Source organism: Elephantulus edwardii, unplaced genomic scaffold (genome assembly GCF_000299155.1).
Source record: "Elephantulus edwardii isolate Elephantulus edwardi_28Jun2011 unplaced genomic scaffold, EleEdw1.0 scaffold00044, whole genome shotgun sequence".
NCBI lineage: Eukaryota > Metazoa > Chordata > Mammalia > Macroscelidea > Macroscelididae > Elephantulus > Elephantulus edwardii.
Window position 1 is genome coordinate 11,224,177 of NW_006399794.1, and position 62,865 is coordinate 11,287,041.

The 62,865-nt window shown below is 37.0% G+C and overlaps 4 protein-coding genes and 1 pseudogene across 4 annotated transcripts; 1 reads left to right on the forward strand and 4 right to left on the reverse strand.

Annotated features, from left to right (window-relative positions):
• Window positions 1-5,886: 5,886 nt before the first annotated feature.
• LOC102847563 (olfactory receptor 52E1-like) lies at window positions 5,887-6,822 on the reverse strand. The gene has a single exon (XM_006885676.1). It carries the CDS (start codon window positions 6,820-6,822, stop codon window positions 5,887-5,889), a length of 936 nt encoding a protein of 311 aa, XP_006885738.1.
• Window positions 6,823-23,099: 16,277 nt separating this feature from the next.
• On the reverse strand, window positions 23,100-24,080 carry LOC102847965 (olfactory receptor 52D1-like). The gene has a single exon (XM_006885677.1). The coding sequence runs from the start codon at window positions 24,078-24,080 to the stop codon at window positions 23,100-23,102; it is 981 nt and encodes a 326-aa protein (XP_006885739.1).
• Window positions 24,081-48,321: 24,241 nt separating this feature from the next.
• LOC102848366 (olfactory receptor 52A1-like) lies at window positions 48,322-49,266 on the reverse strand. The gene has a single exon (XM_006885678.1). The coding sequence runs from the start codon at window positions 49,264-49,266 to the stop codon at window positions 48,322-48,324; it is 945 nt and encodes a 314-aa protein (XP_006885740.1).
• A 5,051-nt stretch (window positions 49,267-54,317) lies between these two features.
• Window positions 54,318-54,977, forward strand: LOC102857369 (annotated as a pseudogene).
• A 4,192-nt stretch (window positions 54,978-59,169) lies between these two features.
• LOC102848773 (olfactory receptor 51L1-like) lies at window positions 59,170-60,117 on the reverse strand. Its single transcript, XM_006885679.1, has one exon. The coding sequence runs from the start codon at window positions 60,115-60,117 to the stop codon at window positions 59,170-59,172; it is 948 nt and encodes a 315-aa protein (XP_006885741.1).
• Between the last annotated feature and the right edge of the window lie 2,748 nt (window positions 60,118-62,865).

Consider the following 62,865-nt stretch of genomic DNA (forward strand, 5'->3'; position numbering starts at 1 on the left):
GGGCTGTTGTGCATAGGGTCGCTATGAGTCGGAAATGACTCGACGACACATAACAACAACAACATGTATCTGAGACATGAACAATGTATAAGGATGAAAGAAGAATTTATTTAAGCTGTGATGTTGGAGAAAGGTACGGAATAGTCCTTGAACCACTACGAGAATGAACAGATATGTCTTGGGAAAAAGTGCAACTAGAGTGCTCCTTAGCAGCAAGGCTGGCAAGGCTTTTTCTCATATACTTTAGGCATATTGTTAGGAGAGACAATTCCTTGTAAAGGGACATCACACTGGGAAAGGTGGACGGTCAGCAAAAGAAAGGAAGACCCTCAGCAAGACAGACTGACACACTGACTATGGCAAGTGTTCAAGAGTGTTGAGAATGATAAGGATGTTATAGAATCGGACAAGGTTCATATCTATTGTTCATTGGGTTGCTATGAATCATAACTAGACTCAATAGCACCTAAGAACAAGAACAACAACAACATTTCTTGTGAAATATCTATTTTATATCACTTAAGCTATTGCCAATGAGCTCAGCAGTATGAAATCACTTGTATATTTTGGATTATTTTTGCAAGTATTGTTTCTTCTTTAACTATTTGAAAGAATACTCATAACACATATCTGCATATAAAGTTTATTTGTGTGTGTTTGTTGTCTTTTTGGGGAAATATTGCGAAAGTTAGAGTAAATTACTTTAATAGATTAAAGAATATCAAAGCCATATATTATTTTTATTCCTTGTATATTCCCAATGAGTGCATTGAAAACTTCATATTTCTCTTGTTTTACCTTGTCTTTAGGGAGAGGATTGATTAGTTAAAAGGCTTTTTGCAATGTCTACCCCACAATAAACTTTGGATTATAAATTTGTGCCTCAAACTAGGCTACTCTATGCTGCCTGCACTGCATTTCTGGAGAATGGAGTGCAATAATAACTACAGTTTTGGCACTTAAGCCTGTATTTCTTATAAACTCATGAAATGAGCTCTTTTAGGTCTGCAATAAGAACCCTTTGGGATAGTGGTAAAGTGATCAGTTGTTAACTGAAAAAAAATGGCAATATGAACATACAAATTTTTGCATAAAGAAAAATAAACAACAACAACGACAACTAGTAATCTGCATAAAGTTTACAACCTAGGAAACCAATAAATGTAATTTCTATTTTATAAAGTTGGTATGAGTTTAAAATCAAATTGATGGCACACAACAGCAGATGTTTCATTAGAGATTATAGGAAGAGTATGATGTTTTAGTCTCAAAAAGTAGCTTCTACACTCACTAGTTTATTGAGTATGAGTTAATTGAGCTTATTTTGTCACCTAAGTATCCATGGGAGTTCTGTTGGTAAAGTCTATAGGGCGGTGTACAGCTAACCCAAAGGTGGCATCTCTCTGGTGGGTTGAATCTATCAGCAATTCTGAATAAGAAAGATGGACAGTCTCCTCTTGTGTGAGTTAACACCTCACAAAACCCACTAAATGGTCAACTAGGTTTCAGTTCCTACTTGACAGCATTTAGCATGACCTGACGTGTCTATAATAAATAACTAACACATATCATGAAGATCAAATGAATAAAACCACACAATAAAAAGCTTGAAATCTATCGGATTATCAAAATGATGATTGACTTCACAAATATCACTTTTTAATTAAAGTCCTTACCTAAATAATTTTGCCAGTGGTGCTCAATTGTAGTTCACTGTAAGAATCATCCAGGCTCCTTAAAGTATGACCATTACTATTTCAGTTTTAACGTTTTGCATTCTACTTTTGACATTTATTTTAATTTTTTTAAATTTTATACTGGTTCAGAAAGTTCCTATACATTGTTTCTCACATTTCTTAATACTTAACACAATAGCTGTGAAAATTACCACAGGAAACTACATAAAACCAAATAAAAATAACATATTTTAAGTATATCCATAAAGAAAGGATACTGCTACAAAATATTTATTGTTTTATCAAAAACAGACTTTTTAACACCACAGGTAGATACCAGACAACTGTAGGTTCAGAAAATTTAATAACTTTAGGATAAAATTGTGTAGCAAAAAATTAATCATCATGAATAAGGGTGAAGTAAAAAAATTTCAATGTAATGAAATTCCAAAGATATGAATGTTTATATTTTAGTACAATGATATTGCCAATTTTAAAAAAAGATGTTGATGTTTAAATACTTGAGAAACAAGCGCATATATTCAAGAAGAAATTTGTTGTTGTTGTTATGATTGTTGTTGTTAGGAGCCTTAGAATTGAGTATGACTCATAGTGATCCTATGAACAAAAGATCTGATTAATACAAACTAGGAAAGGATTGGCCTTCCTCTTCTGAAATAATAGGCCTTGGAAAACCCTATAAACAATAGAGCACACTTAGACTATTAGATATATACCACTGGAGTCTGAGCCTTCATATTGGAAAACACACAAAAAAATTAGGAGGAATAGGTCCAAACAGCCGCTAATAATTAGACCATGGAATGTATGAAATATGAATGTCATAAAATTGGACATGGTTAAAAGTTAAATGGAACACATAAATACTGGCATATGGTTCAAATCTACTAGTTAGGAGAAGGATGGGCACTCTGCTCCTTTGGGATTAACTGACTCTGAAAATCCCATGGAGATCTGGGTCAGTTCCAACTCGATGGTGCACAACACAATCACAACAAGCATTAGTGAGTTGAGATGGATTAGCATTGGCCCCTTTTAATAAAACGGTCATGTGATCTACTGTACCAGGTGTAGTAGTAAGGGTTTATTGTTCAAAACAGCTTTCCTAGCCAGTGAGTTTGACCTATGTGGATGAACAGGAATATGTGAATAAGATGTGTTAGCCTATGCACAAGGGGAGTGGCTAATTTCACCAACCCATAAGGGGATTTACTAGACTTTCCATTAAATTGAGCAAATCCAGCAGCACAGTTTGAGAATCTGACCACCAACAAAGAAGAAGCATGTTCTTAAGGGCCAGAGAGTCTCATATCAGTCAGTCTAGGTCCTAAAGGAGTAGTAGTCATAGCAACCTCAATGGAGAACCAGAGACTTGATAAGAGATGGAGCAGACCTTGGGACTGCTATGCCATTCAACCAGAACTAAGAGTCTTTTGCCTAAATTTGTTGGAGGAGGATAACTATAATTGTCAGGACTGAGAGATTTATAGTACTGCCCTGAAGGTGAAAGAAAGCCTCAAGTAAAGAGTTGAACAGAAGATTTCAAAGGTGAACTAGTGATGACAAAGCAAAATATTATAATGAAATGTTCCTTGGCATTTCTCTAGGTGAAGGAACTGAAGAACAAACTCAAGGATTTTATAGGTAAAATCTTGAATGACCCAGGAAGCATGAAAGGAAGATTTAAGGAATACATGGAAAAACTGTAGCAAAAAGAATTGACAAACATAGAACCATTTAAGGAAGTACTGTATAATCAAGAACCAGTGGTAATAAAAGGAAAAGCTCAAGCTGCTCTGAAGGAATTGGCAAAACATAAGGCTTCAGGAATTGATAGAATACCAATTGACATATTTCAACAAACTGATGCAGCCCTGAATGTGCTCACAAGATTGTATCAATAAATCTGTAGGACAGCTATCTAGTTAACTGACTGAAAGAGACCCACATTTATTTCCATCCCCCAAAAGTGATCCAACAGAATGTGGAAATTATCAAACAATATCACTAATATCATATGCAAGCAATATTTTGCTAGAGATTACTTTTTAAAGCAGCTAGACGAGTACATTAGCAGACAACTGCCAGATTCAAGTTGGGGTTAGAAGTGGTCATGACACTAGGGTTTTCATTGCTGATGTCAGATGGATTCTTGGCTGAAAGCAAAGAAGACAGATTCTAACAGATTCTTGAAAAATATTTTTCATTTCTAAAGCCTCTGAAGTAAATCTCCTTTGTTGATTATATGCAAAAAAGCTTTATATTACTGATTTAACTTATTTATTTTATTTCGTTTCATCAAGTGCCTCCTTTACTATCTAAATGACTAAGATTTTTCTGTGGGTAGGGAATTAGTCTAACACATATCTTATATGTAGATATATAGAACTATAAACTATGTATTATTGAAGACACAAGTGAAAAATTATTAAATAAGACACATCCTTTAAGCTGTATCATTGAATATGTGCATTTTCACAACAGACGGTCAGGGAAGGCACTTTTGCCTGCAGTTACTAAATGATATTTTGCAGGAAGCTTGGACAAATCTAATATTTTATATTTTAATAAATTAAATATTTTAGGTATTTTAGGGTTATTTTTAAATATATATATAGTATTATGGAAGATCCAGAAAGAGAATTCTATATGCAGTTCTGTCTTAAGAGTCACCTGAATATATATTCATTCACAGCTTCTATTGTTGTTAGTTCTAACCCATTGTGATCTTATATGTGTTGCTGTGGTTGTGTAACATTGAGCCAGAACCAGTGAATAGCTGATGCTACAACGTGTTTTCAGAGGCAGTTAATTCCAAGGTAGGAAACTGCCCATTCTTTTCCCTTGGAGTAGCTGATGGCCTCCAACCACGTGCCTTTGGGATTGCAGTGCAACTTTTTTACTACAGGCCACCAGAGCCCCTTGATCTTATATATACAGAATAAAATTCTACCCTTTGCTGCAGTTATGATCATTTGTTTCTATTGTTGTAGCTATTAAAAGTTCACAGAAGTCTTATAAGAAATATGTTTAAAATGATGTGTTTTTCTTCTCATGATTTTGCAAATGCATTTTTAATTTAACAAATTTCTACTTATTATACCAATGATGTCAAGCAGAACTAGAAAACATGGAGTGGCCCTACATGGATTTAGAAGCCCATTTGCAAACAAGCACATGTGCAACAGAAAAAAAAATACACAAAAGCAATTGAATAATGCTTAAATTGGAACATCATTGATAATTTCAATATCATAGTGTAACCCCGCTACGGTATAGCAGAAAAAAAAAATGAGAGACTGAATGTTTTCTTGAGAAAGGTTTCTGAAAGTCAGAATACATAAATACAATTCCATCAAATATACAAATAAAGACATCTTTATCGCTAGAAAGACCATTCTAAACAAAGGAGCAAACAAAAAAACTTCATAAAATTGGTTGTTGTTGTGTTGAAATTGCCTCTTACCTGACCCCAGCGTGTAAATTGCAGGGGAGGAGATTGTCCATCTTTCTCTTGGAGTCACTGGTGAATTAAACCACTAGAGAAGTGTTCCCTTTAGGTAGCATTGCAACTCCCACTGCATATTTACTAAATTAGCAAGTTAATATGATCATAAGATTGATCCACGTGGAAAATACAAAACTTTCTCATGTGATTATCATGATTTCAGAGTAGCTATGAATTTAGATATTAACATAATAAAGTAAAGATTGATTTTGTTTTTAAATAAGAAATCCAGGAGTATTGAAGATGGTGCAATGTTTATTTCATGACCAGTACTTGTCAAGGTGACCTACTTTTTTTAAGTGCAATATGTACTTACTTTATAGGGCTTTTCCTATTGCTTTGTTTCACTTTGTTTTGGTTTAAACTAAACCAGTTATAGAATATGATGTGTTCAGTCACAAGAGAGACAATTTAAACGTTGATTTTATTTTTTACATGAGATTTATATTAATACTATACAATGAGAAAGTATTAAACACTTCCATTCCAGCTATTGATATATGTTTTACTTTGTAGTCCTCAGTTTGCGAAAACAGTTTCAGAGCCTAAAAATTTGGCATTGCACACTTTCTTCTGAGACAGTCCGAGTTGTCTTCCAAATGCTTTCCTTCCATTTGAAAATGGAGAGTCAGTACTACTGTATTATTGTATTTTACATTTTATAAATTCAAAAGTTATGTTTCATTTCTTTGAAAATATTTTCAATACCCGTTCTCTAATCTGTTTAGTTCTAACACCATAAATTACAGGGTTGAGAGCAGGCGGAATGACCACATAAAAATTGGCAAGAAGGATATGTATGTAACGTGGTATATTTTTGCCAAACCTATGGGTCATAAACGAAAAAAATGCAGGTGTGTAAAAAGCCAGCATGACACACACATGAGAACCACAGGTGCTGAGTGCTTTGAGCCGGGCATCCTGGGAAGGCAATCGAAAAACAGCAAGAAGGATCTGGACATAGGATATGACAATGGCTATGATGTCAAACACCAAGACAGAAACGGCACATAAACCATAGATGATGTTGATCTTGATGCTGGCACAGGACAGGCGGGCAATGCCCATGTGCTCACAGTAAGTATGAGGGATAATTTGGTGTCCACAGAATGGCAACCTAAGGATGAGCACTACAAAGGGAACTGCAATGGCCAAGGGCCTCAGGAGGATGATCAAAGCTAAGATTGATACTACCTTGTTTGTAAGCACCAATGTGTAGCGGAGAGGGTTGCAGATGGCCACGTAGCGATCATAAGCCATGGCCACAAGGACAGCTGATTCCATGCCAGTGTACAGGTGGATGAAAAACATCTGAATGAGGCAGCCTTCAAATACTATTTCTCTTAGGTTGAACCAGAAGATGCCAAGCATCTTGGGGATGGTGGATGTCGATAGTCCCAGATCAATAGATGACAGAATGGCTAAGAAGTAGAACATGGGCTGATGGAGGCTACTCTCAGTCTGAATCACGAAGAGTATGCAGATATTTCCAATGACAGCAGTCAGGTACACAGCACAGAAAGGGAAGCCAATCCATACGTGTACATTTTCTAGGCCAGGTACACCCATTAGGTAGAAAGAATAGGGATGAAATAAAGTAATATTAAATGGGGCCATTCTTTTGAGATTTTGTTTTTATCTCAAAGTGTTTTTTATCTCAAAAGCATAGACCAAGTATTCTCATCAATTCGGAAGCCTTTGTTTAGGGAATAATATTAAAGAAAGAAATTAGTGAAAAGTCAACCACATTCTACCTATATCATTTTAGAAGACTGAAAGTACATAAAATTTCCTTATAATATGAAAATATTTTCAAACATGTCATTTTATCAATTCTATTTAGTTTGACACTTTAATTCAACAAATATTGATGATCTACACATATGTGCCCATTTCTGTGTCAAGACTGATATAAGAGATCACTCAGAGTATGTTTACTTTACCGAGTATGGAAGCTAAAGTTCTGTGGCTGGAGTAGTTGTAGAAATCAGTGATTTCAATTAATGGGAGAATATATCATACTGAATCATTATCCAGCCACTTTACGTATAAAGTTATATGCTTAAATACATATTGTTATTAATATCAAGGATTTATGACTACATACTTTATGGACGAATATTTAGAACAGAGAGTAAACACGTTGACAGTCAATCTAATTCTATATAAGCCACATATCTGAACTAAATGTATACAATGAAATTGTCCAGGAAACTAGAAATTAAGCAAGTGAGACTTTTCTGGGATGATTTTACATCAACATATACCCACTCTATTCATACCATAATTATTATCTGATAGTGGTTTTCCTATCACTTTTTTCTTGCTGAAGCAGATACCAGTTATTTACTCTGTCTTATCAAGGAAGGTTCATTGAACTTCACCTCAGGATGATCCTCTGGTTACAACTCTGCAGATAATGGATTGTTCTCATTTTTTTATTTCTGCCTTGATAATAGGCAAATAGAACCTTCTCATTTTTAAAGTGTCCTCCTGCTGATGTCCAAGGAAACAAAGAAAAAGTTACACATCTGTACAAACATTAATGTCCAAGTTTATCGAAGAACAGAAAATGGTCATATGTTATTGTTGGATGCCATCAAGTATATTAAGGCTCATAGCCTCCCTAGGAACAGATCTGAACTTTGCCCTATCCTGTACCATCCATATCATCACTGATATGCTCAAAACCATCGTTACAGATATATGTCAATCCATCTTTTGAGGGGCTTTCAGATAGTGAATTAATTTAAACATCTCACTCTTCAACTCTCAATCTATACTGTAATTTGCTAAGCATCTTAAACATACTTTAATAAGAGTGTGGGACAGATAGATATTATTACAAAACATCTATATGTCTTGGCACTAAGAAGTATATGTTAGAAAGACTAACTACAAAATTTAAGAGAATTGCCAAACAGCACAGGGACTACAACATACAAAATTAGCTCCCTATCTTCTAAAATGCCTAACAGAACTAGAAGGATTTGCACAAAAGGCCTCAAGTGAGCTTGCTACTATTATTAGGCAAAGACAAAGAGTTAAATTGAGATAATAGAAGCATAATTCTGAAAACAATGAAGACAATTTCTTGCTATAAGCAAAAAAGAACACATATAAGGGAGATGGCATTTTAATTGGGGAATGTGGAGAAAAATTTAAGCGGGAATGTTGTCACTGGATTTCTTCTCTATGACTTAAGTTTATTTAACAGAGGTTGAAGGAGGGTGGGAAAACCCCAATAACTAGCTGCTGTTGAATTAACTTGGATACATAATGACCCTACCTTGTCAGAGGAGAAGTGCATTCCACAGAGTTCCCATGACTGAATTTTTAGTGTGATGGCTTTGTGGGGTTTTCCCTCAAAAGTTTTCACTCTAGAGAGTATGGTTACATTTCCAAAAAGCTGCCTGCCTAACCTAATAAAACTCAGAATGTTGGCTTGGCTTTGGTATCATAGATTATTATCTTTACTTCAAAGTCACTTCTGTGTGACTTACATATGTTGCTTAGAAGCCAACATAGTAGGGAATCAGGCCATGTAGAGACCACATCTTTAGAATCAAACACTTGGAATTGGGAACAAATGATGTTATTCATAGGTCATAAATCTCAAGTCCTTCACCTATGAAACACAACTAAAATACCCATATTGCAAGATCATTTTAAAGTATACTGGGCTTGAGACAGATCATTACAAAATGACGATAACCATAACAAGTTGAAGTATTGCTTACAATCTCTCTCTCATTACTGCAAAATTGGAATACACTCATAGATGGCTTTCTAATGATGAGATTGTCCAATTTTGTGCTATTAGTTGCTGATATATTTGAACCACCAGAGAAGTGCAGTCTTTGAGTTAGCAGTGCAACTCCCTTAATGTTATATTGGACCATCAGAGTTCCTTGGTGCTTAGAGAGACTGAGTAAGATGGGTTCAATAATGTATACTGCACTGAAACAGAGGAGGGAGAAAACTGTTTAAAAGAGATATATAACTAGGTATTTCTGTCATCACAGGAGACTAGAGCGAGGGCTACATGGTGGAGGGGACCTGGGGGAGGGTTTGTAAAACAATGAAAGAATCTTTTACTTTTCCATAATTTTTGGACTCATATACTTATAACTTGTTAGTCAAATTTGTGTCTTCTAGGTTGCAACACCCCCATGATACATCTTCAAGGATATGAACATGTACGGCCAAGCACAATCAATAAGAGTGCATCTAAATTCCAAAATCAATCCCCATAATAGTCTATGTGTTTCCTACTGCCAAAGGGGCCCTTTAGAGTAGTGAGAGAAGATCTTCACCATGAAACCCACAGCGTCCCTTTTCAGCAGGAAGTAGCTAAGAGAATACGCCATCCCCTTTTCCTTATGACTCAGGGTGAAGTCTCTCTCAGGGAGGAGTGATAGGGAATGGCAAAGGACACACCGACAAAGAAGATTAATCAGAACTGGCTTTGACAAGCACTGTGGCATTTGGACAAGAACAAACTGGGAGGAGGGTAGAGAGAATAGTGCAACAATGAATGAATGGAAACCCAAAATCTCTGTAAATGTTTATGAAAATTAATAAAATATAGAAAAAAATATAAAAAAAGAAATAATATGGTAAAATAATAACTTTCTGTACAATCCTTAAAACATTTATAATCCCTAGCTACCCCTTATTTTTATAAAAAATAGAGTATGTTGCAGTAAGTTTATAAAACTTTTTTAAAAAAGAATCTTATCTTTAGACATTTTCACAGACATTGGCATAAACTTTGGGTAATGGCACCATTCCAAAATTATTAGAAATGTCTTCTGGTTGAGGAACCATAGTCAATAGTTTGCTCATATTTTGCTAGATTGTTATGAATAAAGAGTATGTCATGGATAATTTAAGATAAATTCTGCCAGAGGCTCAGGTTGGGAATCACTTATTCAATTTCAATTTTTTAAAAAAGAATACAATTAAGAGATAAAGGATAACAAATGGGGAACACTAACAACATGTGAGTACTATTATCTAGGTCAGAGATCTAGAATGCAGATGAGGGCAATTTACATTTGCAGAACACAGAGGGTTTTCCTTTTTCTTTTTCATGGTTTTTAACTGTGTAAGAATGAAGACAGGCAGTAAAAGATTTGCAAAGTTTATAAAAAGATTACGTCAACACATTGACATCCAGCTCTCTTTTTCTTCTCTGGCAACAGTTTTCTACCTCCACTTCTCTTGTCACCTAACACTGTCTTCCTTGTGTTCAGTTGGCTACAGATAAGAAAGCATGCTCCTAGAGCTTTATGCTGAGTGAACTAATGCAATCTCATAGGGACAAATACTGCCTATGACCATTAAAAGTAGAAGGAACTAGTAAGACATGTATGGAACTCAAGGTTGAGAGGGAGCGGAGGGGTGAGGACAGGTAGGGATGAAACCACAGGGCTGCACATTTGAGGGGAAGCAAATGAGAAGGATCTGGGTGAAAAGACAAGGTCATGATGGGCAAGGTCCAATGGTGATTAATTTTATAAAGCACAATGCATGAGAATCATTGTGTGAAACACAATGTGAATGAAGAATAGTGTGCAAAACAAGGTATACAAACCTTTTAAGCATACCATTTTTTTTAAGAAGAAATCATGCTTCTATAACCTGACTTACCAGCCAGCACACCCAGAAGATAGCAAGTTTCCCCCTGCTTTCTTCTGTATTCTATTTGTTTAAGCAGCTGGCTCTTAGAGTACTGTAGCCACAGTCTCTAGAGGGAAACCTGCATGGACTGGAACTCCCTCTGGGTAGTTGGAGGTGACAAAACTCTGAGATTTAAAATCTCACCTTTTCCGGTGAGATTAAATAGCAACAGAAATAGACAGTCCATGTCCTGATAATGCATTCAGAAATCAAAACTGATAACATATCCCTTAGATGAGCATATTTCCAAGGTGGGGGAAAAAAAACTAAAACCAAACAATCCTTTTTTGCCTTTAAAAGTTACAGAAGCTTTAATTTTTTTCCTCCATTAGGTCATTTCCATAAATTGGGTCTAAGTTCATTATCTTGTCCACCTGATAGTGGTAAAACTGATCATAATATTGCATCATGATGACTTAATATTTGACATGAATGAATAAAAACCCAATCTTTCTATAAACTTTCATTAAATTCACAAAATAATTTTTTTAAATTACATGATTCCACTATCCTGATTATGACAAACTATTGGGGTTTGTTCCTCAGAGGGAAAGTTCTTCAGGGTTTTGTTTGATGACAGTCTGAAAAACCAACTCAGAGACAGAATAAATGATATTGCTGCTGCTTGTAGATGCTCTCAAGTTGACCAGGAACCATAGAAACCCTATGAACTGTGAACCCTATAAACTTACCTTCTCAGATAAGTGGGAGCCCATCACTAATCACTGTGTCAACCCATCTTTTTGTGGGTCTTTCACTATTTCTCTGAGCCTCCCTCCCCAAGAAATAGCCTCTTTTAACATGAACAAATTATGTGCGATGCTAGTGAATTCAACACAGATCACAGACATAGTTTAGACTCCCAAGTTACAGCAGCAAAGTGTTACTGTACCTAAATGCCTGGTGTTGGTTTCTCTTGTCTAACTAAAGATCTGAGCCAATATTTGTGTTCCATACCAATCCTGCAGCAAACCTGTCAGTCAAGAGACTAATGTACGCCTGATCCAGGAGAGCTAAGCAATGACTTAGGATGATAGAAAAAGAATTGATACTTTTGAGTTATGCTGGAGAAGAGTCTTGAACCATGGACCAACAGGAAATCAAATAGGTCTATTTTGGAGAGGGTGAAACCAAATTTCTCCTTGGAGGTTAGGATATTGAAGCTCCATCTCACATTCTTTAGGCCTATGCCAGGAGGAACTGCTCCTTCGTGAAGGATATCACGCTTTGAAGTGTGGAGGGACAATGCAGGAGAGGAACACCCCAGATGAGATGGATTGATACAGTAACTGGAGCAATGGGGATAGGTGTGTCAATGTCAATAAGACTGGCTCAGGACAACCCAGGCTTCAGAGCTGTTGTACATGGGGTCGCTATGAGTTGCAGGCTACTTGATGGCACACAACAACAAAAACAGAGGAATGTAGAGAATTAGTGAGATGATTTTCTTATGTTAAAAACGGAAAAAATTAAAGCTGGCATTAATTAATTCATTATAGTGTGCTGCTCCTGGTCTGAAGATGGCCTCGGCCACCCTCCGCTCAGCCATGCTGTCCTGCACGCTTCTCCGGGTCTCTATGAAGTGGAACTGCAAAATGGAGACGATATCTAGAATGTTATTCTGGATTGCTGTTTCTAGTTATTCTGTGGTTTCTAATGCTTGTATTTAGCATGCTCTCTGCTGCTGTGTATATGATATCTGTTCATAGAATGCAGAATGCTTTCCCTCCTGTCAATTGTTGGGAAGCGTTATTTGGATCTCTGTTTAGTGCATCTCCAAGTTTCTGAATCCCTAACTCTGTGTTTACAGGGGTTTACTGTGAAGTAACATCTCTTTTTCCATTTTAGTGAAAATTTCCTCACCAGTCCATCTATAGAGCACAATGACATAGAACCTTGTATTCCGTTTATTGCAGGTCAGTTGTGCCGTCAAGTGCTATTGAGGTGACTATGACTCATAGAGACTCCACGAACATATGAACTATGTCCTAAATGTGCCAGCTTCATAATTTCTGACTAATTTGAGCCCATTGGTGCAGTCACTGTACCAATTAATCTTGTTAAGGTTCTTCCTATCTTTCATCCACCTTTTACCTTTCTAAGCAATTTCATTTCCAAGAATTAGCCACTCCGAACAACAAGCCCAAAATGTGTGATAAAAAGTTATGTTATCATTGCTTCCAAGAAGCATTCTGGCTGCACTTTCTCCAAGATTTTTCTGTTTGTTAATTTGGCGGTCTATGGGATATTCAGTACTCTTCTCTATCACCACAGCTCAAAGGTATCAATTCTATTTCTGTGAGTTTTATTCCTTGTCCTGCTTTCAGATGCATAGTAAATGATTGAAAAGACCATGGCTAAAATTGAGCACACCTTAGTCTTCAAACTGACAGCTTCTCAGTAATTTTTAAAGGTCTCTGACGACAGACCTGCCCAGTACGATACATCTTCTGATTTCCTGACTAATGTTAATTGGGATCCAAGTGAGGAGAAATTGCTAACAATTTCCAGTTTTTATCCATTCTATCAGAATGTTACCTATCAGAAAAATTCTAAGAATTTTTGTTTTCTTGATGTTGAGAGATAATCCAGACTGAAGGCTATAGTCTTTGATCTTCTGCAGCAAGTCCTTCAAGTTCTCTTCACTGTGAGCAAGTAAAGTTGTGTCATCTGCATAATGCAAGTTGTTGATGAGTCTTCCTCCTATCCTGATACCACATTCTTCTTCAAAGAAACCAACTTCTCAAATAATTTGCTTAGCCTATATATTGAATAAGTATTGGCAAAAAATAAGGTCCCAGGAATTGATGGTATACCAATTGACATGTTTCAACTAACAGATGCTGCCCTAGATGTGCTCCTCAAGTTGTGTCAAGAATTCTGGAGGACAACCACTTGTTCAACCGACTGGAAGAGATGTGTATTTGTTCCCAATACAAAGAAAGGTGATCTGACAGTATGAAAAAAAGAAACAATATAATTGATATCACATGCAACCAAGATTCTGCTGAAGATTATCCAAAAACGACTGGAACAACACATCAACATAGAACTGCCAGAAGTGTAGGCTGAATTTAGAAGGGATCATGGTACTAGGGATATTATAACTAATATTAGACGGACCTTGGTAGAAAGCAGGGAGTACCAGAAGAAAGTCTATCTGTGTTTCATTGATTATGCAAAAGTGTTTGGCTGTGTGGATCATAGCAAACTGTGGATGACTCTGAAAAGAATGGGGATCCCAAAACACTTGATCGTGCTAATGCAAAACCTATACTTGGACCAGGAAGCAATTGTCAGAACAGAGCAAGGAAACACTGCATGGTTCAAAATTGGAAAGGATGTGTGTCAGGTATGTGTTTCCTCTCCATACCTTTTTAACTTATATGCAGATTATCCAGGAGGCTGGGCTGTATAACTAGTGTGGCATCAGGATTGGAGGAAGATTCATCAACAATCTGTGTTATACTGATGACACAACCTTGCTTGCTAAAACTCAGGAGGACCTGAAGCGCTTGCTGTGGAAGGTCAGTGACTGCAGCCTTCAATATGGATTGAGGCTCAATATAAAGAAAATAAAGATTCTTACCACTGCGCCAATTGGCAGCATCAGGATGGATGGTGAAGAAATTGAATTTGTTCACAGCTTTAGTTTGCTTGGCTCCACACTCAACACTCTTGACACCAGCCAGGAAACTAAAAGACATATCGTGATGGGAAAGTCTGCTGTTAGGGACCTCTCTAATGTACTGAAGAACAATGGTGTCACTCTGAAGACTAAGGTGTGCCCGATTCAGGCCATGGTCTTTGCAATCACTTGCTATGCGTCAGAGAGCTGGACAATGACTAAAGGGGACAGAAGGAGAATTGATGCCTTTGAGCTGTGGTGTTGGAGAAGAGTGTTGGATATGTCATGGACTGCTAGGAAAATGAACAAGTTCATCCTAGAGAGGGTTAAACCAGGCTCCCCTTGGAGGCAAGGATTCTGAAACTTCATCTGTCATACTGCAAAGAGGGATCAATTATTGGAGAAGGATGTCATGCTTAGAAGGGTGGAGGGACAGCACAGGAGAGAAAGACCCTCTATGAAGTCAATTGATTCAGTGACTGGGGTAGTCGGGATAGATGTATTGGAGACAGAGAGATTGGCACAGGATAGAGCAGGGCTTAGGGCTGATATATATAGGGTTGCTAAGAGTTGCAAGTGACTCGATGGAACATAACAACAACACCAACAATAAAATTCAAATGTTACACAAAAAAGGATCAAAGTTATTAACTAAATATAGATATAAAAATAGGTTTTCAAATTCCTCTTTGCATTTAATACTCTATTTAGACATTAAAGAGTTCTTTGTTGTTTAATTTCTTATATAAAAACATTATCTTTTGATGGTATGTTCAATTCTATTTTGTTTTAAAAAGTTTAAAAAATTCATACCAGGATATTTTTAGATATTAATTTGATCCAATACGTGGCATGCTAAAACTTATATTTAAATAGAATTAATATATTTGGTGCAATGATATTGAATCCTCTAGAATTTGTCAATATTTGTGGACAAGTTTTATATTCCATTAAGATTTTAAGAGACAGAAGGGAATAAAAGTGCCACACAGAGAGTAAATTAAGGTGTTTTTTTTAAACTAAAGGTAAATATTACATGTATCTCTTCAGATTGTTTATTTGTCTTAATAATTCCCTGGCCATGATTTTTATTGTTTATATTGTTTTGGTGATTAAAAATCCTTTATACTTTTGTTCAATTTAGGCTTACAAGAGGCTGGCAATGCTTCTCTTGGCAGGAAAAACTTAATGCCTCTAAATTACCCATAAAGTAGCTATTAAACCATGAGGTAATTAGTACCAGAAAGAATCTCCATATTTTTTGTGTCACTCAAAACCAAGCACACTACAGAACTTTCGCTGTGCCTCCAAAATTTCATCATATTCTGGTCTCTACCTCCCTGACTACGCCTTACTATTCACAGAACCACATCATTCTTTCCTTCTTTTTTATATATATGAAGTTTTAATTGAAATTTTAATGAACGTTTATAGAGACTTTGGATTTCCATTCATTCATTGTTGCACATTTTCCTCCCTGCTCACCCTTCCCCCCAGTGGTTTTTCTCTTTGGAGAGACACACACACACACACACACTCTTACATTATTATATATACAATCCCTTGACCCAGTCCAATCCACCCATGAAGCTGTCATTCCGAACTCCTGTCATGAAAATAATATCTAACATATATTCCGTTTAAACAGCCCTCCCCCTCATCCGCTTCAATGCAGCACACAGCATCCATCCTCTCTCTTTTCATTCTCCTCCCAACACCAATGTCAGTCCTGTTTCATAGCAGTGGCACTATGCAGTATTTGCCCTTTGGTGACTGAGATATTTTATTCAGCATAATATCTTCCAGGGTCACCCATTTTGTATAATATTGCATGAGTTCCCTGCTTTTCAATGCAGTGTAGTATTCCATTGGGTGAATACACCACAGCTTCTCTATCCATTTGTTTGTTGATGGGCAATAGGGTTGTTTCCAACTCTTTGCTATTGTGAACAAAGCTGCAATGAACATGTGTGTGTATATATCTGCTTGGGTGGCATTTATGGTTTCTTTAGGGTATACTCCCAGTAGTGTAATTGCTAAGTCAAATGGTATTTCTATTTCCAACTTTTTGAGAAAGTACCACACTGCCTTGGATAGTGGTTGCAAAATTTTAGACTCGAACCAAGAGTGAATAATGGTTCCAATTTCTCCACAACCTTGCCAGCATTTGTTGTTTGCTGTTCTCTAAAATTCTGCTAATATTACTAGGGTGAGAGGATATCTCATATTTATATTATTATAAATTTATTATAAAACAGGAACTGAATTTATTCAAGGGAAAAAACCCCCTAAATCCCAAAGATGGATATTCCTCAAACTACTAAACAGTTTTAAATTTTAAGTTTAAGTCTGTCTCTTCTAGATATAAAGTTAGCTTTAATATTTCCCGAGTTTAGTTTAAGAATATCACCTGACCAATTTCCCATATCCCTTGTTTTGGCATACTATTCCTAAAGTATAATTCCACAAGGTAACACTTTGACTGAAAGTAGGAATTGTTATACAATTATATACTTTAACAGAGACTGTCACAATTATATATTTCTGTAGCAGTTGAGTCAAAGGTCAATACAGAGAACTTTTATCAAGAAGAATATAAAATAGATCAAGCTATGTCTATTTGAGTTACCTTTGACAATCCTTGATATCTCTATATCAAGAATACTTACATTTTTAAATGGTAAATTTTGAGTAAAGTGATATGAGAATGGAAAATACAGTCAGATCAATTAAAATAGCAATCTGCAGTAGAAAATGTCATACAAGCTCAGACAAAACGTTCTTAATTCTCTAGAGAATACAGAATCAAAATGTTCTTATAACATAGGTATCTATAAGGGATATTGACATTTTACTAACAATAAAAGCTAAAACATTTTCCTTGAAGAATTTTATATAAAATTTAATAGTTAACTACATCCCACATCACATAATAGAATGGTTAAGTGATAAAGTAGGATTTATTTTTCCTAAAAAAGATGGGATAATAATATATGAAAACCCAAAAAGCTTCAGATTGCCATCAAAATAATCGAGGGAAAAAAATGACTATACAATTTTTTTTAAGTTTCTTAATCTTATAACTTTTATATCCATGTAATATGTGTTGTTGTTGTTGTTGTTGTTATGTGCCGTCGAGTCGTTTGCGACTCATATCAACCCTATGTACAAGAGCCCTAAACCCTGCTCTATCCTGTGCCAATCTCATTGCCTCCGACACACCCATCCCTATTACCCCAGTCACTGAATCAATCCATCTCATAGAGGGTCTTCCCCTACTGCTCTGTCCCTCCACCCTCCCAAGCATGATGTCCCTCTACAAGGATCTGTCCCTCCTTACAACATGTCCAAAATAAGTCAGACGAAGCCCCAGAAACCTTGCCTCAAAGGAGTAGTCTGGTTTAACCCTCTCTAGGCTGAATCTGTTTGTTTTCTTGGCAGTCCATGGTACATTCAATACTCTTCTCCAGCACCACACAATTAATATTTTCTGTACTGACAGATTCAGGTATTTAGGTATTGTTGTTGTTGTTATGTGCCATCAAGTCACCTGCGATTCATAGCAACCCTATATACAACAACCCTAAACCCTGCTCTATCTCTTGCCAATCTCATTGTTTCTGACACACCTATCTCCATTGTCCCACTGAATGAATCAATCTAACTCATCAAGGGTCTTCCTCGCCTGCACTGTTCCTCCATCCTCCCAAGCATGACGCCCTTCTCCAAAAACTGATCCTGCCTTGCAATATATACAAAGTATGTAATAAGCAGCTTCAGAATCCTTGTCTCCAAGGAGCAGCATTGCTTCACCCTCTCCAGGACGAATTTTTTATTCTTCTAGCAGTTCATGGTATATTCAATATTCTCCAGCACGACAGCTTAGAGGCATCAACTCTCCTATCATCCCTAGTCATTGTCCAGCTCTCTGATGCATAGAAAGTAATTACAAAGACTATGGCCTGTATCAGGTGCACCTTAGTCTCCAGAGTGACATTGTTGCTCTTACAAAGTCTTGGACAGCAGATTTTCCCAATGCAATTCACCTTTTAATTTCCCGACTGCTGATACCAAGAGTGTTAATTGTAGAGCCAAGCAAACTGAAGCTGTCAACAATCTCAATTTCTTCATCATCTATCTTGATGCTGCCAATTGATCCAGTGGTGAGAATCTTTGTTTTCTTGATGTTGAATTTCAATCCATATTGAAAGCTGCAGTCCTTTACTTTCTACAGCAAGTGCTTCAGGTCCTCCTCAGCTTCAGCAAGCAGGGTTTGTCATCTGCATAACACAGACTGGTGATGAGTCTTCCTCCAATCTTGATACCACACTTCTCCTCATAGATCTCAGCCTCCCAGAAAAACTGTTCTGCGTATGCATTGAAAAGATATGGAGACAGGACACATCTTTGACACACACCCTTCCCAATTTTGAAACATGCAGTGTTTCCTTGCTTTGTTCTGATGACTGCTTCCTGGTTAAAGTATAGGTTTCGCATAAGCACAATCAAGTGTTCTGGGATTCCCATTCTTCTCAGAGTCAGCCACATTTTGTTGTGATCCACGAAATCAAATGCCTTTGCATAATCAATGAAACACAGATAGACATTCTTCTGGAACTCTCTGCTTTCAGCCAAGATCCATCTGACATTAGCTATAATATTCCTAGTGCCACAGCTTCTTCTAAATGCAGCCTGCACTTCAGGTACTTCTCTGTTGATGTACTATTCCAGTCATTTCTGGATAATCTTCAGTAGAATCTTGCTTACATGTGATATCAACGATATTATTCAATAATTTCTGCACTCTCTTGGATCACCTTTCTTTGGAATGGCAACAAATAGAAATCTTTTCTGGTCAGTTTGCCTGGCAGTTTTCCTCCAGATCCCTGGCACAACTTGGTGAGTACATCCAGGGAAGCTATGGTTTGTTGAAAAATGTCAATTGGTATGTCTTCAATTCCTGGGGTCTTGTTTTTTGCCAATTCTTTCAGAGCAACTTGAACTCCTTCCCTCATCACCACAGACTTTTGCTCATATGTTGTTTTATTAAATTCCTTTTGGTACAATGACTCTGTATACTTTTTCCATCTTCTTTTAATACTACCTGGATCCTTTAATATTCTGCCCAAAGCATTCTTAAGTATTGCAACTCAATATTTGAATTTGTTCTTTAGTTCCTTCAGCCTAAGAAATGCTGAGCAAGTTCGGCCCTTTTGATTTTCTGACTCCAGCTCCCTGCAGATTTCATTGAAATACTTTACTTTGTCCTACCATGCTTCCCTGTGGAATCTTCTGTTCAACTCCTTAATATCTTAATTTCTTCCCTTTGTTTTGGCTTCTTGGCACTCCAGTGCAATATTTAGGGTTTCTTCTCACATCCATCTTGGTCTTTTCTTCCTCCTCTGTCTTCGTAATGGTCTTTTGCATTCTTCCTGGATAATATTCTTAATATCCTCCCACAACTCATCTGGTCTTTGCTTATTAATGTAAAAAACCTCAAACCTGTTCCTGAGATGGTTTTGAAATTCAGGTGGGATAGACTCAAGGTCAAATATTGGTTCCTCTAGATTTGATTTAATTTTCTTCAGCTTCAACTTTAATTTGCTTATGAGTAGTTGGTGGTCTGTTCCTCAAAAAAAGCACCTGGCCTTATTTCCTGTGCTCAAAAAAAGCACCTGGCCTTATTTTCAAAGCTGATATTGAGTTTTTACAGCGTCATTCAACAAATGTAATCAATGTGATTCCTATGCATACTATCAGGTGAAATCCATGTGTAAAACCTGCTTTTATATTTCTTATAAAATGTATTTGCAATGAATAAGTTGTTGATAATGCAAAATTCTATCATTCTGTCTCTGGCTTCATTTCTGTCACCAAGTTGATGTTTTTCAACTGCTGATCCTTCTTCTCTATTCCCAAATTTTGCATTCCAGTCACCCATTATTATTAATACATATTGATTGCATGTTCGATCAATCTCTGCCTGCAAAAGTTGGTAGAGATCTTCTATTTCCTCATCTCTGGCTCTGGTTGTTGGTGTATATATCTGAATGATAATGATATTTACTGGACTTCCTTGTATGTGTATGAATATTATCCTGTTACTCACAACATTGTATTTCAATACAGATCTAGAAATGACTTTAAAAATGAAGCAACCCCATTTTCCCTTACTTTTTTGCTCCGGAATAGTAGATCATATGATCCTCTGACTCAAAATTTCCCATGCCAGTCCATCTCATTTGCTAATACCTAGTATGTCAATATCTATGCGTCCCATTTCCTTCTTAGCAATATCTGAATTTCCTACTTTCATGGTTCTTACATTCCATGTTTTAATCACTACTGTCTGCTTATAGCTCTTCATCCTCCTGTATGTTTCCATACTTGAAGGCTCAGCCTCAGTTGCCATATCGGCTAGTCTAAGTGTGCTCTGTTGTACATAGAATTTTCAAAGGCCTGCTATTTCGGAAGTGGATGGCCAATCCTTCTTCCTGGTCTGTCTAATTTGATTGCTCAGATTTAGAACATTATCTGACAGAAAAGCATTGTACAGAGAAGAGCAGATTAAAGATATTTCCCTGTGGAAGAAAAAACACCCCACAATAGGTTCCATATTGTTCCCACCTTTGCCAGATGTGTTTTGAGCTACCCCTTTCCCCTCTCCACCAGCATTTACATCTACTCCCACCTACTCCATTCAACATCATTCTTCCCTATCCAGCCCTTGATGTGATGGCCTATATGTCAATCTTTCTTGGCTTCTGTGATTCCTAATGTCTCAAGCTGCTGCCAGTTTCTTCCTCGGTGGGCAGTATTTTTTGGCTTCAGGAGTTTTGAACTTCTGCCCCAGGACTGACTTCTTGTGCCTTAGGGCATCTTCTCCTCCATTTATGCTACAATCATTTCCCAGAGGAAGTTGATGAATCCTATAGATTTCATATATAATGTTATCTTCCTGGCCTGAGGATCCCAAGATTTGAAAGTGGGCTTGACCCCTGGGTTTCTGGGAGTATGGGGTCCACTGAGACACTTTCTGCCACATGCATGTGGAGCTACAACGTGTGTGGCAGGTTTCTCAGTGGGCTCCACACAGTGCAGGTATGAATAACTACCACATAGGTATAGTAGAGCTTTTAAAACATACTACATGAAGTGCAGGCTGGGTGTAGAAAGGCCATGGCACTAGCGATATTGTAGCTAATGTCAGATGGATCTTGGCTGAAAGCAGAGAGTACCAGAGGAATTTCTCTCAGTATTTTATTGACTGTGTAAAGGCATTTGGCTGTGTGGATCACAACAAACTGTGGCTGATTCTAAGAAGAATGGGAATCCCAGAACACTTGATTGTGCTTATGAGAATCCTATACTTTGACCAGGAGGCAGTCTTCAGAACAGCAAGAAAATACTGCATGGTTCAAAATTTGAAAGGATGTATGCCAGGGATGTATCCTATCTCCAGATCTTTTCAATCTATATGCAGAATAGATTTTCCGGGAGGCTGGGCTCTATGAGGAGAAATGTGGCATCAGGATAGGAGGAAGACTCATCAACAATGTGCATTATGCAGATGATACAACCCTGCTTGCTGAAACTGAGGAGGACCTGAAGCACTTGATACAGAAGGTCAAGGACTGTAGCCTTCAAAATGGACTGAAGATCGAGATCAAGAAGACAAAGATTCTGATCACTGGGACGATTGGCAGCATCTTGATAGATTGTGAACAGATTGAGATTAACAGCTTTACTCCACAATCAACACACTTGGTACCAAAACCCAGAAAATTAAAAGATAATTGCTGTTAGGGACCTCTCCAAAATACTGAAGAGCATCGATGTCAGTTAGGAGACTAAGGTGTGCCTCCTTCAGACTATAGTCTTTGCAATTACTTGCTATGTATCAGAAAACTGGACAATGACTAAGGAAGATAGAAGGAGGATTGATGCTGTGGTGCTGGAGAAGAGTATTGGATAAACCATGGACTGCTAGGAGAACAAACAAGTTTGTCCTTGAGAGGGTCAGACCAGGCTGCTCCTTGGAGGCAAGGATTCTGAAGCTTCATCTGACATACTTCGGATATGTTGCAAGGCAGGATCAGTCCTTGGAGAGGGATATCATGCTTGGGAGGGTGGAAGGACAGTGCAGAAGAGGAAGATCCTCAATGAGATGCATTGATTCAGTGACTGGGGTAATGGGAGTAGATGTGTCAGAGAAAATAAGATTGGTAGAGCATAGAGCAGGGTTTAGGGCTGTTGTACAAAGGGTCACTATGGGCCACAGGTGACTTGACAGCACATAACAACAACAACAATGACATTTTAGTCATAGTAATTAAGCTGAAAGGACTTTTTTTTCAATCTAAAAGGCTAATTTCACTTTTTATTGAGGACTGTGGGTACTGTACATAAATAATCTGTAGTTACATCCTTTTATACATAAGAAATGCTTTTAGATCATTTACTTCCCACAGAAAAATATTACACACCTGGATCTTAAAGGATGTCATTGATAAAAACCCAAGACATATAAGAAGCACCATATAAAGATTTTCTTTGCAGATTAATCACCAACAAAGAGGATTTATTTTAGAGGTTTTGAAAAACTGAAAACTTTAAGAAATCTGTCTCTTATCCTTTTGGTCCTCACTCCATAAATAATGGGGTTTACCATAGGTGGGACCAGAAGATAAATGTTGGCCACAAATATGTGGACATGGGGAGCCACGTGGTGCCCAAACCTGTGAGTGAGGAAAGAGAAGAAGGCTGGTGTATAGGAGACCAAGATGACAAGGACATGAGAACCACAAGTGCCCAAAGTCTTAAGTCTAGCATCCTTGGATGGGAGGTGGAAGACAGTGTTGAGTATGAGTACGTAAGAACAAATAATCAATATGAAATCTACACCCCCAGTAAGGAAAGCCACAATTAGGCTGTAGGCTCTTCGGATTCTTGTCTCAGCACAGGCAATTTTGATGAGGGCCATGAACTCACAGTAAGTGTGAGAAATTACACTGGTTTTGCAATAGGGAAGCCAACGCAACAGGAAAGGATGAGGACTGAGAAGAACAGTGCCCCGAAGTACAATGGCGAGACCCATCTCCCTTATCACGGTGTTTGTCAGAATCATTGAATGCCTTAATGGATTACAAATAGCTACATAGCGATCAAAAGCCATGGCCAAGAAAAACCCAGACTCCATGGTAGAGCAAGAATGAATCAGAAACACTTGAGTGAGAAAGGCTTCAAGACGAATTTCTCCATCATTAAACCAAAAGAGGCTGAGAAGCTTTGGCACTGCTGTAGTGCACACAATAAGGTCAGCCACAGCCAGCATGCAGAGAAAGAGATACATTGGCTCATGAAGGCTAGGGTCTGTCTTGATGATAAACAAAAGGGAGAAGTTTGCTAGCAAGGCCAAAAGGTATACCACACAGAACGGGATGGAGATCCAGAGGTGGGCAGCCTCCAATCCAGGAATGCCAACGAGAATGAAGGTTGACGGATGGACATCAGTCTTATTATATGCTGACATAACAAGAGTCAGTTTTAGTATACTCTTCATTTATTTTCCTATTAAATAAACAACATAATCTTTTACACATTTTAAATTTCTGGTAAGTTACAAAATCTATGATGCAGGAAATCAAATGTAATGCTTAAATATTTATATGAAAAGTATTTCTTTATATTACAAGATACTACCTATATTTCAATATTATTCTGCCTTCAAAAAAGTACTACCTCATTCAATACATTGAACAAATCTAAATGACTGATGCAAAAAGTATTTGGTGTTTGTTATGTAGCTACACTGAACTCTGTGAATACTCTTATGCATGAATAGAGCAGTTTCAAGAAATTTTACTGATATGCTGCCATAGCTATTTTTTTCCATTTATCTACGTTTGTAATTTGCAATGTGATTAATCATACCAGAGGAAAATATCTAAATACAAAATCCCAGAAAATGCAGACTCTTACCATCAAGTCAGAACAGACTCATAGCTGACCCTACCAATGGTTTTCTGAGGCTGTAAATTGCACTGGAGGAGAGTTTCTAACTACCAGACAGGTACTACCATTGGGTTAGCAGGACAAATCACTACGGATTATGCCACCAGACTCCTAGACGCGCGCGCACACACACACACACACACACACACACACACACACACACACACACACACGGTAATCTTTCAAGTTCTTGATATCCTTCAGAGAAGTGAAGTCAATCAAAATGTTAAGAACATGTAAGAATGGCACACTGGGAATAACTAGAAAGAAACAGTGCAGTTGTAACAAAACTAGTAGATTTAGGTTAGAGGTATCATGAAAAATGTCTATGAGAACCTACAATCCTAATTTTTCAGGTTTTATTCTTAAAGGTATTTTGTTTGTTTTTCACAACTACTTTTAAAATTTTAAAAACCAGTGTATAAGATGTACTCATAGCTGTTTTGAGTCATGCCAAATTATCAAGTATGGCCTTGAGAATATAATACCAAAATTTGAAAAGATAGACTGATATTGTGGGGTTACTAAAAGAAGGTTAAATCACACCAAGATAAAATTTATTCAGGATAGTAGCCAGAGTTCAAAAGAGTTTAATGACATTGTGGCAGGAAACATGCACCTAAATGCACTGTTAATCACTCTCCACCGGTGTTAGACCGTGTTTTGCTCTTAAACTTAGTAGGCAATGATTTTAACAGTATGGCTATAACATGTCTGGTAACCATGCATGTGTGTGTATATATATATATATTTGTTTGTGTTAAAATGGGCTGTTGAGTCAGAACTGACTCATAGCTGACCGTCCAGTGGGTTTTCAGAAGCTGTAAATCACATAACACAATATTGCCCATCTTTCTCCCGAATAACAGCTAGTGGATTTGAACTGTACACCTTTGAGTTTCAGTGCAACTTCTTACAAATAACCAGAAATCCCTATATATAGTTTTTGCTATTGTTTTTGTTGTTAAGTGCCATCAAGTAAAATACAACTCATAGAAATCCTATGAACAACATATCTGAACGCTGTTCTATCATTCTATCTTGTGCCATCCTTATAACCTTTGAAACCCTTTGAACCATTGCTACAGACACTATATGAATTAATCTCGTTGAGGATTTTCCTTTCCTTCATTGACCTTCCATTTTTCCAAGTATGATATCCCCTTCCCAAGGAATAACTTCTACTAACAACAGGACTTATATATCTGAGAAGAGGTTTCACCAACCTTGCCTCCAAGAAACACTCTGGTTACACTTTCTCCAAGCCATATATTTTTGTTCTTTTGGAAGTTTATTTATTTATCAATCACTCTTCTCCAACACCACAACTCAAAGGCATCTATTCTTCTGTTGTCCTGATTCATTACCCATCTCTCAGATGTATAACAGGTAATTGGAAAGACTATGGCTTGACTCATGTGTACCTTAGTCTTTAAACTGAGTTTATTGCTCTTCAAGACTTTTCAGAGGTCTCTAACACCAGACCTTTTCAATGTTATATGTATCCAGATATATTAGGTGTCAATAATTGGTTCTTAGAACACTGAAGAACAACGATATCATTTGGAGACTATGAAGGCCATGGTCTTCACAGTTACTTGCTATGTGTCAGAGAGCTGGACAGTGACTAAGAATGATAGACGAAGGACTGATGCCTTTGACTTGTGTTGCTGGAGTAGACTGTTGAACATACCGTGCACTGCCAGGAGAACAAACAAGTCTGTCTTAGATGGAAAAATCAAGATGCTTCCTGGAGGCAAGGATTATGAAGTTCTGTCTCAAATACCTTGGGCATGTGACCAGGAGGGACCAGTCCTTGAAGAAAGACATCATGTTTGGAAGAGTGGAGGGACAGCACAGCAGAAGCTCCAGGATGAAATTAATTGACTCAGAGACTAGAGAAATGGGATAAGGTTGGAGATGATGAGATTGACTCAGGACAGAGCAGAATTCAAAGCTATGGTACTTAGGGTTGCTTTGAGTTACAGGCAACTTGATGACATAACAACAACAATAACAATATGTAGAAAAAAAACACTGTCTGATCCTGCATCACCTTCAAAATATTGCTGTTAGAACTCTCTTCTATTGTTACTGTGGATCCATCTTCTGGATTTTCTCCCTCTTTTCTGGCTGACCCTCTGATTTACCAACGGAACTCTGGTAGTTTAGTATCACGGAGTTGCACTGCCCATTCAAAAACACTGAGTTCAAATCTATCAGCTGCTCTGTGGGAGAAAGAAGAGAAATCTCCTCCCAAAAGATTTATAGCCTCTGAAAACCCATCAGAGAGTCAGCACTGATTCAATTCCAATTCAATTGGACAACAACAACAATTTTACAAAGCATCATATCTGTCTGTAAGGACTGGTTCTCTGATAATATGTACAAAGTACATATGATAAAATATCACCACCCTTGCTTCAGACTCTGCTTGTTCCAAAACAGTGGGAAATAGTGTTGTTTGTTCTTCTGGCAGTCCGTGGTAGACTCACTATTCTTCACCAACACCACAATTTAAATGCATCAATTCTTTAATCATCCTTATTCATTGCCATGTTTTCTCATACATATAAGGCAAACAAAACTACTATAACTTAGTTGAGGTTCCCCTTAGTTCTTAAAGTGATGCCTTTACTATTGAATACTTTCGCAGATGTGCTTAATGCAGTATGTTGTTTGGGACCTTGACTGTGGCTTCAATGGGCCTTGCAAATGGATACTTTAACACATCAATATTTTCCCCATTTTTTGCAGTAATGCTGATTGATATAGTTGTGAGATTTTTGGTTTTTCTCTTTGTTGAGGTGGAATACATACTGAAAACTATAGTCTTTGCTCTTTATCATTAAGGGCTTGATGTCCTCTTCCAGCAAGCAAGGATATTTCATCTGTACATTGATGATTAATCTTCCTCCAGTTCTAATACTGTATTATTTATATAGTTGAGCTTCTTAGATTATCTGCAGAACATGCAGACTGAATAAACATGGTAATGCACACCTTTCCTTATTTTAAACCTCACAGTGTCCCCTTGTTCTGTTCAACCATCTCTTGGTCTATAAATGTGCTCCATAAGCACAATTAAGAGTTCTGGAATCCTCATTCTTCACAATTTGTTATGATTTCACATAATTGGCATGCCCTTGCACAGTCAATAAACACAGATTCAACCAAGTTCCATTTGATGCTAATAACAGTATCCCTCTTGCATGTATATTCTGAAAATAGCATGAATTTCTGTTGGAAATTAATAGTTTTCCGTTGATGGACTCTTTAATCCATTTTAAAATTATATTTAGCAAAATTTTACTTGGATGCAATAGAAATGATATTGCTAAATAACTTATGCATTCTGTCATGTAATTTATTTTATTTTGTTTTGAACATGCACAAATAAATCTACTCCAGTCTGTTGGCCATGTAACTATCTTCTAAATGACTTAGCACAGACAGGTGAGTATCCAGTGGTACATCTGTTTATTGCAACATCTTGATTGGCATTAATTAAGTTCTAGAGCTTTCCTTTTCACTAATGCCTTCAGTGCAGTTTAAACTTCTTCCTTCAGTATCATTTCTTCTTGATCATAAAGTGCCTCCTGAAATTACTAAACATCAATCAACTTTTAAATGTGTGTGCAGAGACTATTTATACTTACCATTTATCTTCCTTTAATGCTTCTTGCGTCACTCAGTATTTAACCCATAGCGTGCTTCAATACTGTAACTAGATCCTATCTAGCATCTTTTTTTCTTTGTGGTTTTCTAGCTTCAAGGTCTTGTTATATTTCCCTATAGGTTTTCTGCTTAACCATCCCTTTAAAGTTTTCTGTTCATTTCTTCTACTGAAATATTTCTTTGTTAATATTATTATTAATTTTATACTAGTTTATTTACAAAATTTGAATACACTGTTTTCGAGATTCTTAATCATTTCTACTATTTACTTTAGCTACTTTATCTTCTAGAGCAATCTTCAGAGTCTTTTATAGCATATCTTTTGGTCTTTTCTTTCTTGTGTTTTTAGTGCTTTTCTGCTTTCTTCATGGATGATATACTTGATGTCATCTCACAACTTCTCTGGTGTTTTCTCATGTTTTTCAGTGTTCAAGGATACTCTTGAAATGGCCCTTAAATTTGGGTGAAATGTACTCAAAACGTATTGTCTTCTTCAGTTTTAGTTGGAACTTTCTAATCAACGACATCAGGCTGGAGACTAAGGTGCACCTGATCCAGGCTATATTCTTTGCAATTACGTGCTATGCATCAGGGAGTTATCAGAGAGTTAGACAGTGAATAGGGATGATAGAGAATTGATGCCTTTAAGTTGTGGTGCTGGAGAAGAGTGTTGAATATACCCTGGACTGGTAGGAGAACAAACAGGTTTGTCCTCGAGAGGGTGAAGCCGGAATATTCCCTGGAGTCAAGGATTCTGAAGCTTCATCTGACATACTTTGGGCATGTTGCAAGGAGGGACTGGCCCTTGGAGAGGGACATCATGTTTGGGAGAGTGGAGGGACAGTGCAGGAGAGAAAGACCCTCGATGAGATGGATCGATTCTGTGAGTGGAGGGGTGAGAATGAATGTGTTTGAGACAGTGAGGTTGGCACAGGAGAGAACGGCGTTTAGGGCTCTTGTACATAGGGTTGCTATGAGTCACAAATGACTCAGTGGCACATAACAATAACATTGACTTCTGGCCTTGATTTTGTTCATGGTCATTGGTAATAATTCATTTTGATTAAATGTTTAAGAAATTTCAGATTGCAGACACTGCTTTCAAGTTGATTGCTCCTCATGGTGTGATTCTGTGGGGCAGAACAGAGCCACTGCTTAGGGTTTCTGAGGATGTAAACCTTAATATAAGTAGACTGCTTCATCTTTCTTCTTGGGAGCAGATGGTGGGTTTTTACCATTGAACTTGATATAAGCAACTTAGTATTTTAAATACTTTGCCACCAAGGCTCCTTTAGTTGGTAAAACCCTTCACATTCTCTTTCTTTAGCCTTAGTTCATTAATGGATGGTGTAAATTTGGATCATAATCACATTAATTGATCTTTCTTGTAGATATATGGGTATTAATTTTCCTGCCACTGACAGTTTTGTACTTTTGAGTAGATCTTGAAATGTTAGTTTTGCTAATTCATATGCTGCAATAATTTTTAATTTATCATTCCCAGTATACAAGATACTAGATTACATGGTTGTCTGACTCAAAATAGCTAATGCCAGTTCATTTTGGTCCACTAATGCCTATGGAATTCATGTCGTTGAGCTGTGGTGCCAGAGAAGAGTACTGAACATACCATGACTTCCCAGGAGAACAAACAGGTCTGCCATGGAGAGGGTGAAACCAGGCTCATCCTTGGAGGCAAGGATTCTGAAGCTTCATCTGACACACTTTGGTCATATTACAAGGAAGAACCTCTCCTTGGAGAGGGACACCATGCTTGGAAGGGTAAAGGGACAGCATAAGAGAGGAAGACCTTCGATGAGATGGATTGATTCAGTGATTAGGGTAATAGAGGTAAGTGTATCAAAGACAATAAGGTTGGCATAGGATAGAGCAGGGTTCGGGCTTTTGTGCATAAGGTCGCTATGAGTTGCAAGCAACTTTATGGCACATAAAACCAACAATACCTAGGGAGATCAATCTCATTTTTATAACTTATAATTTTCCTAGAATCATACTTTGTACATTCTAGGTTTCTATTATTAATAGATGTTTTCAATAGTTTCTTTTAATTTTGGGTTGTACCACGACAACTAAAATTCCTGAAAGTTTTATCCACCCACGTCATTCAGGTAGAGTCTACTTGGAAGGGGCAGCTCCTTCCCAATTTCCTTTTGAGGGTCTTCCAGCCTTAAGGGCCAATCTAATACTCTATCAAACACTATTCCACTGGTCTTTAGAAGGTCTCCACTGGTCCATTTTTCAAATGTATATAACTAGCTCCTTCTTCTTGCTCTGTCTTATACTAGAAGCACCGCTGACAAATATCTGGGGTGGATGACCCTGGTAATATCTGAAATAACAGTCTCCAGCATCACTACAACATAAAAGCCATTATAATATGACGAACTCACAACTGTCAGACAGTTTAGGGAGTCCTAGAGGTGCAATGGTTAAGTGTATTATCACTAAGCAAAAGGTCAGTGGTTCGCGCTCACAAGTGGCTTCTTGCAAGATAATACTGGCAATCTGCTCCCAGAAATACTACAGCCTAGGACTCCCACCATATTTTGTTGCTGTTATTATGGACCATCATGTTGGACCCTACTCACAGTTGACCTTCCAGTAGATTTTCAGATGCAGTAAATCGCATGCGAGGAGATTGCTTATCTTTCTCCCTCAGAGCAGTTGGTGGATTCATATTGCCTGCCTTCCAGTCGACAGCGCAATTCCTTACTAAGAAGCCAGCAGAGCTCCTTGCTTTACTGTACAGAGTTACTAAGTGAGAATATATCAGATTCAAACTTGAGCTCATGATTATCCTTTGCTCAGCATTGCTCTCTGGATCGACTTATCCTTCCTCTTCACTCCATACTGTATCTCTGGTGGCCTAATGACAACAAGCTGTGCTCCAATCCTGAGGGCATGTGTTTCAAAGGCACCAGCTGCTCCGCGGTAAAAGGATGGGCAGTCACCTCCCGTGCAATTAACTTCTTCTGAAAACTCGCTATGGGTCGGTTTTAACTCTACTGTACACAACATCTCAAAACTATTAGAGTGACGCTTTTGAAATTGTAAATATCTCAATAGTCATTTTTTCTTCTGTTTAGAAGGAAAATGTACATTTCTTCTGGCACACTCTTTCCCCCTCTATTTGTAAGGAGGAAAAGGAATGAATTCTATTTGTAAGGAGGCAACAATGACTGAATGACAATGCAACTTTTCTGTAAACTTTCATTATAATCATAATCAAAAATATTTGTAGGTTATAAATTCCTTAATATCAAAGACCACCACTACCTAAACAAAACAAAACAAAATGCTATAAAGTGAATTCTGACTCATCATGACCCTCGTGCACAGAAAAATTAGCTCTGTAGATTATCCAGGACTATATAAATGTTCACAAAACCAGATTGCTACATCTTTTATTTGTGCATTCCATATGTTGACTTTCCAGTATTACCCAAGCACTTTATCCAACATTAGCATCATACATAATTAATATCAATCATTTAAAAATGGTTATTAAATTTATATTCAGTTAAGGTGTAATTGTAATATATGTGGCTGACAGGACCTTAATATTGGAAAACAGTGACAAATCACTTCCCTTTGACTTCAGTGTGTCTGAAGTTTCATACATAGAGTTTTTGTTTGCTTTGGTTACTTAATTTTCAGAGACCCTAGTAATGGGTATTATATTCTTGTTAAGTACCATCAAGTTGAGTTAAACTCATAGTGACCCAATGAAATATAGATTTGAACTCTGTCCTATCCTGTAGCCCCCCATCATTCTCAACATATTTGAGTCCAAGGTTGCAAACCCTGCATCAATCCAACTCACTGAGGTCTTCTCCTTTACTGACCTGCCACCTTTCCAAGCACGATGTCTTTTCCCAGGGAATAGCTTCTCCCAACATGTCCAAAGCTTCATCAACTTTGCCTCCAAGGAAAACCTCTGGTTGTACGTTCTTTAATACATTTATGTTTGTTCTAAGGTTATTCTGTTGTTATTAGGTGTAATTGAGTCGAGTACAACTCATAACAATCCTATGAACAACTAACCTGAACTCTGCCTTATCCTGTGCTGTCCTCAAAGTCACAGACACACTTGTTATCACCCACTTGAACAACCCACTTAGTTGAGGATCTTCCTCTCTTTTGCTGCCCATCCACCTTTCCAAGCATAATGTCACTCTCCAAGGAACACACTCTGCTAGCAACATGTCCAAAATATGTGAGACAAAGCTATATTGTCTTTGCCTCAAGGAGCACTCTGGTTGCACTTTCTCCAAGACATACTACTATCAGAGCAATTATCTAGTTGCAAGCCTGAAAAATAATTTTCACAAATACATCTGGAAATACAATGATTTTAAATGCAAAATTGTCTATGATAAAAAAAAGAACACAACTAACTAGCCATTCAAAATATTCCTCAAAAAGGGAATGCTCTTTAAAAAAATCTTCAATATGGTCTTGTGATAAAAGTAAGTTTAGGAAAGCTGATATATGAAACATTCAAATCTTTTTTTTAAATGGAGAACCAGACAAGTAAATTTTACAGAGGTCACTATGAGTCATAGTTGACTCAACAGTACTCAAAATAAGTCAGTTCATCATTAAATACATGCACACAAAAATATACTCAAATAAACAAATTTACGTTGCAAATTCTGCAAATACAAAAGATAATCTAAAAAGTTTTATAATCACCTTTAAGGAGTCTAAAATAGAGAATTGATAGAAAGGAATATAGACAGAGTATGGTTTAGCTTTATGGTTTGGGTTTGAATTTTCATAATGTCAATGTGCTTATTCCCCTTATAGTAAATTCTTAATATGTATTACATCAGCACTGAGATATAGTCTTTTATGCTTTATAAAATAACAAAGAATGAGTCTTTCCTTGAAATATTTATTCTCATATGCTGGATAAGAACTGTTAAACTATTTAATATATAAAAACAGTGATCCTGTCATATTGTTCTTTATTGTATTTATTCATGCATAGGAATTCTGAGAAAGTTTTTGGTTAGGAATGAAGATTCTACTTATATATCAGATTATATCAGTTATTTTTCTAAGTACATGAAGCATCACAGAAACTCTTTCACAATGTCCCAGTGGAATGAACACTTACCTGATCTTTCTCTTTCATCATATTATATGGTATGTTTTTACATACATTTCTTTTTATTATATTAAAAATTTCTACTAGGACATTATCATATCATTCTTCTCTTTTCTAATGAAAGAATTAAGAAAGAGAAGAAATGAGATAAGAGAGTGTTATTTCTCTATTTTCTGATGCATAACATAAATACAAATTTAATATATTTACTCCTAATAAACCATAGTATGTTAACAATTTAAGATTATTTTAAATTTTACAGATATATCCAAGGATCAGTGGCCAACAAAAGTTGAATTTTTTCAACATTCTCTTCCTTACCTGACTACAAGATGGAAAAAAAAGATTGAGGAGGGGAACATGTATATTTCCTTTTAAGCAAGAAGAAAATAAATTGTGTGCAGGATTGCCTCGCTGTATATTATATGTTCAATCTGTTTAGAAAAGTAAGTCAACATAATTTGGAGAGACTATTTGGTACTGTATAACTTACAATGCAGAAATGATCTCAAGTAATCTTTGTGAGAATTTTAGGATAAAAAAGTCTCTCTTAACAAGCAAAAAAGTAAGCTCTGACTGTTCAATTAAATTCTGCAAAGAATTTTCTTATGACTATATAGAGAAGAAGTTAGGTTACACGTCTAATTTCAATATCTATATTCATGACATTAACTATTGGGATATGTGTGCCACACAAAATCTTGTAGGTATAAAAGAATACATTTAAGACTGCATTTTAAAGCATGAAACATGGCAAAAAAATCAGATACTTTAAGATTCATTTGTAACGTTTGGATGGCCTACCATCTCATTAATTTCTTCATTAACTTTACTCTTCTGTTCTCGTTCTCAACCACAGTAATTATGCCTGCTGTTAGAACAGAGAAGTTCTATATAAATATATCATTGTCTTCAGAAACCTCCTATTAATCTGAACTAGTCTGCTCTGTGTAGAGTCCTGAAATTTTCTTGTCTTAACTATTTTTTATTGAGTCCATGACATAAAATGAGACTATGCATTGCCTTACCTCACATGAGCCTATATGGTTCAGATTGAGCATTCACTTTGCCCAAGGACAGCTACAGCTCTTTAATGACTTGGAGATCTTCCAGATGAGCTCAGTTATAGTCATGTTTCTAGAGTCTCAAGTACCCCATGGGTATGGAGTAGAGATGGTTTCCCCATGGGATTACTGATTTGAGTGTAAACTAAACTTCTTAATCCTTAAAGCTGATTACTTAATAACAGGACAATCCAGGAAAGGAGATGAGGTAGAGAAAGAGGGTTGAATCTTCCTCAACCCTCTTAAGAATCTTACCTCACCAGGTAACTGAAAGAAACTACAATCCTCAATGAATTGAATTGACACAGTGGCTACTGCAATGAGCTTGAGCATGGCAGTGATCACGAGGATGGTCCAGGCTAGGATGATATTCAGGTCTTTTCTTCACAGGGTTACTAAGAGTTGTAGTCCATTTAATGGCACCTACCAGCACCATAAAAGATGAAGAAGAGATTGAGATTGCTAACAGTTTCAGCTTGCTAGTTTCCACAATCAGCATTCTTGGCATTATCAGTCAGGAAATCAAAAGGTAAATTGCAATGGAAAAATCTGCTGTCAAAGACCTTTCCTGAGTGCTAAAGAGCATGATATCAGTCTGGAGACTAGGTGCACTTGATCCAGGCCATGATCCTTGACATTACTGCTATACATCAGATCTGGATAATTACTAAGGATGACAGAAGAGGGATAGAGGTCTTTGGGTTGTGGTGCTGGTGAAGAGTATTGAACATTCCATGGAGAACTATGAGAACAAACTTGGAGAGGGTGAAACCAAGCTGTTCATTAGGGTCAAAGATTTTGAGGTTCCATCTCACATACTTTGAGTATGTTGCCAAGATGGACCAGTCTTTGGAGAAGGATATTATGCTTGGAAGGATGGAGGTTCAGCGCAGGAGAGGAAAATCCTGGATGATATGGATTGACACAGTAAAAGGAGTAACAGGGTAGGTGTGGCAAAGACAGTGAGACTGGCTCAGGCTAGGAAAAGTTTAGAGCTTTTGAGCATAGGGTCACTATAAGTTGCAGGTGACTTACCAGCACATAACAACAAAATATGGTGACTTTTATCCTCAAAAATTTTTATTTTTAAATATTTTTCAAGAAGTATATTTCTAGCAGATTTGTCCATTTGTAATAATTTGTCCAAACTATTTGTAATAGTTTGTCTATTTCTTGGTAGCTGCTTCTATGGATGTTAGCAGGAGACCCAAGTAATATTAAATTATTGTTGAATTTAAAATGTTCTCTGTCACGATGGTACCTATTGATTCATTTGTGAGGATTTTTGTTTTCTTTTTGTTGACGTGTAATCCATATTGGAAGATATTTTCTTCAATAAGAATGCCACATCTCTCTCCTAAGAAACAACTGATAGATTTGAATTGAAGACCTTTTTATTTGCAGCTGAGTGATTAACCTCTGCACCACTAATGATTAGGTTCACCTCCAGGTGGTCACTAAGCATTGCTTCTAACTATAAAACAGATCATCAACTACTCGTGCAAATTGAAACTGAAGATACAGAAAAGTTTAAAAAATCCACAAAACCCAAAATGTGACCTTGAGTCGAACCTACCTGAGTAAAGACCATCTCAAGAACAGGCTGAGGAATCGAACACTAATGAAGACCAGGATGATATCAAGAATATCATCCATGAAGAAAGCCAAAATCATTATAGGAGGAAGAAAAGTTCAAGATGATGTCATAAGAGACTCTAAATACTGCACAAAAATGCCAGGAAGCCAAAACAAAGGGGAGGAATGAGAAAGTTAAGGAGTTGAACATATTTCAAAAGGCAGCTTGTGAAGGCAAAGCAAAGTATTATAACAAAAATGTGCAAAGAGCTGGAGTCAGAAAATCAAAAAAAGGAGGAACTTACTCAGAATTTCTCAACCTGAAGGGACTAAAGAACAAGTTCAAACCACGAGTTGCAATACTTAAGGATGCTAAGGGAAATATATTAAATGATCCAAGAATCATCAAAAGAAGATAGAAGGAATACACAGTGTCACTGTACCAAAAAGACTAGCTGATACAGAATCTTTTCAGGAAGTAGCATATGATCAAGAGCCAATGGTGATGCAGGAGGAAGTTCAAGTTGCTCTGAAAGAATTGGCAAAAAAATAAGGTCCCAGGAACTAATGGAATACCAAATATCACATTTAAATAAATAGATTCAGCCCTGGATGTGCTCATCAAGTTGTGCCAGGAAATCTGGAGGACAGCTATCTGGCCAACTGACTCGAAAAGAATAATATCTCTTCTCCAAAAAGGAGATCCTACAGAATGTGGAAATTATGAAACAATATCACTAATACTATATGCAAGCAAAACATAGATGAACGTTATCAAAGAATAACTAGAACAACACATTGACAGAAAATTGCCAGAAACATAAACTGAGTTTAGAAAAGGTCATGACACAAAGGACATCATTGCTGATGTCAGATAGATGATGGCTGAAAGTAAAATACCAGAAGGTTGTCTATTTGTCTTTTACCAACTATGCAAAAGTATTTGACTGTGTGGATCAAAACTTGTGGCCAACATTGAGAAGAAGGGGAATCCCAGAAAACCTGATTTTGCTTAGTTTGTGAAACCAGTATCTAGACCAGGAAGCTGTTATTCAGATAGATGAAGTGAACACAACACTGTATAGTTCAAAATTGAGAAAAATGTGTCAACAATGTATCTCTTCTCCATACGTTTTCAATCTATATTTGGAACAGATGATTCTGGAGGTTGAACTTTATGAAAAAGAATGTGGCATCAAGATTGGAGAAAGGATCATCAACAGCCTGTGTTATGCAGATGACACAACCTTGCTTGTCAAAACTGAGCAGGACTCGAAGTGTTAGCTGAAGAAGGTCAAAGATTGCAGGCTTCCTTATGGATTGCATCACAACACCAAGAAAACATAAATCCTCACCACCTGGCCAACTGGCAATATCGTGATAGATCAAGAAGAGATTGAGGCTATTAATTACTTCATTTTGCTTGGGTCCACAGTCAACATTCTTGGCACCAGCAGTAAGGAAGTCAAAAGATAAATTGCACAGGGAATATCTGCTCTCAAAGATGTCTACAAAGTGCTAAAGAGAAAATACTGTCAGTTTAGAGAACTAAAGTGGTCTTGATCCAGGCATGGTCATCTCAATTTCTTGCTATGCGTTTGGGAGCTGGATAACAGAAGGATAATGATAACACTTTATCTTCTTTGAACTACATCTGTAGAAATTAACACTTTCCAAGAACTATATCTGTGGATGAGATTTTGTAAGTGTCTTCCCTGGCATCTGCAGTAGGCTTATACTTTTGTGTTGGTGCTTGATTGTGTGTGTGTCTCAGTGCATGTTTCTGTGCTTCCTAATGCTGTAAATCTTAATGGGAGGAGACTATCTTTCCTCTGTGGAGCAGGGGGCGGATTAGAGCCAATGACGTTTTGGCGAACAGCAAAACTCTTTAAAATAGTAAGTTGCCAGATCCCTCTGACTGCTAGACTTCTCTGGCCACCAGACTTCTCCTGTGGGAAGCGTGCAGAAACTGTCTTCACCCAATAAATACCACCCCACCACCCCTGTGACAAGAATATCAGAGTCACAGGAGAGTGAAGAGGAAATGGGAGGAGAGAGGGGATAGGAGGGCTGAGCCATCCAACCAGAGGGGATGGGAGGTGCTATAGGTGTAAGGAAAGGGAATTGAACTGGATGCTTCCAGGGTGGGGTAAGGATGCAAAACAAACACATTCACTGAAGGGTTGGGCCCCTGAGACTAACACCTGATCACTCATCAGCTCTTTTGGGTAAAATTCTAGTCTGTTAAATATTGCTCTGAAGTTGAGCACCTAAATTAAGACAGACTATGGAAGAAGGATTGGACCTCTACTTATGAAATAACAGGGCTTTGGAAACCCTTTATACAACAGTGCACACCTAAGTTAGGCTAGTAGATACAGCACTGGAGGCTGAACCTTCATATTGGGAATCACTAAGGAGGAAGAACAGTTTCAAACAGATCCTAATGGTTGGAAGGTGGAATGTGAGAAGTGTGAATGTAGGAAAAGTGGAGATTGTTAAGGAAGAAATGGAATGCATATATATTGGCATACTAGGCATTGGTGAAATGAAATATATTGACATAGGGCATTTTGAATCAGACAATCGTATCATCTATTATGTTAGAAATGGAAAAAAATTAGATAAAACAGGATCACTTTGACTTTTAAAAAGACCATTTCTAGATCCATCTTGAAATGCAATGTTGTGAATGACAGGTTAATATTCATATGTATACAAGGAAGACCTGTTAATACCTTTATCATTCAAATTTATACACTGCCTGAGCCAAAGAGGAGGATATAGTTGACTTCTACAAACTGTTGCAATTGGAAATTGATGGAACATTCAAACAAGACTGGAATATAAAAATTGGGGAAAAGAAAGAAGGATCAGTAGTTAGGAAAAGTGGATATAGAGACAGAACTGAGGCTAGAGACGGAATGATTCTGTATAATCTATGATTTATTCATTGAATTATAAGAAACATAAATAGGGGCTATACACATGGACTTCACCTGATGACAGCCTACACAGGAATCAAATTGATTATATATGTTGGAAAAATCATTGGAGAAGCTCAATACCACCTGTGAAAACTAGGCCAGATGCTGATTATGGAACAGATCACCAGCTAACAACTCATATACAGGTATAAACTGAAGCTAAAGAAAATATAATCCAATCCACAAAAACCAAAGTTTGACCATGAGTCTATCCCTCCTGAATTTAAAGACCATCTCAGGTACAATTTTGAAGCCTTTAACACTAATGAGTGAAGACCAGATGAGCTGTGGGAGGAATATCATCCATGAAGAGTGTGAGAGGTCATTATAAAGATGGAAGAAGAAGAAATGACCCAAAGGGATGTTAGAAGACATGCTGAATATTCCACTAGAGCACCGAGGGGTCAAAGCAAAGGAAAGAAATCAAGACAAGAAGCTGAACAAAATATTTCAAAGGGAGTGCTCATGGTCTAGTGGGTAAGAAGTTGCACTGCCAATCCAAAGGCAGAGGACTAAAATCCATCAGCTCTTCTGAGTGAGGAACATGTTCAATCTCCTCTGTGTGATTTACAGTCTCTGAAAACCTTCTGGCGGGACAGCTGTGAGTTGGCTCCAACCTGATGGTATCTAACGATAACAACAATGTTGCACTTCACGATAGATTTTAAAATGTTCTTTTTGATGAAGAATGTGATGCCAATCATCTTCCATTTGCAATTCCCAGTATTGTTGTTGTTGTTTGTTGTCAAGTTGACTATGACTCATAGTGACAATGGTTCAGATCTCTACCCTATCCTAAACTCACTTCACTGTCTCTGACACGCTGGACCCCATTGTCACAGTCACTGTATCAATACATCTCTTCTAGGTTCTCCTTCTCCTGTGCTAACCCTCCACCCTTCCAAGCATAATGTCTTTCTCCAAGGACTAGTGTTTCCTGGCAACATGCCCAAAATATGTTTCAAAATCCTTGCCTCCAAGGAGCACACTGGTTTTATTCTCTCCAAGACAGACTTGTTCTCTCTCTTGGCAGTCCATGGTATGTGTGTTTAATATTGTACTCCCCCACTACAACCTAAAGACATTGATTGTCCTTCTGTCAGCCTTAGTCATTGTCCAGCTCTCAGATGCATAGTAAGCAATTAGAAGACCATAGCCTGGATAACACACACATTCCTCTCTGTATCTGTTGTTCATAGGGTAGCTATGGTTCATACTCAACTTGATGGCCCCTTAAAGCAACAATAATAACATTGTTGCTAATGGGCAGCTTGGGGGTTGCTTGGTGGTTTAGTTTATAACAAGTTGTCCTTCTAATCCTAAGGCTGCACATTTCTGTGGTGATTTGAATACATAAATAATGCCTCAGAGAAAAGGTGGACATCCTCCTTCCATTGCCATTTATACCCTGCAAAATCTGATGGCGAATTTCTCTGACTTGGACTGACTTGACAGTGAGTTTTATAGCTGGGGTCAGATGATATATCATTGCTGTTTTGATTTAGGCAATGGTCTTTTTAATCACTTGCCATACATCTGAGAGCTAGGTGATAAATAAGGCTGACAAGAATAATTGATGCCTTTGAGTTGTGCTGTTGTAAAGAGTACTGAATATTCTATGGACTGGCAAAAAAAACAGGTATATCTTAGAAAAAATGCAGAGTGTTCCTTGGAACTAAAGATAGTAAAACTTCGTCTCTCAAACTTTGGGCATGTTGTTTAGGAAAATCATTCCTTAGAAAGAGGCATCATACTTGAAAAGGTCAGTGAATGAGAGATAGCCTTCCAAGCAGATGGACTGACACAATGACTATAGCAGTGGGCTCAAGTGTGTCAGAGATGATGAGGATGGCACAAGATAGGACAGGGTTCAGGTCTGTTGCTCATAGATTCATTATGAGTAGTCCTCAACTTGATGACACCTAACAACAACATCTAATTATTTCAAGTCTTTTCAATGTTATCCATAATTTGAAATGAGTCACATAGTTAAATACCGTTGCATATTCAATAAAATACAGGTAAACATCTCTCTGATAGTTTCTGCTTACAGTCAAAATCCATCTGACATCAGCAATGACATCTTTGTACCACACAGCCTCTTCTGAATGCAGATTAATTTCTGGCAGTTCTATACCCACATGCTATTCCAATACTGAATGATTTTCAGCAGGATTTTACATGAATATGATATTAATAATATTATTTAATAATTTCCTCACTTACTAGATAAACTGTTTTTTGGGATTGGAATAAATAGGCATTTGTTTTGGTCCATTGCCCAGGTAACTGTTTTCCAAATTTCTTGGCATAGACTAGGGATAAGAGCCAGAGCTGCATCTGTCCAATGGACACCTCAATTGGTATTCCATCAATTCTTGGGCCCTTACTTTTTTCCAGTGCCTTCAGTGCAGCCTGAACTTCTTTGATCACCATCAGTTATTAAGCATATATTGTTTCCTGAAAAGGAGCAGTGTCAACAAATTATTTCTAATATGTGACTCTGTGTATTCTTTCAAACTTTTTTAAAAAACGAAATTTTTATCTTATATTGGTTTGATACAAAGTTCTTCTTCTTTTAATCTATCCTGAATCATTTAAGATTTTGCCAGTAGAATCTTCTAGTATTGAAACTCAAAGCTTGAATTTGTTTTTCAGTTCTTTTGGCTTGAAAAATGCCAACTATATTCTTCCATTTTGTTTTCTAATTCTAGCTCTTTGTACATTCTTTTATTGTTATACAATTCCCTCCCTCAGGCGACTTACTATGCAGCTCTTATTTTGGGCTGTTGTCATGCAAATAATACCTAATCATATATTCCATTTAAGCAGTTCTCTCCCTTATTTGTTTTAATGCAGTGTACATTATTTATCCTGTCTTTTCTTTGTTTCCACCGAACCCTGATGTCAGTCCTGTTTTATAACAGTGGCATCAGGCAGTATTTGTCCTTTTTGTGATTGAGATATTTCACTCAGCATAATATCTTCTACAGTCACCCATTTTGTATAATATTCCATGAATTTCTGGTTTTTTCAGTGCTACATAGTATTCCATTGTATGAATACACCACAGCTTCTCTATCCATTCATTTGTTGATGAGCACTTGGGTTGTTTCCATCTCTTTGATATTATGAACAACACAGCAATAAACATGGGTGTGCATATAGATCAGTTGGCCTAGTGGACAGAAAGTGATGATACCAAGCCAAAGGTGGGTGACCCTAATCTGCAGCCCTCAGGCCTGTCTTTAACTGTTTTTGGTGATATATTCTTGGTCTGTCCACTTGCTGTACAGAGGTAACTCATGATTGCTGTGAAGCTGAACACTGTGACACTGATGTGTCATATGCAATAATGGTTACCCATGGTGGACAGTGTTGGGTGGAGCTCCCTAATTAAAACAAGCTTGGAAGCAGGAGTGGCCTGAACAAGCTTGCCTTTGGAAACCCTGTGAACCTGGAGACAGGACAAAAGTTATACAAGTGTCCAGGTCTTTTGTTCATAGGGCCACGATGAGCAGCCTACAACTTGATGGCACTTAACAACAAAATACAACAGCGATTAAAAAAGAGATTCTATTTAAAATAAAAAAAAAGAATCCCTATAAAAAAGATTCCCTTATGGGTTTTTGCCTGCTTATTTGTTTTCAAGACCAGATTTGACTTATAATGAACTTTCTTACTCTTTTATCCTAGAGACTTAAACACAACCATAACTTTTTACCATAATAACCTTATTTATTTATTTATTTTCTTTTAATTTTTAACCTTGTTTGAATCTTCATTAGTAAAGTGTGTCTAGACTAGGTTTTATGTAAGGGAATTATGATTATGTTGTAGTACATGCCTTTTTGTTTTCCTGAGATAACTAATTTTAGTAACTGATCTTGTTCCTTGCTTTGGGGGTGTGTGTGTGTATGTGTGTTAATTTTTATTTTATACTGGTTAACATACAAAGTTCATAAGGTTCATATACATTGTTTTTCACATTGGATCTTTCCCTTTTCCTTTCCCCGTTTCTCTCTCCACCCATCAAATTGTGTGACTATGTTTAAGCATTCCCCTTGTATTCTCATACTCAACTGAAAGAGTTTTGATTCTTGTTGTTGTTGTTATGTGCAATCGAGTCATCTGCGACTCAGAGCAACCCTACGTACAATAACTTTGAATCCTGCTCTACCATAAGCCAACCTGGCTATCTCTGACACACCTATCCCCATTACCCCAGTCACTGAGTCAATCCATCTCATTGAGGTTCTTCCTTTCTTGCACTGTACCGCCACTCTCCCAAGCATAATGTCCCTCTCTTAGGACTGGTCCCTCCTTGGAACGTGCCCAAAGTATGTCAGATGGAGTCTCAGAATCCTTGCCTCCAAGGAGCAGCCTAGTTTCACCCTCTCCAGGATGAAACTGTTTGCACTCTTAGCAGCCTGTGGTATGTCTAATACTCTTCTCCATCACCCCAGCTCAAAGGTATCAGTACTTCTTCTACCATTCCTAATCATTGTCCAGCTTTTTGACACATAGCTCATCATTGTGAAGACCATGGCCTGAATCAGGCACACCTTAGTCTCTAGACTTACATCGTTGCTCTTCAGTACTCTGGCAATGTCCCTGATGATGGACTTTCCCAATGCGATTCATTTTTTTATTTCTTGGCTGCTGATACCAAGAGTGTTGACTGTGGGGTCAAGCAAACTGAAGCTGTTAAAAATCTCAGTCTCTTCATCATCTATCATAATTTCTTAGCCCTAATATAACCCCTCTATAAGCTCCAGACTTAATAGTGCTTCTGTCATGCATGAAGTTTCTCCAGTGCTCAACTTCCACATGTAAGGGCACAGCATAACAATACTGAGGAGCTTGCGGCTTCCCCTAGAAACCATCCTTCTAAACAATTTTGTGGTAGACTGATTCAAATAGATATTTCATTCATGAAAAGATTGTTGTGGCACCGTGGAGGAATGATTTCTGAAGAGTTCTAAGAAAATAAAATCTTTTCAGTAGATTCTACTAGAGTAAACCCATTTTTTCCCTACAAAATTGACTTTTGAGCTATTTAGTTGCTTTTGTGTAATTTTCACTGTATTTTATTGATTGTTAGCATCACTAACTCATTAACATCATAATCAAATAATTGAATTGTTATGTTTTTATTGTGTCTGTCATCCAGTTTATACTATGAATAATAGCTCTGAACCCTGTGCTACCTTGAGCCAATCACACTGTCTCTGACACACCTGTTCCCCAAATAAGGCTCAGTTTCCAGTTCTTTATCTACTAGGCTAAGCATGCTCAATCGTTAATAGGTTTCAAAGGCCTGCTATTTTAGAGGCAGATGGCAAATCCTTCTTCCTAGTCTGTCTTCCTTCGGATCTTCAGCATTAATATAATATCTGAGAGACAAGAATGTATGGTTCAACAGTCATTAAAAGAGACTATACATGACCACAAACCTCTTTTAGAATTGGGGTACTCTTAAACATTTAAATATACATTTGACTTAAAAACTCATTCAAAATTTTAATCACTTAGGACGAAGAGTTGCAGCACTGAATTATTTGTAGAACTCAGTAATAGATTCTGCAAACTTTCTTTGGGAACTAAACTGCTATTAGCTGCCATAATTATATACCTTTTCAAAGTTACTCAGAGATGCTGTCATTATATTTGTTTGTTTGTTTTTGGACATTCTTAAAAAGAATTCTGTAAAAAAAAGAAATAAAATTATAAAGATGAGGATCAGTAAGATCTTGTAGGAATGAAGAAGCCTAGTTCAGTCAGTTCTCTGAAGAATATAAAAAGTTGTGCGAAAGCACATGTGTTCAGATAAGCAATGACAAAATTATTATATAGTGAGAATACTATATATAGAGAGAATGTATCCCAATCGAATCGTGGTTAGATGAAAATCTTCAGAAAAATGAACATAGCAGGCATTTGAGAGTTGATAAAACTTACTGGGACATTCAGTGTGTGCCCTCCCCACAAACAATCACTACTTCCAATGCTCAGGGAAAACAGAATATAAGGAAGGGGAATAATAAAATAAATAATAATAAAGGGAACATTTCACATAACCAACATTATAATCCACTCCAATCCTTTGTCCTGATAAGCAAACAACAACAACATCAAAAAACAAACAAAACCCATTATAATCTGCAGAAATCTTTGTAATTGTGATTGCATATTGTGATGCCTTAAAATCAAAGGTTTAGCAGCCATTAAAGCAAGTTCTTCAGCTTTTATTTTCTTCTTCTTTAAATCTTTCCTGGCTAAAAAGGTAAGACACTGGTTTCCAATCCGGATATTAAATTGATAGTTTGTCTTGTTGAAAGCAATGATACATTTATGACAATTTCTCTTTAAAAATAGGAAGGAATGGGAGAGGAATTAAGAAAACCAGTGGAGACCTGAAAACTAAAAAGTTGGGGTAATTGAGGGCATAGATCAATGATGATCAGTATTATAAAATGCCATGTATGGGAATGATCATATGAAACACAATGTATATTTATGCAAACCAATATAAAAAAATGTAAAAATAGAAAAAGGAAATGGATGTCAACTTACATCCCATAACTGTTGAGAAAAGAATACTGTTGAATCTCTTTCCTGGTCCCAAGGGTGATTCCAAAATTACGAGTGTTAGAAAATGCAGTCCACCTCTAACAAACAAGCTTGGAAGCAGGAGTGGCATCCACTTCCGTAAACAGCTTGCCTCCAGAAACCCTGTGAACCTGGAGAAAGGATGAAAGTCATGCACACAAATGTGGAGAACTTGCATTCATAGGGTTGCTATGAGTCGCCTACGACTCGATAGCACTTAACAACAACAACCACCATTTTAAATTTCACTAAAGCTATGATATATTGTAAAAATATTTTGTTAATGTTTTGGTATCAATTGTGTGATTTCTCAAGTTAATTTATTGAATACAATTTTATACATAATTGCGAAAAAATGTTATTTTTTCCAAGAACTGGGCCCTCCTAGCAACATACCCAAAGTATGTGAGCTGGTGCTTCGAAATCCTTGCCTGCAAGGGCAAATTTCGTTTGACCTTCTTCAGGGCAAATATGTTTGCTTTCTTGGCAGTCCTTGCTATGTTCAATACCCTTCTCCAGCACCAAAACTCAGAGGTATTGATTCTTCCTCTGTCATCCTTATTCCTAGGATAGCTCTCTTATGCATAACATGTTATTACAAAGATGATGGCCTGATTCAGGTACTCCTTAGTTTTCAGACTGATATCATTGCTTTTTAACACTCCTCTGGGATCCTTGATAACAGATTTTCCCAGTGCAATTCATCTTTTGATTTCCTGACTGCTGGTGCCAAGATTGTGGAACTAAGTAAGATGAAATTGTTAAATAATCTCAATCTCTTCTCCATCTTTATGGTGTTGCCAATTGGCCTACTGGTGAGAACCTTTGTTTTCTTGGTGGGCATCAACGCAGGGAGAAAGATTCTGAATGAGATGGATTGATAGAGTAACTGGGATAATGGGAGTAGGTGTTTCAGAGACAGTGAGATTGGCTCAAGGTAATGCATGGTTCAGAGCCATCATGCATAAAATCACTATAAATCACAATTCACTCAATAGCACCTAACAACGATATCTTCTCATGGTTGGTATTAGTCTTATAAGAGATTAAACAGCTTTTAGAATCCGTTATATTGGCCTCAATAGCTGATTTTGGACACTGTGTGTATGGCAATTGACAATATGGAATAAGACATGTGTACAGGGGAAAGAAAAAGGGAAATATGTATCAGTGAATGAATAAAAAGCCATACTTTCAGTAAACTTTCACCAAAATTGAAATAATAATTAAAAATTAAAAAGCTGAATTTGGAGCTATTTTTTTCCCCTTATGAGTCACACCAAAAAAACTGGTTTTGAGATTTGTTTTATTTAGAAGTTTGACAAAATAGTAAAATCTATTTAATAAAAAGCTTATTTATTTCTTTATGAAAATGTCAGTTTTATAATTTTTCTCTTAGGAAATGTTTATTATTATTTACATTATTGAAATTGTTGACAAAAATTTATTTATAATAGTTGTAATATTTGTTGTATTAGTTTTAGTATTGTAATGCATTGTAATATTTGAAGTGTCATTCTTTTACTAATTTTTCCTATTAGTCATTCGTGATTTATTTGTTATTTATTAATATTTCTGACTTTTGAGGGAATTTTTTGTGTATCTCTTATTTTATATTTCATTATTTTCTGGTCTTATTACTTGTATCACTTCACTTCTCTCTGCTTAATTCACTCACCTTTTCCTCCTTTTTCAAAGTAGACCTGTAGGCCGTTAATTTACGCAAATTAAAAGAAATACCAGTTTCTACATACTATACATTTATGCTATACATACATTTATTAAGAACACATAAAATAGTAATTTACAAAATCATTGCTTCTGCATGCTGCATAATATTTCGTTGTGTGAATGTACCATAATTTCTCACTCCATTCCATTGTGATTGAGCATTTGGGGCTGTTTCCATGTTCTTTCTATGGTGAATAATGCTGCTATGAACATTGGTGTATAACTCTTAACATGGGAGGGACTGGACAGCATTATGCTGAGTGAACTAAGTCTCATAAAGACAAACACTGTATTAGACCATTATTATAGAACAAGGGTAAGGATCGGGGTGGGGGCCTTCATCATAGGGTGACACAATGTAATGAGTGGAGGGAGGGATGGATAAAGACAAGCAGATGAATCGAGTGTAAAAAAAACAATATATAGGAATTTTAAGAATATATATAAAGCAGTATAATAATTCTTAACATATTTCAAAGTATATATTCTCTTATAACAATGTAATTTAACTAGAATTTCTATTTAAGAGTTAGATAAAAATACTAAATTATTTGGATGTTAACCAGTGTACATTTCAAATTCCCATGTATGAATTAAGTCAGTAACAATGAAAATGAAGCATATTTTGAAATAAGTAGGGGCAAAATATTTAATGCAACAAAAGGGTTCTTTAAAGAAAAATTCATCAATTTAATGTGCATGTTTCTAAAGAAGAATGCTTGAGCTAATGATACAATTAATTGTCTTCTTAAGGCAAAAAAGTACAAATTAAAGGAATAAATCGTAAAGCTAAAATGAAAGGAAAGAGAAAAGAAATAAATGGTTATATACAATGACAGTGTCCAGCTAAACCTGAATGCATTTTGTATTATCCTAAATATAATAGTGAAGTAAATAACTTTCCAAATGAGCAGTGACAAGGAGTTCCCTATATCAGCAGAGTCTCCAAATTGTTCATCTTTTAAAAATATTATAAACTTATTATGACCACAAGCATTGAGTAGATTATTAAGACTTACGTAGTAGAAGAAAAATCTGTGCCACCCGCTTGCAGATTACTTTATTTTTTATACCATAGACAATAGGGTTGAGTGCAGGTGGCACGAGTAGGTAGATGGTAGACAGAAGAATGTGGGTAGAGGGAACAACATGCCCAAAACGGTGGCTGAAGAATGAGAAGAAAGCAAGAATATAAAACTCAAGAAAGACAAACATATGTGGCACACAGGTGTTAAAAGCTTTGAGCCGTGCCTCTTTTTGAGGTAGAAGAAAAACAGCCTTGAAAATAAGGACATAGGAAACAAGGATAAAAACCATGTCAAATCCCAGGATCGTAAAGCCAACAAAGAGACCACATATTTTATTGACACGAATGTCTTCTGCAGCCAGCTTGACCACAGCCATGTGCTCACAGTAAGAATGAGCAATTACAGTCGAATGGAAAAGATGAAGTCTTTTGATTAGAATGGGTAGGAGACCAACCAGCACTGTTGCCCTGATGGCCACCACCACCATCATCCAAACCAGCACAGAAGGTGTAAGGATAGATGTGTGTCTTAACGGGTCACAGATAGCAACATAGCGGTCAAAGGCCATTGCCAGCAGGATACCAGATTCCATGCACTGTAAAGTGTGGATGAAGAAGAGCTGAACTAAACAGGCATTAAAGGCCATGGAGAAAGAGGCAAACCAGAAGATAGCCAACATCTTGGGAGCAATAGCTAGACAGAGCCCAACATCAGTGGCAGCCAGCACTGCCAGGAAGATGTACATGGGCTGATGGAGGCTGCGTTCTGCAGGAATGATGACCAGTAAAATGATGTTTCCCAGAAGAGCCAGCAGACACACTGCAAAGAAGGGAAAGCCAATCCAAAACTGTACATGCTCTAGTCCAGGAATGCCAATCAGAGTCACTGTCTTGGGGTCCAGATACGACAAGTTGAAGGATGCCATGGAGATTTATTGACATCGTGGCTCACCAGTCATCTTGATACCTCAAGAAAGTGGCCTTGAATGAGAAACAAAAAGAGCACACTTTCATTTTATTCAGAAACATTGAGGACTGAACAAAAAGTGCCTCACTTTGGGTAGTAACGTGGACAGGATCTACTCTATATCTCAAGATAACAGAAACAAATACTTTTTTTAACACTTTCACTAAAGCCCTCTAAAAAAAGAAAACATTTTTTTAAAAAAAGACTTTCAGAATTTCTTACTTCTTGTAGAAAGAACCATGACTCTGAGAGTACTGTTCTTTTTATCTTCTTTCCATGAACTCCAGACTGAGTTGCCTGAAAAGCACATAATTAGCGTTTTCTTTTTTATTTTCTTCTGGATTCCAGATCAATTTTGCTGCATTTAAAACTGTCCCTTGTCTCTTTTTTAGGTCTCAGAATAGACTCTCCCAGTAATCCCCTGAGCATTAGGGGATAATCCTTTGAGAGCTTTCTCTGCTCTTGGTCTCAGGGAACAGGTTATTTTTTCCTGAGTGTTTGGAATTGGTTATTAAATAAGTTTTGCTAGGGGAGCATTAAGCTGTCTAAAACACGTTTATGCATTAAAAAAAATAAAGTCTCTGTCAGGACACTAAGTACAGCTCTGGAGTTTTGAAAAAGATGGTATGATTTCAAAGAACAGAAAAAAAACGAAGTCCAACCTACATCTTTAGGGAAGTCTCTTCACAAATGCTTGTGGGGTTGGAGTGGAAATCTTTGCAGGAAAAGACGATATGTACTTCTGCATACCAACTCTAAAGAGTAAATGAAACTGGTCTCAAATACAGAGCTAACACTTGGAGAAACTTTTCAGCTCATTGGCAAGATTAAATCCCTCTTAAGAATTACCTTTTCTAACAGCAATTATTTTCATTTCATTCTGTTCTTACCATATATTCTAAAGAAAACCTTTTTTTGATGGCGAGTAGGTACAGGATATAAAAATTTATTTCCAGATCATCTTTCCTCTATACTCAAATAAAGCAAGATGAGCTAGCTTGTGCCAAACAAGTCTTGATACATATTATTGATTAAATGATAAACTGAGTTCCAGAAACAGACATGATTGAGGAAGCAATTTTTATAACCATTTATTCAAACAATCTGTACTTCTACTATTTTGCTACAAAATGAATGGCATGTCCTGTTTGTGTGTTATTCGTGTATTGTATCTCTGTTGAATTGTCACTTCTCTATATCTCATTTTTGGCTCCCTTGGTGGTTTTGGTCTTTTGGTGGTTTTTTTGTTTGTTTGTTTGGGTTTTTTTTACAGTCAACTATAATTTTGGAACTTTTGGTTTTCACTCCCATTGCACAAAAAGATCTGCACATCAACCATTTCCATTCTGGTAACTTGGATGGTTTCTGCTCAATGACACAAAAATAAAAATGAACAATCTTCTCCCTTGCTATTTACTGTTTCCAAAAACCTGCTGGTGGGTCACCTGAATTGGTTATAAATGGATAGGAAAGGAGATATTTTTTTGCTGTTGTTGAACCCATATAAAGGGAGCTCTAGTCCAAAGCAAATTGTGTTGCTAATCCAAAGGCCAAGCCTTCCTAGTGGTTCAAAATCACCAGTGTCTCTGAGGGAGAAAGATGGGCAGTCTCCTTCCAGGAGATGTACAGCCTCAGAAAACCAAAGGAGGGTAGGCTCTTTATCAATTCTGACTAAATGGCAATATTTTATTACATTCCTATTTTAGTTTTTATCTGTGTACGAATGTTTTTGACAAGAATCTTTTCTCATTGCCATCAAATCAAAACTGGTCCCTAGCTGATCCTGCAGCAGATTTTCAGATGTTATAAATTACATGAAAGAAGATAGCCTATCTTTTTCTTGCAGAACAATTGACAGAAAGGCAGCAACTTTGGGTTAACAGTACATCTCCTTATAGACTACACTACCAGGGCTCTCTAAGTATTGAAATTACTAATTAAAAGTATAATAAAAATATAAGTTGCTTTGAGTTAATCCTGACCTGTGACAATACGTTGGTCTGGTGGCCTAGTGGAAGAGAGCTGTACTGCCAATATAAAGACATATGGTTCAAATCCACAAACTGCTCCAAGGGAGAAAGATGTGCAATCTCCTCCTGTGCATTTACTTGCCTCTGAAAACACACCAAACCATCTACTATAAGTCAACTCCAAGTGGACAGAATGTAACATCAATAGCCATTTGCCATTACCACATGTTGCAGAAATAAACAGCCCTCCCTAGCATTTCTCCTGCACACAGGCCATCAAGCCAGTCCTTTTCTCTAGGTGCCTTCAGTACCACCAACTCAAACCACCAACCTTTTAATCAATAGTGAACTATTTAACTTTTTGTATTACTCAGATACTCCAAGACACAGTGTTGTTGTGTCCTTTAGAATTGATTCTGACTCCTAGTGACCTTAACAGACAGGATAGAACTTCCACCAGACCACCAGGCTTCTCCTACGGAGTGAATAGCAGATTGAAAATATTAACTTTTTAGCATTTTAGGACTTACCTATTCTTCTCTGAAAACTCCATAAAGATAAAGAATTGTGAATAATATAAATAAAATTATTTCTCTCCTCTCCCATTTTTTTTAGTAATAGACCTTGTTACTGCTGTTAAGTGCTACTGAATAGTCTCTGACCTATAGTAACCCTATGTACAACACAACAAAATGTACCTGATTTTGCATGAGCCGCGCAATCTCTGCTGTGGTTAAGTTCATGGTGCCATCACTACATCAACAGACTATACATTTTTGAGTGAATGGTAAGGTTATTATATATAATGGTGATATTTACTAGAAACATATGTCGTGAATCTATATATGACAAATTCTGGCCAATGTAAACAAAGTGTTGTGAATGATTCCCAATACTTTTCTAGTTTGGACTTTCCAGTATGTACTTTCTTCTTTTACCATTATTGAATATATACTTTGACTAGAGTATTGCTATTATGCGCTATCAAGCTAGTCCTCCAATGGGTTTTCAGAAGCTGTAAATTGCACAGAAGAAGAGTATTCATCATACACACAAAAAGAAAGGGCTCAATAAAACCAGGCACAAAATAAAGAGAAGAATGAAGAGAGGATCAAAGACAGGGAATTTAATAAGCTTGTTTTAACACTATCATCTTCCTCTTGGTGAGATCAACCTGATATCAGATTGTGGTTAGTTATTGTGTACTGAACAGTCAGAACACTGACCCTTCAGCAGGTTTTTAGAGCCTGTTCATCCTATGGAACAAGACTGTTCATACTTCTCCCATGGAGTAGTTGGTAGCCTCAAATCTCATGCCTTTGGGATTGGATCTCAGTTTCTGGCTTACTTTCTAGTCATTGGAATCCCTACCTTTCTGAATCCTGAGATGTTGTTTTATTCCTATCCTCATATCCAAGCTCCTTCTATGCTATAATTTTAAAAAAAAAATTATTTTTTGCATTAAAAGGGCTTTTTCTTCTATTCATATACATCATAATTCACACATTCCTTCATTTCACATTGTGTTTCATATGATCTTTCTCATACATTGTCTCTTATAAAGTTAGTAACCACTGATCTATGCCCACTATTACCTTGTCTTTTTCAGATCCCACTGGATCTTTCCTAATTCCTTCAACCACTCCCTCTGTCCACTAATCTTTGTAACCTCATGACTTCCTGTGTTCCCCTACACTAAGCCCTGGCTTCTTCCTCTTTGTATCTTACTAGTCTTCCTTCTATTGTTTCAACAATGGTCTTATTCAGTGTTTGTCCTTATGAGACTGAGACAGTTCACATAATATAATGCTCTATAACCTCTCCCTTATCGTATTTTTTTTTAAAAAGGATTTGCTCTTGAGTGTTTCATATTATTCCATAATGTGAATGTGGCAGTTTTTCAACCCATTTGACTGTTGATGAACTGAAATTACACCCTATCATTTTCTCATCAATGTTGTTGTTGTTTGGTGCCATGAAGTATGATTCATAACAACTCTATGAACAACTGACCAGACTCTTGCCCTAGTCTATACCATTCTCCTAATCTCTAACACAATAGAGTTCATTGATGAAGTCACTGTGTCAATCTATCTCATTGGGGTCTTCCTTTCCTTGCCTGACCCCATCTTTCCAAGCATGATGTTCCTTTTGAAGGAATAACCTTGCCTAACTACACATCCAAACTATGAAAGATGAAGCTTCATCATCTTTGCTTCCAATGAGCACTAAGGCTGCACTTTTTTCCAAAACATATCTGTTTGTTCTTTTGGAGGCCCAGGGGATACTCAGTATTCTTAACTAGGACCACAACAAAAAGGTATCAATTCTTCTTCCATAATCCTTATTTGTTGCCCAGCTCTCTGATGTTTAATAAGTTATTAAGAAGACCATGCACTACTCCCAAATACAGCCAGAAATACACAATCTGAAGAGGATAAGATTGATGAATGGGACCTTTCAGATATTAAATCTCTGTGTGCACCAAAAACTTTTCCCAAAAGAGTTAAAAAGAAAACCTACTTACTGGGAACAAACATTTGATAATACCATCTTAGACAAGGATCTCATCATGAAAGTTTTACAGAATCCTAAAGAGCCTCCGGAAGAAAAAGACTGATAGTCCAATTACAAAATAGAAAAACACATGGAAAGAATTTTCACAGAGGAAAATATGCAGATGGTCAACAGACACATTTAGAAATGCTCAAAATCACTGGTAATTAAAAAAAGCAGCAAATCAAAACTACAATGAGATACCATGTTATCCCAGTAGCAGTAGTAAAGTTTAGCAGGGCAGCAAATAATAATTGTTGGAGAGGATGTGATGGGAAAGGAACTCTTGTACACTGTTGGTGGGATTGTAAAATGGTTCAAGCACTCTGGAAAACAGTTTGGTGTTTCCTCAAAAAGCTGAAAAGAGGTCACGTTAGGGGAGGGCCTGCGCACGCGCAGAAAAGGGGGCGGGGACTCGGCTTGTGTTGCTGCGGAGAACCAGACACAGTCCTGCAGCGGCAGCAGATCTTACAGCCACCTGACAATGTCGTCTAATTTAGTAGAGCAGCCGCCACCCCTGCACAACAACAACAATAACTGCGAAGAAAGCGAGCAGTCTTTGCAGCCTCCAGCCGGCCTCAACAGTTCCTGGGTGGAGCTAGCGATGAATAGCAGCAATGGCAATGATAATGGCAATGGGAAAAATGGTGGGCTAGAACATGTACCTTCCTCATCCTCTATTCACAATGGAGACATGGAGAAGATCCTTTTGGATGCCCAACATGAATCAGGACAGAGTAGTTCAAGGGGCAGTTCTCACTGTGACAGCCCTTCCCCACAAGAAGATGGACAAATTATGTTTGATGTAGAAATGCATACCAGCAGGGACCATAGCTCTCAGTCAGAAGAGGAAGCTACAGAAGGAGAGAAAGAAGTTGAGGCATTGAAGAAAAGTGTTGAGTGGGTATCTGACTGGTCCAGTAGACCTGAAAACATTCCACCTAAGGAGTTCCACTTCGGGCACCCTAAACGTTCTGTTTCTTTAAGCATGAGAAAAAGTGGAGCCGTGAAGAAAGGGGGGATATTCTCTGCAGAGTTTCTTAAGGTGTTCATTCCATCTCTCTTCATTTCTCATGTTTTGGCTTTGGGACTAGGCATCTACATTGGAAAACGACTGAGCACGCCTTCTGCCAGCACCTACTGAGGGAAGGAAGAGCCCCTGGAAATACGTGTGACCTGTGAAGTGGTGTCATTGTCACATTAGTTTATTTGAACTTGAGACTATTGCAAGCATGACCCAATTTACCACCCTATTTTTATGTATCCAAGTTCCAGTAACTTGAAATCCAGTATTTTTTTCAAACTCTCTTGAGGCACTTTACTAACCTCATTCCCTTTTTGGCCTGTATGACACTTTAGAATTTCCTAACAGAGTTTACTGTTGTTTAGAAATTACAAGGGCTTCTTTTCCGCAGATATGCCACCAGCAGATTATAATTTTGTCAATAATGTTGTCATTCCCTTTTAGTCACCACACGATTTAGATCTGTATCATTGATGGTATAAATTATACTCTTGTGAGATAACTACCGTTCCTCTCTTTAAATAAGATCAGGTTAGCATATGATAATAAAACTTCATTTGGGGTTTTTTTTTCCTTTAAGGCAAAGGCAAGCTTCCGTAAACTTGAATTTATAGTTATTTTAAAAAGGAAAACAAAAACAACAATCAGCATACACAAAATAAGACACAAAAAAATTTATCCTGGGCAATAAAAGATCTTTTAAACCATCCCAAAAAAAAGCTGAAAAGAGAAATTCTATATGACCCAGCTATTCCACTGCTTGGAATATACCCTGAGAAAATAACAACTGAAACACAAACAGAGACTTGTACAACAGTGTTCATAGCAGCATTTTTCACCATCACAGGAACATGGAAACAGCCCAAATGCCCAACCAAAATCAAAAGAATTGAGAAATTGTGGTATATTCACATAATGAAATACTATGCAGCATGCAGGGGCAATTATTTTGTAAATTACTACCTAACATGGGATGGACTGAAGAGTATTATGCTAAGTGAACTAACTAAGCCTCATAATGATAAATACTGCATAAGACCATTATTGTAGAATAAATACAAGGGTCAAGGGTCCAAGAGGGGGCTTAATCATAGAGTTACATAATTTAATTGGTGGATGGAGGGATGGGTAAATGAAAAGAGAAAGATCTGGTGTGAAAAACAATGTATATAAACTTTATGAACATTGTATGTAACCAGTATTTAAAAAAAAATAGAAGAAGAAGACCTGAATAGGTGTGTCTTAGTCTTCAAACTGACATCATTGCTCTTCAGCACTTTTTTTAGAGTTCCTAGAGAGGGTTAAACCAAGTGCTCCTTGGAGACAAGGATTCTGAAGCTCAAGTTAACATATTTTGGGCAAAATGCAAAGAGGGACCCGTCTTTGGAGAGGGACATTATGCTTGTAAGGGTAGAGGGACAGACCCGGAGGGGAAGAACCTCTTTGAGATAGATTGATTCAGTCACTGGGTAGGTGTGTCGGAGACAATAAGCTTGGCTCAAAATAGAGCAGGTCTCAACAGTATTGTACATAGGGTCGCTATGAGCCACAAGCAACTCAACCACACATAACAACTGACTTGCTTAATGCAAGAATACTTCTTATAGGCAAGGATGGTAAATTTCACCTCTCATACTTTTGGTCACATTGTCAAGAGGCACTAGTCCTTGGAAAAATATATCAAAAATGGAGGTTTAGCAAAAGAGAAGAAAACTCTCAATGAAATGGATTGATACATTGTCATCTTTATTCATTGTCCAGGTGTCTCAGGTAACTGAGAATATCATGGCCTGAGCAGCTGCACTTTAGTCTTCAAACTAGCATCATTGCTTGTTAGCATTTTGGAGAGGTCCCTAATGAAGTTTAAATTAGAAAACAGTGATTTGACAGGGTTGTTTTGTTTTTATTAGATCAAGGCAAGTAAAATTGTCCATGATATAGAGCAGTTTCTTCCGACTCTTGCAGTTTATGGGTTTTGTTGTTAACAGATGCTGTCAAGTCCACTGTAATTCCAAGCAAGTCTATGAACAATAGATAAAAAACCTTGCCCTTTCCTGAAACATCCTCACAGTCTCCACCATTCTCTATCAAGTCCATTGCGGCAGCCATTGTGTCAGTCCATTTCACTGAGGGGCTTCTTTTCTTTCACCAACTTTCTACTTTTGATGTCCTTTTTCTAAGGTTGCGTACCTCCTGACAACATGACCGAAAATATGTGAAATGAAATCGCACTATCTTTGCCTAGAAGGAGCATTCTTGTTCCACCTTCTCCCAAAAAGATTTTTTTTGTTGCTGTTATTTTGCCATTCAGTGGTATGCTCAATGTTTTTGGCAACACCATAATTCAAAAGTACTAGCAGTTCTTTTGTCTTCCTTATTCACTGCCCAAATTTCCACAAGCATGAAGCAGTTGAAAATGCTGTAACTTGCATTCTGTACACCTTAGTTTTTTGTTTTGGGGTTGCTTTTTTTTTAAAAAAAATTATTCCTTTTAATGAAAATTTACAGAGACTTTGGATTTCCACTCATTCACTGTTGCACATTTCTCTCTGCCCACTCCTCCCCCATACACCTTAGTTTTTTAACTAACATCCTTGCTATTCAGAAGTTCATAACAGCAGCTTTGCTTAATGCAGTATGTTGTTTGCTGTCTTGACTTCTGTTTCCATAGGTGTTGAGTTGTTTAGTATTTGGTTTCATGGATAAGAAAAATCTTAAAATAAAAATAAAATTCCTATTATTCTTACCCTATTCTTAGTCAATAGTAGTTTGTGTAGTAATCTTATGTCACAAGGTAACAAGTCAGATAAGACAAGAAAAGAAAAATAGGAATTGGTTTTCTGGTAAACATGTGAGAAACATTTGCTTTGGATTGATTTTTGTTTGTAAATTTTTGTTTTGTAATTTTAATTTATCTTTTATAATTCATTGTTTATTGTTGTTGTTGTTCTTATGTGCCGTCGAGTCGCCTGCGACTCATAGCAACTCTGTGTACAACAGCCCTAAACTCCGCTCTGTCCTGTGCCAATTGCACTGTCTTCGACACACCCATCCCAATTATCTCAGTCACTGAATCAATCCACCTCATAGAGGGCCTTCCTCTCCTGCGCCGTCCCTCCACCCTCCCAAGCATGATGTCCCTCTCTAAGGACTGGTCTCTCCTCACAACATGTCCAAAATATGTTAGACGGAGCCTCAGAATCCTTGCCTCCAAGGAGCCACCTGGTTTAACCCTTTCCAGGACAAATCTGTTTGTTTTCCTAGCAGTCCATGGTATTCCCAATACTCTTCTCCAGCACCACAGCTCAAAGGCATCAATTCTCCTTCTATCCTTCCTGGTCATTGTCCAACTCTCTGATGCATAACAAGTGATTGCGAAGACCATGGCCTGTATCAGACGCACCTTAGTCTCCAGAGAGACACCATTGCTCTTCAGTACTTTGAAGAGGTCCCTAACAGCAGACTTTCCCATGGCAATGCGCCTTTTAATTTCCTGGCTGCTGGTGCCAAGACTGTTGACTATGGAGCCAAGAAAACTAAAGCTGTGTACAATCTCAATCTCTTCACCATCCATCCTGATGCTGCCAATTGGTCCAGTGGTGAGAATCTTTGTCTTCTTGACATTGAGCCTCAATCCATATTGTAGGCTGCAGTCCTTGACACTCTGCAGCAGGTGCTTCAGGTCTTCTTCAGTTGTTTATTATGTGTGTATTATTTTTATTCACAATTGAATCCAATTTTAGCTAGTTTAAGTGATTATTGCGGTGGATTGTTGTGGACTGTTGTCCTTTGAGTCAGGTTCAACTCAGAGACATCTTATGTACAACAAAAAAAATTTTGCCTTCAAAATTGCTGTGATCACTATGTCAACCTACTTCATAAAAGGTCTTCTGAAAGAAAGTTTCACAACTGATGAAAGACATAAAACAAGTAAGCTTAAACATAAATAAAACTTAAAAATATTTTCCAAATGTTGTAATGCATAAAAATGGATAAGATATGATGTTCTGTTTAGAAAGAAGAACAAAATTGGATAAGTTATGGAGTTTTGTTTAGAAATGGAGTTATGAACATAAGAATTCTGCTAGAATATTACTTCTTTGCATTCCTGGTTAATTAATGCAAAGTATATAAATTTATATATTATTCTTTTATGATTTTTAAGCGTTTAGAGGTTTTTAAAAATCATTAACATACTGGGTTAACAAACTTTTTTCATGGCCAGAATATATATTTATTTATTTATTTATTTTATTATTAGGCACAAAACCCAGGCATCTTCAAAATCATTATCTGCAAATCAAACTCCCAGCTAACATTTATTGCTTGGTATTTTCTGGCAAAGCCCCAGAATACGTATACGTATCTCACGGGTCTTGATGCAGTAGACAACTGGATTGAGAACAGGAGGCACCAACAAATAGACATAGCCCATGATGATATGAACAATAGATGGAACATACTTCCCAAAGCGGTGAATGATGGATACTCCCAACATAGGAACGTAGACCAACAGCACAGCACAGATGTGGGAAACACAAGTATTGAGGGCCTTGACTCTTTCCTCCTGGGAGGCAATACTCAGCACTGTGGTCAGAATTTTCACGTAAGATAGCAGGATGAGCACAGAGTCAACCCCAAATGTGATGATTATGACAGTAAGACCTAAAAAGCTGTTAACACGATGGTCAGAACAGGAGAGCTTAATAATATCTGGATGTAGACAATAAGAGTGGGAAAGTACATTGGCTTGACAAAATTTTAATTGCTTGATGAGGACAGGGGCTGGAATTAGGATAATAAATGCCCTTAACACAAACCCTAGAGAAATTTTCACAATGTTAGCACTGCTCAGGATAGTAGTATATCTGAGAGGATTGGAGATGGCTATATAGCGGTCAAAAGCCATTGACAGTAAGATGCCTGACTCTATCATGGAGAAAATGTGGATAAAATACATCTGGGCAAGGCATGCATCAAAGTATATTTCACGATTATTGAACCAGAAAATCCTAAGTATTGTAGGTAAAGTGGTGGCACAGAGACCCAAGTCACTGATGGCAAGCATTGATAGAAAAAGGTACATGGGTTCATGCAGAGATTGTTCCACCCAGATTACCATCAATATAGTACTATTTCCAATAATGGCAATTAGATATAAGGCACAGAAGAGAATGGAGAGCTGAGGATGATAAACTTCCAAGCCAGAAAAACCAGAAAGCAGGAAAAATTGGAAATTACTGCTGTTGAAAAGTCTCATAATTAATATAGTTGAATAGCAAATCTTCCTCCTTAAAATGACAAAGAATAGTCATATAAACATTACAATCATCACTCAGAATGTTATTATCCAATTATTCTGTTTTATTTTTTACCTTAGCCTGATTATTTAATTGAATTATAATCACATCTTTTGAAGTTATAATCAAATAATTACTGAGTAGACATTAGTTTCACATCTACAAACATTGAATATGAACATAAAGTGAATTTTTTCACACTAATGACACTAATCAACTTATCAGATGTTATAATAGACCTACTCCACAAATGTTGGATAAAGACAGACAATCTACTCCTATTCAATTAACTCTGAAAACCCACCAGAGGGTCATCTACAGGTCAGTTCTAACTCGATGGTACCCAACAAGAACAACAATTATACAACTGATTTAAGGTAATAGAAAACAACTATTATTCGGCTTACTCTTACATCATGCTCCTACAGAGGCAAGCATGGTAAAGCTACATCTCACATACTTTAAGCATGTTGCTAGGAGATGTTGTTCCTTGGAAAGGGACATCATTCTTAGGTGGACAGTAAGCAAAAGTGAGGAAGATCCTTGATGAGGTAGATTGACACAGTGATTTCACTAATGGGCTCAAGTGTGTCAGATATGAAGATGCCACAGTACAGGACAGGGATCTGTTTATAAGGTACGAGTTCAATTAGACTTGATCACACTTAACAACAACAATTTTTCCTTTGAATCATACAGAATGAAGAAAAACTAAAATTAGTGAAGACCCAAAAAGACTATCCATAGAGGTCATAAGACAACGTACAAAAATATTTTCAAAAATAGATAGGTAAACAATAACAGTATTTTACTGAATTTACTTTACATGTATAAGTATATTTATATATGTTATATTGTCCTTCAGTAATATTCACACAACAACATAGAGAGATCTCAGTTGGTGTAGTGGATAGAAAGTGACGCTACCAAGCCACAGGTGGGTGACTTTACCCCACGGCCTGGAGGCCTGGATTTAATTGTTTTTGGTCAAACATTCTTCTAAGTCATATAGCCCTGGTCTATTCATTTACTGTACGAGGTAACTCATGGTTGTTGTGATGCTGAACACTGTGACCTTGATGTGTCAAATGTGATAATGGTTACCCATGGTGGACAGTGTTTGGTGGAGTTCCCAGATTAAAACAAGTTTGGACGCAGTAGTGGCATCAACTTGCAAAATTTGCCTCTGGAAAACCTATTAACCTGGAGAAACAATGAAACTTATACAGCATTCAGGTCTTTTGTCCATAGGGTCGCTTTGAGTTGCCTATGACTCGACAGCACTTAACAACAACAGCAATAACAATATTGGCGCACTTAAAGCTATCAAATGTTTTAAATTTTTTGAATCATTTACATATTATTGTATAACCATTAATTATTCAAATAACTCAGCATTTTTATTTATATAAAGAAAATATAAAGTGATTATATCTCTGCTATAACAGTATTTTATGAAGATATATTTAAATTAACAGAGAAAGCTCACAATATTGCAAGTTCTAGTTAATAAATAATTTCTTTTCAAATAAATTTTTTATTTTCCTTGAGGGTTATTTGTATGTACTTAATTATTATTCTTTAATTTTAAATATATTTACTTTATTCTGAAGTACCATAATAAGTTTTTGCTTTAGCTTTTGTTCTTAAGGGGGTGGTGTTTCTGTCACATCTACCGGAAAAACAAAACAAAATCAAACCCTTTCTTTTTCTCTTACTCCAAGTATTATTAAACTTCAATTTATGTAGCTGCTTACCTGTACACTATAACAAGAAAACATAATCTGGGGAATTTGCCAGACTCAACTCTCACCAGATTATAGAGTTGATTCATAGAAACCCTCTGAAAAATAGATGGAAATCTTGCCCATAATCCTGCACCTTCCTCACACTCTCTACTATGCTAAAGTCTATTGTTGCAGTTACTGTGTCAATTTATCTCATCTAAATAATACTTCTCTCACTTTCTTTGAAACTCCATTTTTCCAAGCATGATGTCTTTTTTTCCAGAACTGGTATCTCCTGACAACATGTCCAAAGTATATATGAGATGAAGTTTAACCATCCTTGCCTCTAGAAACACACTAATTACCCCCCCTCCAAAGCAGATTAGTATGTTCTTTTGGTGGTGGTTTTAATTGTTGTCGTGTACCTTCAAGTGAGAACAGACTTACAGCTGACCATCCAGAGGCAGTAAATTGCACAGAGGAGATGGCGCATCATTTTCTCATGGAGCTACTGGGGGACTTGAACTGCATGTCTTTATATATTTTATTAAAATTTCTTAATTATTTCTGAAATCTTGTTTCTTTTCCTCTTTTTAAGCTGCTACTGCTAACCTTTTTACAAATGGCAAAGAAATACAACTTTCCTCTACCAGTTGTTTTTAACAACTGAACTCATTTTCCCTCTAGATAAATAAGTAGCTAAAAGCGTACCTTTAAGTCATAATTAATATTTGATGGCAAGACAAAGTAAATGTAAAATTATTCTACAATTACAAAATTAGAATATAATGGTATTATTTTCAAGATAAAGTATAACAGAAAGGTTTTGAAAATACTCATTTCACTTATCATAATTAGCAAAAGTAATATTATATTTTCTGATTAAGAAACAGAGTGACTAATAGAATGATTATCCCTGATATAGTTAGAAAGCAGAGTAATTAAAATATAGTAAGATACTTAAGAATAATTAAATATCTA

Excerpts from the sequence above, each read along its gene's own strand:
- LOC102847563 (XM_006885676.1), bottom strand. The coding sequence starts at position 6,822 with ATGGCCCCATTTAATATTACTTTATTTCATCCCTATTCTTTCTACCTA.
- LOC102847965 (XM_006885677.1), bottom strand. The coding sequence starts at position 24,080 with ATGAAGAGTATACTAAAACTGACTCTTGTTATGTCAGCATATAATAAG.
- LOC102848366 (XM_006885678.1), bottom strand. The coding sequence starts at position 49,266 with ATGGCATCCTTCAACTTGTCGTATCTGGACCCCAAGACAGTGACTCTG.
- LOC102848773 (XM_006885679.1), bottom strand. The coding sequence starts at position 60,117 with ATGAGACTTTTCAACAGCAGTAATTTCCAATTTTTCCTGCTTTCTGGT.